The 70,453-nt window shown below is 40.4% G+C and overlaps 4 protein-coding genes across 6 annotated transcripts; 1 reads left to right on the top strand and 3 right to left on the bottom strand.

Moving 5' to 3' along the window:
• Positions 1–4,441: 4,441 nt before the first annotated feature.
• brd1b (bromodomain containing 1b) lies at positions 4,442–14,849 on the bottom strand. 2 transcript variants are annotated; one of them, XM_030766319.1, is made up of 13 exons: positions 14,579–14,849; positions 11,876–13,239; positions 11,526–11,682; positions 10,247–10,378; positions 10,001–10,129; positions 9,557–9,869; positions 9,049–9,315; positions 8,410–8,886; positions 7,473–7,584; positions 6,602–6,723; positions 5,747–5,841; positions 4,847–5,001; positions 4,442–4,728 (listed from the first exon to the last, which is right to left on the bottom strand). In XM_030766319.1, exons 2-13 carry the CDS (start codon positions 13,231–13,233, stop codon positions 4,545–4,547), a joined length of 3,501 nt encoding a protein of 1,166 aa, XP_030622179.1. In that variant the 5' UTR covers positions 13,234–13,239; positions 14,579–14,849; the 3' UTR covers positions 4,442–4,544. The 2 variants fall into 2 exon arrangements, with proteins under 2 accessions (XP_030622179.1, XP_030622181.1); XM_030766321.1 differs by lacking the exon at positions 5,747–5,841 and having other exon boundaries at positions 4,642–5,001; positions 6,602–6,732.
• Positions 14,850–20,780: 5,931 nt separating this feature from the next.
• Positions 20,781–23,397, bottom strand: pim3 (Pim-3 proto-oncogene, serine/threonine kinase). 2 transcript variants are annotated; one of them, XM_030765919.1, is made up of 6 exons: positions 23,301–23,397; positions 22,950–23,059; positions 22,785–22,835; positions 22,328–22,691; positions 21,094–21,270; positions 20,781–20,994 (listed from the first exon to the last, which is right to left on the bottom strand). In XM_030765919.1, the coding sequence occupies exons 1-6, from the start codon at positions 23,395–23,397 to the stop codon at positions 20,807–20,809; spliced, it is 987 nt and encodes a 328-aa protein (XP_030621779.1). In that variant the 3' UTR covers positions 20,781–20,806. The 2 variants fall into 2 exon arrangements, with proteins under 2 accessions (XP_030621779.1, XP_030621778.1); XM_030765918.1 differs by having other exon boundaries at positions 23,310–23,397.
• A 12,524-nt stretch (positions 23,398–35,921) lies between these two features.
• kbtbd13b (kelch repeat and BTB domain containing 13b) lies at positions 35,922–37,310 on the top strand. Its single transcript, XM_030765353.1, has one exon. It carries the CDS (start codon positions 35,922–35,924, stop codon positions 37,308–37,310), a length of 1,389 nt encoding a protein of 462 aa, XP_030621213.1.
• Positions 37,311–39,655: 2,345 nt separating this feature from the next.
• On the bottom strand, positions 39,656–69,817 carry il17rel (interleukin 17 receptor E-like). The gene is made up of 15 exons (XM_030765352.1): positions 69,716–69,817; positions 67,962–67,989; positions 66,871–66,959; positions 65,836–65,950; positions 65,586–65,630; positions 65,163–65,302; positions 64,922–64,993; positions 64,786–64,840; positions 64,278–64,441; positions 64,136–64,180; positions 63,762–63,819; positions 63,499–63,605; positions 62,274–62,339; positions 61,837–61,894; positions 39,656–39,807 (listed from the first exon to the last, which is right to left on the bottom strand). Exons 1-15 carry the CDS (start codon positions 69,815–69,817, stop codon positions 39,656–39,658), a joined length of 1,296 nt encoding a protein of 431 aa, XP_030621212.1.
• Positions 69,818–70,453: the final 636 nt, after the last annotated feature.

The following is a 70,453-nucleotide window of genomic DNA, read 5'->3' as shown; positions in this document are numbered from 1 at the left end:
TGGTTTACAACAACTGTATATAATAAATAGGTTTGATTTTTATAGAGGTTTTTGGTACTAAGTTTCTTAGAATGGAATTTTCTATGATTTTTTTTTTTTAATCGAAGTCTGTGTGTCAGGGAAATATATGTGCTGTAACAGCAAAGTTAATGGAAATATCTTGAATGGAGTCTGAGACAAGATTTTTCAGTTCCCCCAAAACCCCACCCTATTGGTGCTCTCGCTCACTATCCACATCCTTCAGCAAACCCTCTTCCCATGCCTTCCACAGTCATGTTTCAATACTGGAGTCGTTATGGTTGTCTGAGTACATCTGACAAGCCTTACACATTATCACATCTTTTTTATATCAGTTGCATTAGTTTACACTGTGTGTGCATGCATGTGTATGTGCAGGTGTGTGTGAGTGTGCTGATTGATTTTTTCAATTCAGATGGCCTAACATGAGTTACTGTATTTCATTAATTCACACACCATTCCAGCACTCTATATAATCAATTCCACTGGATCATACAGTTTAATTAAGACAAGTATCTTCAATAACTTATCAGTCTGGGAAAAAAAAAACAGCGCATAAAATATTAACACGTTTAGAGACGTGTTACCACTACTTCATGTTTTTTTTTTCTTTCTAATTGTTAAAAAGTAGTCTCTTTTCTCCTATATAGCGCGTGGTTTGGTCGAGTTTTAGTAACAAGGGCCAGTCAATGATCCATAAAATAGCTGAGCGTCTAATTAACTACTACGTGTCAGGAAGTCCAGTCTCATAGTCTCTGAGGAGAAAGCCCCTGGAAGACACACAGTGTGTGGTAAATAACTGTTTGCATACAGTGGAGGGAAAAAAAAGATTGTGTTTATTTATGAGATGGACATTGCTAATGATCTTTACTGCATAACTAATTATTTTGCATTTCAAAGACTTTTCCAATGAGACTGAGTCTCTTGATTACCCTGCTTACTGAAGCAGTCTCACGCATGCTCTGGAGATCTCTGTGACTGCCTAGCATACGATGATGCTGCTCTTTCAGGCAGTATTTGGCTATCCCATAAGCAAACACATGTAAATCACAAGAGTGATGAAAGAGAGAGACCTGAGTTTGAGAGCGACCAAGACAAACTGACCACAGCATCAAGCAGCGTTGGAACAGTTGCTTTATTTTCAGAAAACGCAATTGGTCCTGATCTCTGGCTCAGGGCCAAGACAGTCACAATGTAAAACCCACTAGTCACATACTAACATTCTAATGTCAGCACTTGCATTGAACAGAACTATTAGACTATGTGTGCTACTGTGCTCTTGTGTGACTTTTATGTAGGTACACTTAACATGGCTAAGTGTACAGCTGAAGATCCATGGATAGTTACAGAGGAGACACTTTTTTTAAACAGCTCCCCTCACCTGAACTGTATCACTTTATCTAATCTCCACAGTGATTTCAACAAGAACACAAAATGCCATAAATACTTTATAAATATGGATGAAATGCAAGTAGCTTCATCAAGCTGCAGATTGTCGTGGTATGTTGGTGACTGAATTAATTTCAGAGTGAATATTTTCCTTTTGTTCTTCCAGAAGTTGTTTGGTTTACCATAGAAACTTTTTATGTTGCTGTTATTTTAAATTCACAGTGTTTGTCACGAGCCTTCTGGGCACGCGTAGTTATCTGCTGGTCCACTGTGTTTTTCCTCAAAGCCCACAGAGCTCAGCAAAGCAGTCTGATTAGTTCACTGACTTTTGAGGTGATGTGATGTGCTGGAAGTTTATCAGAGCAAACTAGGGAGTTTTAAAGCCTCCATATGTGCTTGCCATGCACAAATGTCAATCTCTGAAAGAAGCACACAGAACAAAAGCACGCTGTGGGACTCCACACGCAAAACACATACGTCTCAACTCGGGCCATAGAGATTCAGATCTGCATTCCTTTCTGTGAGCAATCAAAAACTGCTAAAGTAAGAGTTTACCAGGCCTGTTATAAAGCTCTGTGTGTTCTCAACATATTTACTGCCAGATTTTAAGATTACATTGAAAAATGTAGTTTGATTTAGGTTGTTGAGAAAAATACACAAGTAAAACACGGAAATAAGAAACAAGAATATACAACACCCTACAATGAATTTAGTAATTAAGACTGTGGGATAGCACTAAAATAAATGAGAGTGTGTGTGTAGGGGGTGGGGGGGCTTTTTCTATTTTTTTTAATACTAAAATTGAATTGCTCGGCAGCTTTATTGCATTGTTAAAATGGATTAATGACTTTTTTTGGGAGAGCACTGAGAGATGGACAGAGCATTACTGATACTCTTATCACACAGTGAAGAAAGGCCCGTCTATGCATGTGTGTAGGCACACAGTTCCTCATCCTGGAGCCGCAGTCATATTTTCCAGCACGGCAAATTTTCAGAAACAGAGTCATAATGAAACTATGTTCAGAGGGGAGATTTTATAATAACCCCGGCGTGATATGGTTTATGTGATCCGATTATTCTAATATGCACCATCTTGAAGTGCACTGCCTTAGATAGTGAGCAACCTAACAGTACCCTTGAGAAAATATGATACTGTAATAGTATAGGTAATGAGACCAAACTATGTAACTGTCTTGGTACCATCAATCTTCTTAATCCCAACTACAGCTTTACAGCAAAATAAGATAATTCACATATCAGCAACATCAGCATTTCAAATCTGATGACAGATACCATCCAAACAGTCTGAAATTAATTCCAAAGACGCCTCAGAAACCAAAGTTTATGTGATATTACACTGCCATCTAGAGGCCAGCATAATATTACCCATTTGGATGTTTTCATCCAGTCCTGGATATCCAGGGTTCTACTGGTTTTCACATTGACCAGTGGCTGCTCTCTGATTGTCTGAAGAGTGCACACAGCACCTTCCCAAGTAAAAAAACAGTCTCTTCTGTTGAGATGAAGGAAAAACCAACATGAATCTGGATTTCCAGGTCCAGATCTGAGAAACCCGTTACAAGGTTGTTCCTGAGGAATACTTTGTCGGGACTGCAAAAGACTAATTTCTGACTCCCACGCTAAAGATGAAGCAAACATTTGTGGATTGTTAACATATTCGCAAACACAAAGAGGCAATTAAAAACCAACAAACTGTGATACTGGTTATTTTTATTTTCAGTGTACATATAAAAATACTGGATCGAGCCAGCATCCACTAGCATCGGCTATACTGTGATTTTCCCAGAGAAAAGAAAACAAATAAACCAGTACCAAATCAATATAGCTCAACACATTCATATAAAATATGTTCTGAAGAATCTAACCCTTTGCTACCCAGAATCCTTAATGGAGAAAGTCACAGATACAGTTCAACCGTCCAGACAGATGGCTACAATTAAAACACAATAAAAAGTAAAAAAAAAAAAAAAAAAAAAAAAAGTGAAAATTGGCCACCACAGCGTTCACCAGACTGTGCTGCTGACAGATTCTTAATATAAAGTTATGCATATACTTTTTTTTTTTCCATTTTATATCTCAATAGGCACACACTCTGACAATACAGGTCCCTAAAAACCGTTAAATTAAACAGTGTGTTGGGGGGAAAAAAGCACCCTAAAACATACACAAACACACACACACACACACTATGTAAAAATCTCACACACACAGAAATAAGAAAATGTGAACAACAAAAAAAAAAATCTGGGCAACAAGAATTTTTGGTTTTGAGTGAATGACGCATTTTCGGTTGTGTTGGGCTATTTTTCAACCTTAACGTCTTCCATTCTGACTACCAGATGCATACAATTATAGAGCTCTATATAAATATATACAAAAAGCACACACTTGAGTCCCATAAAAACACATTCTCTTCTTAAAAAAAATAAAAACAAGAAAATAACATGTTAATGCCAAGAGAGGAAACTTGCATTGATACATTTCAATAACTTAACTGAAAAAATGGCTGGAAAAAAGGGGGCTTGATACAGTAAGTGCTGAAGCTTCGTCCACATCTTTTGTTTGGCGAAGCTTTGCACAGGATGTAGCACCAATATGGCCGCCCTGTGGGGCGACTGAGAACGACCTTGAGAATGACCTTGGAGGGCAGCTGAAATATTCCAATGAGGTCATGAGAGGTACCAACCGACAACAAAATAAATTAGTGTTGAGGGATTCACGTGGTCTATTTACAGGCTTCAGTTGAATCCATGGCTACTGAATGGTTGTGACAGGAGTGATTGTGATGATGAAATGGTGGCAGTGAGGATTCACAGCAGTCTTGCAGCACATTAGAGGAGGGAAAACTTTCAGCACATTCATCAGATAAGAGCCCTGGTCCAGTAGAGAGAGCAAGAGAGAGAGAGAGAAAGAGAGAAAGAAAGAGAGAGAGAGAGAGAGAGAGGGAGATAGTGACAAAGAAAGAGAAATAAAGAGAAAGGGAGAGAGAGAAAGAAAAGAGATAGCAAAAGAGAGAGACAGAGAGCGCTCTGATGCATGCACCCTGTAAACATGAAAGGTCATGGCCTCCAGTGAGATGCCAGGAGAAAGTGGTGCAGAGGGTAAAAAAGAGAGATTTAACCCTCAAAGCTCAGACTAGTTGCAGGTAAATGCTGCGCCTGACTCAGATGGGTCTTAGCGCAGTCATATGCAGTCTGTACAGCTTTACGGACACTCGACGAACGGCCCTCTAACAGTTTGATCTTGTCTATGGTCTCGTCAACGCCAAGAGGAACCATCTTAGATTTAGGAAGCCATTGCCTGTCAAAAGATCGAGGTCTGTGATCACTGGACATCACTATTGTCATTCACACTTGAGGAGCTGAAATGTGACTAGATAAATGTGTAGAAAAGACGAATGTAGAGAGAAAGGCCTCACCAGTTGCGTTTGTTGTCGAAGAAGCGGACGAGGAAGAGTTTCTCCTCTGAGTTGAACTGCATCTGCTCTCCGACCCTGAGAACGGGCCACGGTGGAGGAGGGATGAACACGCCGCTGAGACGACAACCCAGCCGCGACATCTGTGGATCTATTATCTACAGACAGACAGACAGAGAGAGGAGAAAGAAAGAGACAGACAGTGTCAGTGGGATATAGGCATACAGAGTCCAGAAAGTGCTGGTAAACCTATAGCTCAGTGTACCCTGGCAGAGGACCACACTGGTGAGTGGGAATGTGTCACAAGACTCACTTTCTCACACACACACACACACACGACATCCGATAAACCTTAAGCCAGAGACTGCATGAAATGCAGGTGGTGAAAATGTAGCTTTCATGCAGCTGCCAGGTGGAGAATAATGGGAGAGTAATGAGCATGGTTTATGACACAGCTGTCTGAGTGTCCAGATTCCCTCCATTTGTCTGTAAAATCGTGACACCACGTCACCATTCATGGAATCCAATGAACCAAACCATCTCTCAGAGGGATCTAGTTCATTAGATATCAGTGTGGACAAAATCAGATTTCTGTGGACCCAGTATGTACAGGAAAGAAAAGTCCCATCGAAAGAGTAAGAGTTACCTGAGTTTTTGGGTCTTGGCTCATGTGTCTATGTCATCACAAACATTCAAACAAGAGGCATTGTGTTCCATGCACACAGACACACATACGCACATATGTACACAGACACACATACGCACACATGTGACTGGCACAGCTGGCATGTGATTGGCCACACACACTACCCACGGCGGCTGGATGAAGCCGGGTGTGTATGGTGATGGAGAGAGAAAAGACAACAACCTGTCTCTGACAGGCATGCACACACTCACACTCACCAGGGCAGGGTAGGAAGGGTAGCCGCTACATTTTGCCCAAACTAGTTTAAGTGGTTCCAGAACAGTGGGCATCCAAATATTGTTCTTGCAAACTTCTACGGAAGCAGGAACAATGACAGTCGCAGTTATAAAGGGGTCAAAGCACACACACACACACACACACACACATGCACGCGCCCACACAGCACACACACACACACACACACACACAAGACTTTGCCATGCGGTCAGTTAAAGCAACACAAGCACCGGGACAGATATACGACACAAGACAACGGATGGGTTGACAAAGTTCCTGAGGACTGGCCACCTAATGTCATTACAGTCTTACACAAAATGTCACCTGTTCCATACATCAGGGCATCCTAACACATGACTCATTTCTTTTCCTTAATTAACTAACTTTAATCTTTCCCCCTATCATTTAGGTTGGGAAAGTCAAATACCTCAGGTAGTAATCCAATTTCATGAAAGGCCCGGCCTCAGTGCACCTCGAGGAAAACTGTTCAGTGGAACATATTCCTAATTAAAACTGCTCTCGGCTCAGTGCTCCAGCAGATCACTTCATAAAAGCACAAGCAGTTTAACCAGTGCACCCTCTGAAACTTAAAACTGAATAATACTGCACGTATTAAAATATAAACGGCCTTAAAAATTCCCTCGCTCCACTCTCTATGTAGGCATTCAGAGAAATAAGCTTAAAGAAAGGTTAGAGATCTTCAGTTCTTACCTGTAGGGTTACTCTGTACTGGAGAAGGGCATATGGTAACACCCACACCAGTATCAGTGTCCCAACCCTCTAATAAACAAAGACAAGCACACGCACACACACACTCTCTATAGTCCACTGTTCACCTGCTGCAATCTTGGAGGCTTTGGTGATGTTCCCTGTTTCAATGCAAGCGATGAGCTGGTTTTTGTCATCTGTGGTATTCCGCCGTGCTGCAGTCGGTTTTCCTTTTCCACATTTAGAGCCACTGACGCTGCTGAGAGAGTCCAAACCAGTCAGTTCACTGACACATGACATTTAAAAATCACATCATCTCAAAAACACCTGCCATTTATAACGAAACTAGTCAGATTACAATCTAACACATAACAGCTACAGTAAGATGTGTTCCTAGTAACTTCTACAGTGGAAAATTCAGTAGCAACTTCATGTATTGTTAAGCGGCCATGAGGCTTTTTAGCACATGCTAACATAAGAGCATATCTCCAGCACTATATATAGTACAACGCTGTGCATTAGTGTGTATGGGTACATGAACCTTTAAGTGTGTCCTGGTGTGTTAGTGTGTATAGCTACCTGAAGGTGCGTACTGGTGCATTTGTTTGAGTGTGTGTGTCCATGTACCCGACTTAAAGGTGTGTCCTGGCACATTAGTGTATGTGGGAGCAAGTGAGTGTGTGCATGTGTGTACATGTACCTGTACTTCAGGAGTGAGAGTGTGTGTGTGCGTGTGTACCTGAAGGTGTGTCCAGCTGAGTTTGTGTGAGTGTGTGTGTGTCTGTGTGTGTGTGTGCATGTCTGTTTGTGTACCTGAAGGTGTGTCCAGGTGAATTAGAGAGTGTGTGTGTGTGTGTCTGTATGTATATCTGAAGGTGCATCCTGGTGAATTAGAGAGAGTGTGTGTGTGTGTGTGTGTGTGTGTGTGTGTGTGTGTGTGTGTGTCTGTATGTATATCTGAAGGTGCATCCTGGTGAATTAGTGTGTGTGTGTGTGTACCTGAAGGTGTGTCCTGGTGCACTGCCACTGGAGGAGATGCTGGACTCTGAGGCACAGCGGCGGCGAGGCTCCACTTTTCTCTCCTGCTCCACTGCAAAGCCATTACACATCCCTGCACAAATAACACCAAACCATCAGCTCTCTCTCTCTCTCACACACACACACACTCCTTCTCCAACTCCATTACATCAGACAACATATCATCAACAAGTTTCCTACTGCAAGTCTGACTACACCATGACAGAGGTAAGGACAGTTTAAATGAAAGCTGACAACTTAACTCACTATCTACTCTTTCCACACACAGCCAATCAAGACTCAATGATACGGGGCGTGACATTTTAAAAAAAAATATGTGACAGAAAAAAAAATCTCTCCCAAATGTCTTGTGAAAAACAGTCATATACACGGTGCTGAAAGCAGGCATACACAGACAGTGCTGTTCTCCACAGGACTCAAAGACACATGGAACGGTCCATCCATGCAGTTTACCACAGACTCCTCTCTTTCACACACACACAATACAAACCACACAATCCACACCACAGGTGGCATGTCTCATCCACCTGTCCATCATGATCCATCCATCATGACCTGGTACAGACACTGTGTGGCTTGTGTTCTGCTTACAATTGAGGGCAAAAACAGAGGGAGTGTTTCCTCCTCAGGACCTGCCTCTGACTCAATCACCCACAAGTACCACAAACCTCACAGAGACAGTGTGGTTCATCCACAAGGCCTGCTACAGACACCGCCATCTATACTAAAAGCCTGCCAATGGGTAAGACTTTCACCAACTCATGTTCCATCAGCCAGACCAAATCATGGAGGAGAACATTCTCATTTCATTATCAACCTCTTCTCAGTAAGGCTCTAATGCTATATTAGCACTTATTCTCAGAGATAGTGACATAAAATATTTGAGACTGATATGTACCAGTGTCAAGGCGTTTGATGGGACATTCCTCTTCCATGTCTTGACTGTCGCTGTGCGTCCTCTTGCGGGGCTGTAGGAGTGTCTCTAGTCTGGGTATGACCACTGAGAGGAAAGTTTTGGTACCCAGCTGTGGGCATCCCAGTATGCCCTCTTCCGCTATAGGGGCTTTCTGTGGGCTAACACTCTTCGACTTGCGGAAGAGGACAGCTGTGCGTCTGCTGACCGTGCCGGGTGGGTCGGCAGCTGGGGAGGAAACAATCGTGCTGATGTTGTTCTCAGAGAGGGCGGGGTCGGGGGTCTGAACATTCAGCACTGAGGTAGTGTGGTTCTCCTCATCTCCCTTCATCTGTTTCAGGTTCTCCTCCAGACAGGACTCCATCTGGTTCAGTGTCGGGGGAGCTGAGGAGCTGTGACTGTCTGAGTTCAGCAGGGGTGCAGAATCTGATGGCTCCAGTTTAGGTGGCAATGACTTGTCCCCTGTGAAACAAACAATCATTTTGGTTTACTGAGACACCTTACACAAAATCAAAAGGTACGATCCTTGATATAAAAGCCAGGAGAAAAAAAAATAGTTTCCATGCTCAGCATATATTTCCATTAGACTGTTTTATAACTTTAAGGGTCTAAACAGGCAGGCACCTTCATCCTCTGGGGCTTGCTCAGGAGGGAGTGGCTTCTCTTCCTCTTCCTCACTGGTTTTACTCTGCTCTGCAGATGCACGATCAATCTTCCTCAAGCTCATCTCACTGCGTACGTCACAGATGGTCTTCTTCAGCAGTTTGAGGCGTTTGCTGCGCGCTGGACAGGACTTTGTGGCGCTGGTCAGGTCCAGTTTCTCCAGAAGCGCTTTCAGCTGCTCCTCCAGGGTCATATGTTCCCGATATGATGGGTTCAACAATTGGTCCACTACAATGGAGATAAAGCAATACAATAGTTCATTCAAATTGCTTATATCATCGTGTTAATAATAACACTACTGTTGCACGTGGAACCTGCATGAGGTTCAGATGTCTTGAGTTTAAGATGCGAACACAATGCTGAAAAAATGAAGAATCTTGCGCTTGAACTAAAAAATTGTACTGTACGATAAAATTCTTTCACATGCTGAAAGCCTGTGTACCTGAGGCTCAACACTACTGGTTCTTACCATCATCCCAGGACAAAGGCGAAGGGGCCTCCATCTTGGGCGGCTCTGGAAGGTGCATCCCACTGGGGAAGTCAAAGCCAATCCGCTCGGCATCGCGACGAGTTTTCCTGAGCACAGCTCCGCCGTGGTCCCTCAGACGTACTGCGGCCCGGTAAAAGAAGGTATCCTTGGCATTGTACTTCATACAGTTAGCAACGATGAGGTTGAAGTCATCCTCAAACTCATCCAGGTTCCTGTAACCATGGGCATCAATTCGTTTTCTCATGGTAGAGAAGTCCATCGGGTGCTTGATGTGATCCAGATAATCCGGAACCTTCCAGACAAATGGACACAGAGCCACTAATGTCAGCATTTCAAAACAAGTAACTCACGGAGCTGATTCTTTATGCTTTTCCAGACAGCAGGATTATGAACTAGTGACAGACCACGATGAGATGGTCTTACCTCTTTGATGCTAACGGGCTGGGCAAACACCCTGGCCTGGTCCTTCTCTTGAAGCTTGTCCAGAACCGCTCTCAGCAGAATGTTAAATGGAGTGAGCTGCATTTCTAGGACAGACTGCTGAAGCTTCATCTGCAGAATGAACACAACATTGATGACAGTCAGGTCACACGTTTAAACATCAAACATCCCCGTTAAATCATTTCATGGCTGTGCTATGTGAAAAAAAGCAGTGGATTATGACTAGACCTGTTCTCTCTTCAGCTTTTCTCTTTTGCGAATGAGCTCTAGCAGCAGCCGAGCTCTCTCCAGGTCATGGCGCAGTCGGTGCCACTCCTTCAGCTGCTCCTTCAGAGTCTTACTATCCTCTTCACTCTGATCCTAACAGTGCAACAGGATTAAAATACAACACTCACATGACTGAGGCCAAAACGCTCTTTGTATCACGCCAATTTCCATTTCATAATCACTAAGAAGGGTGCTACACAAAGCAATAGTCACCCTGTTTTGGTTGTAGCAACAAGTTGAATGTGATGTCATTACACTTTACCACTGCATGGAAATTTTCACAATCGAAATCATGATCAAAATCAAATCAGACACATTCAGAGGTTGAGTGTTAAGTGAGTGAACTCAAAAACGCTTTGGACGTTATTTACAAAATACATATTATTTAAATTTAAAAAATAATGAAGGGAACAAATTTGTAGTGAATGAGGTAAGATAAATATATACAACGTAAATCTGAAGTTAAAGAAGGAGAATGAAAATGGAGAAGAGATCAGGAGCACAGCCCCCTGCCAACAAGACAAAAAAAGGTGCTGTTTTCATATCCACATTGATAAACATCAAGCTGATGATCCAGGAAGTAATCATAGCATATGTTTTAACTTGAGCAATTCTGGACTCAAGAAAATTTCCTTGAAGCAAGGTCAGGCTTGGAACGCTTGCGCATTAACGTTCACATGACAATGAATCGTTACGCTGACTGATGACTGTATGAAATCTGTTGCATGAAGCTGAACTGCTCTGAACTGGTTGCAACAAAAATAGCACTAAAATTGTATTGTGTAACATCACCCTAAAAAAAACAGATTCCGATGGTGCAATGACAACTTTTGCACAAAACTGTCTGGCTGTGTGTTAAACGGGAGAGATATCTGAGTAAATGAAGCTGCTGAGGTTGCAGTTTGTGGCCTAAAATGCAGTTTGTGAAAGAGGCTTGTGACCATTCAATTTACAGGACCGGCAGGAAAACATGCACGGCTGAAGTGCCCTTGGGCAAGGCACTTAACTCCCAACTGCTCCCTGGGCATAGGTGAGCAGCCCACTGCTCCTGTGCCTAGTGGTTGTGTGTGCTCACTACAGGTGCTTAAGGATGGGTTAAATACAGAGGTCAAATTCACAGCAAACTCTGTTCACTGCTCATAGTGTGTGTGTGTGTGTGTGTGTGTGTGTGTGCGATCACAGAGATTAAAAATCTTGATCTTGTTCATTGTGTGTAGTAGCAATGCAGCTAACGACTGACCTGCTGTGGAGATTTCTGAATTTGTATAGTAGTCTGCAGCCGTCTAATGAGAGGAGCACCATTCCTTGACTGCCTTTTGAGCACCCAGTAACTCAGGACCCGCTCAACAAACATTTTCTTCTTCTGCACAGACACCTGATTCAAAATTGTGTCAAAGCTGAAGGGAAAAGGAACACAAAGTAAACATGAGAAGTTTGGAGCACTAAACAGAAACACAGAATCAATTCCATAAATACTTTTAGATGAACACAAATGAACACTACAGACTAGCATGCATTTTAGAGAAAGTAAAATAACTAACAGGGGGCAGAATTTAATGCCTCTAAAACAAGAAATCAACTCTCATCTACCTTTTAGGTGATAACCTGGGCACAGACACTGACGGAACCGTTGGGGCTGACTCCAACTCTGTTTTTTTACTCTTCCTCTTTTTCTGACACCCTTTCGCTTTTGTCTTCCCAGATTTAGCTTCCTCCTTTTGAATCAGTCCATTTTTGGGTTTGGGTTCATCGTAGATGGTGAGTGGTCTCCTGATGCATCCGTTGGGTGTGTGCGCTCCACAGTAGGCCGTCTTCTTCACAGAGAAGGATGTGGTGCCTGTCTCCGTCAGCTCTTTGACCGGCTCCATCCTCATGTAAAGGCCAGCTTTCTGCGCACAGCTCACGTGGAAAGCAGTGTAGCAGTTGGCCTTGTGGCACTGGATGCAAGCGCCGACTCCTTTCTCCTTACAGAGGTAGCATGTGAGTTTCCAGCGGGCTGGTGGGATGTTTGCCACCCCATCTATGGGCTCAATGAAGACTGTATTGGTAAACCCAACCTCGGGCACCCAGATGGCACATACCACGTGGCCCCAACGATCATCATCAGTCTTTTTAAGAGCGCCTCCCCTGTTTGGGCAGAAGACGCACTCAGCAGGCTGCGATGGTGACTGCAGGCAATGGCGGCATAGCCACTGGCCCTCGGGAATGTAGGGTACGCCATAGCACTCCTGATGCACAGCCATGTTGCATTTATCACAGAAGAGGATGGCATTGCTGTTCTGACACTCTCCATCCATGCATATACAGCACACCGCGTCCTCATCAATGAGCGACTGCGGGTCCCCTCGACCTTGGCTCTCGAAGAACGATTCCTTCTCAAAACGATCCATGAGAAACTCAAACACGTTCTGAGACACCTGGCTGCAGCCCTCGCTCTTCCTCTTCTCATTGACCAATTCCAGCCATGCATAGTCTTCCTCATCCATGTCATACTCCACTTCCTCATCCAGCTCATCTGACGTCTTTTCCACATAAGTGTAGTACGCAGGGGGTCTTCGAGGCACCACAGGCAGGTTGTACTCTACAGTGCGGATTTTGGGCTCTGGCAACGTGGTCCTTTCCTGCACAGGCGTGGCACTGAGGCCAGCATTTTTCTTCTGCTGGTTATTTTTGAGGCGTACAGAGCGTAGCAAAACCTGCTGTGGCTTTTCAGAGTTCTCTTTGTTGCTGTTACACTCATTGATTTCCTGTGCGACTGGGTCTTCGCTGTCAATAATCTCCAGTTTGTCATAGATGCTGATCCGGTGCACACGCCCATCAATCTCTGTCTCCACAATGCGCTGGGCTTCAGCGTATGTCAACGTCTCACGGTTCCGTGAGGGTTTAATTGGGGATTGTGGCCTCTGTGTTGGCACCACACGATTGTGGCGACCTTTCCTCTTCATCATAAAACCCTTAAAAAAAATAGTGACAGGAAAAATAACTCTTCAGAATAGCACAACTATTTAAAACAACCAAAGTATCAACAGCCCCTGCCCAAAAGAGGAGATTATCCTTCATTCAAAATAGGCACCTATCATACTGAATTCATCCCTCTCTCAAATATCCATCAGAAACCTCTGCCTATTGACAGGCAGCTACTTTCTGTTACACTAACTCCACCCATGTGAGGCACGCTCTTCCCACCTCTCCACATTAGCATGATACTGGAGTACACACAAGCATAGCAGCGACTACAACAAATGCAGTAAACAGTCATCTGTCATGACAAATATATACGTATGTTTTCTTAATACTTATATCACACCTAGTCCACAGAGTTACGCGTATCAGCATAGAATATTCTCCGATTACTACTTTGTCTGTAACGATCAAAAATCCCATTTGCTTGATAGTGGTTTATTGTGCGTGATGAGTGTGAATAATAATCTCCAATGTGAACAATGGGTTCTTTATTCAGTAAGGCCACGAGATGCTAAAAAGACGCTACTAACAACAGACTGAAAAAGCACTTCAGAAAAACATCAACGATTACATATTGTTCATTAATACATTACTTACTAGCTAGGTGGGTAGCTTTATGAGTAACACCCAAACCAACTGCCAATTTAAAATAAAACTTAAAGGGTGTAACTTGAGGGAAGTTTGCTGAAAGTGCTCAATATACTGGTTGACGTTATCCTTTTATCAACAAAACCTAACTACACACTACTCACAACTAAGAGCAGGACACAGAACGCTCTGCTAACTGCAAAATAAACGGCTGGGAATATAAGTCAATTAGCTTACTGTCGTTGCTAAGACGCCCACAGAGACCACCTGGTTAGCGAAATGTCCTGCAATCCTAAATCGGTTATCTGGTTCACTTGGTAGGGAGTTAGGCCACCTAGTTATTGCTGGCCAGCCTAGCCAAATTGCTAAAGGTACCTTAGCGAGCTAACTTGGTAAAGATAAAAATTAACTTGGTTATTAGACTCTGTGTTACCAATCACGCAAGCGCAAGCTTTATGACACATACGGCGTATACAAAATAACTTTCAACGGTCAGCACAAGTCAAAGCATAACACTGTTTAGAAAACTGTATAGGCCTTAACACGGAATCTACTTAGCTAGCTAGCTAACTATGCTAATAGGTCCCCACCACTCCAAACATGGCGTCAGCCAAAACAAGGGACCAAGTTAATGAAGAGGTGCAATGCTCCCTCCGTCACATTAAATCACTCCTCTTTGCAATAACATGCACAATCACTTGTTTCCCCCCTGAAATAACCAGTAATGTGGACGATTCGTACCTCGGTCTTCGTAGTGTTAGAACTTCTTGCTCTTTAAGCACCAGCACCGAGCTCCGAGCAATGGCGATGTGGCCTGTGGGATAGCTATCGTCCACCGGGCGCCGCTCCGGCTCTTAACCGTAAATTTGAAGGGTGCAGTAAGGGATCCACCACAACGGTCTGGAATCCAGAGATAAGTTTCAAAAGGCGCATCAAATCCGTCATTAATATAACCGTTTGTAAATCACAATGGGTATGTTTTGACCGTTAGCTAGTTGTTGTTAGGGGCTCATTGCTTTGCCTTCCCCCCCTAAACAACAATGCGGTTGATGGCCAGCCCGCTACGTACGGCGTAATGGCGTGCATGCTGAAAATAGGGAAGTAGGTGATGGTGTGGTAGGAAAACACACAACTTGAAGTTTGACCTTATTTTAGGATCGTTTTAGCTGGTTAGCTGGAGGCAGAGTATGTTTACACCCGGTCTGTTTGTTTTACATACCTGACGTTCCGGCATTGAAAACTCGGTTTGTAAATGATTAGCCACTGTAATGTCTAATATTTTTTTTTACCTGCCAGTGACCTTCAAGGGCTATGTGGCAGATGTACCCGTTATGAAAACAGAATGTACAGGAAGACGAAAATGCCTCTTTTGTCCTGTGCACCGCATGGCAGGGAATTTACAAAGAAAACTCTAATTTCACCTTTCCTCTATTAAAAACACATTTCTTTGCTGGCATAAACTGACTTCAGCGGTAAGTGGAAAAGAGCCAATTTGTTTCTTCATGCACGTATTGAATTTTTCGATTTTAAGGCAGATAGATGGGAAGAATATAGGAAGACGCTCACATGCCGTGCAAAATCTAAATTCCAAATTATTGTCGTTATGACCACACGGGGGCGCTGTAATATCATTTATCAATGTAATGAAATATCCAACGAGTGGCATTTCTGTAACATTGCATAACAAGCAAAATCTAGTAAAGACTGGTGGTGGAAGGAGCCCACATCAGAGTATGCAAATCTGTGCTTTTGAAAGCAAAATAATTCACAAAAATTATTATTTATTTCGGAGAATTCCTGCCTTTTCAAACACTGTTTGAACAGCGAATTATGTGAGAGCAATGCAACACAACATAGTTCAACATCTGATATGTTGCTTTGTTTTAGAGCTTAGAGAGACATTATCAGGAGCTAAAAACACAAGATTAAAGCAAACCCGTGCCTTCTTCATGCCATTCTCCAATCACAACCCTGCCAATTTCAAGTGCTAATCCAGTCCTGTTCAACTGAAAGTTGTGTTCAGCATCATACTGTTACATAAATATTGATTCAGTAAGTTAAACTGTATGAACACACATTATTCTTCCAATTGTCTTTTTCCCATTGTTATTTTTTTCTATTAATGGCCTACTTTAGCATCACAGTACAAACCACACACATCCACAAGTGCTTTTTTTTTAATCGTGTATTGTTCCTTTGCCAAATCCTTTTTTTAGTTGAGCACTGATTCACACCTCATATACAGCACCACACTGTGTCTCTAGTATCCCAGCCCACTCATATTCCTCCCACACACAAGATAGCGTAGGCCAGAGGAGAGGAAGTTAAACTGTTTGGGTTTCAAAGGGCTATTATACAACTGCTTTTACTTCCTTCACAGATTCAATGGAAAACTGACCAGCACAAAGCAGAGTGATCCTAAAATACAGTTTTAGTAAAACAGTAGCCACAGAAGAACATAATTTTCACCGAGACTGACTCCAGAGAATATACAGAACTTTTGGAGATGGTCAGAAAGATAAAATTATGTAAAATTTTGGGAAATAAATTAATAAGAGAGAGATCAGGTGCAAAACAGTTCCTTTGGATAGCTGTCTTAAGTTTCTATACTGTACTAGAAACCAGTCTGACCTGATTTGACCGATTTGAACCAATTCACAACGTGAAAGCTCATTTGTCAAAAGGTAGTCGAACTCTGACATTTCTAATACTAAAGTTGCTTTGACTCCATATATGCTAGTATTCATGATGCTCACTAGCCTCCAAGCTGTATTCCAAAAATATGCCAAGGAATTACTGTCAAACACATGATACTTATGGCTTCAGAGGTTTAGGTCATTTAAGAGTGCCACAGATGAGCACTTGATTATATTTTTTGCTAAAACGTGCTGTTAGTCTGCATTCTACACCACTTTGATTGATCGCCTATGTCCCTATGTATCATCTTTGTCCCATTTGTAGCAAATCCATGACATTGCATATATTAGGCTCTGACGAGGTGATGAGGTTTACGATTTACTGAACAGTCATTATTCTACAGGTCTACACCAAATAATTAGAACAATGTTTGAAATATCAGCTTTTACTTTGTCTGGGTCCAGTAAAACACTCTCAGTGGCCACAGCAACCCTACTGGTACCCTGACCAAGTTCCCCTCTCTTCTTCAGCTGAGCAGAAGTGAGGCATAATTAGCTAAAATATCCAAAATAATAACATTAGCCATAGGTGTGACTCATGGATTTGTCCTTTGGTTCATTGTGGTTTGCTTCATACTTACATAATCCATTGTTTAGGAAAATCAGAGATGCATCAGCAGGGGGAAGAAGATTTTTTTTTTTTCGGAACGTCTCAAATTTGAATGCAGTTCCGTGGGATTATTTGACAGATTGTCTAAGCATGACACATTTGCAGCAAACGCACAGTGAATGTATGATTCGGCAAAGCTGATTATTTGTTATTAGTCCATCTGTGTGATTTTAAAAAAGGAAAATTAAAAAATAATAATAAATAATAATAAAATACATGTTACTTCTCAGAGTACATTCATTCCACTTTTCTCAAACTCACAATGAAAATATCACTGTCAATGAGATTAGTGCTTCTAAAGAGTTATCAAGAATTACATAATGGAATGTTTCCCCGGAAAGATCTGAAACACAGACAAGGATACAACAAGCGCGCACTGTACGTCTTGGTACAGGAGAGTTTATCCTGACACGAGACAGATCTATAATCACTGTGCTGCGAAATGTAAACTGTAGCTGTGCTGTGGCGATACACTCATTGGCATTTGCATCATTCGCGGTAGCATCTTAGAGAATAGAAAGGAAAGGACTTCTTTCACCTCTCCCGCTTGTGTTGTGACTCATATGCATGACGGTCTCTCAGCCCACACACACACGCGCCAGGAACACGCTGTTCTGCTTCCGCCAAACACGCTGCATCAAAAGAACATCCTCCGCCCTGGGCTGCCACCGCTCTCGAGGAACTGTGACACAGAAATTAGTCAGGTGCTGCCGAGTCATCTTTCAGCCCAGTACATCAGCAGAAACAGCTGAGATCATTATTAAGGTAAATATCATGAGATCCAGCTCCAACTCCTTGCTCGAAGGCTTCATAAATAAACAGGGCATTCATTTTTAATGATGGGCGAAGGGGGGGGGGGGGGTCCTTTTATTCTTTGATTTTTTTTAATTTTTTTTTTTGCTCTCAGTATTTGAACTCTCACAAAATTAAATATTTGCTGAGGATCACAGTAAGACATTAATCTGTTTAGACATTCTTTTAATTACCATTACAAAGAATTCCGGTGATCCCAAGAATTAGAAATTTCATTTTCAAATGGTCTCTAGGTTATTTGCTATGTAAGGTTTCCTCTGATGAACAGCTGTAGAGGGGTGGTTATTCCTCAGAGTGTTAGGCTTTAGAGGATTTGGGGACAGGGGGAAGAGGAGGGGGGCTGAGATTAAACTGGTAATTTGCATGTCAGTGGGCTATAAAGTAAGACAATGGTTGTAGGAACACATACCAGATGCTTTAATTATTGTACGATTGGCATATGGGCAATTATATATTCTCTACTCCAAACTGCTTGATTGATACAATGGTAAATCATACAAATTAATATGTAGAATAAACTAAATGTTTTCACAATAAACCAGAGCACAGTTCAAAATGAGATACGGCTGTGCCTGCAATCCAGACCAAGCATTTTTATTTACCTCTTGATTATGACTTGGGAGCAAGAGAACCTCACTCTTGGGTTTGATTTGAAAATCTATTTTCAGTTAATTAGGTGTAGATGTAGACACATTCTGCACGTGGATCTCACAGAATTTTGAAAGCAAAAATCAACATGATTGATTTTCCCCTCAAATAACAATGGAGTAACAGTGCCCAATGACAATCCACTCAAAAGTACAGTTATTTTAACAGTTAAGTCTGAAAACCTGGAATAAGCCTCCATTGCAGGACTATCAGCCAGAAGATAGCTGTAGAGAGGTGGCCATCTCAAAAATGCAAAATGATGCTGAGCTGAATCACTGTTTTTAGACCAGATATCAAATCTCATGGTCTGATTATGCAAGGCAATGCTCGGTCAGCAGTGAGAGTATACAGTACTTGTGAGAAGACAAGTATGCTCTTTAACAGCATTCACAGAAGATTCAGACCACACTGATGGAAGAGTCAGTGATAGTCTGGAAATTGCTTCACTGACTTGAACATTAACCACTTGCAAGGAGTTGTAATATCACAAGGATTATGCTGGATGTTTGATGGAGTATTTTTAGGTTGGAAAAGGAGCCAGATTTCTCAGACGTCTCAAAGGGAAACAAAGAGGACACTTTAAGACTGCGTGAGGTGAGAACATCATTAAAACCTCAGTCTATCTAGGGGCCATACTGAAGACAAGGCAATTAAATCTAATGAGATGGCAAATGTTGGATGGGAGTGTCCTTAGGAGCAGTACATTTAAGGACAGTCTTCACATAGTTATTCAAATAAATATTTCTTGTTGCCATTCAAAGATGCTTTGTTCACTTATATGCATATATGCATTGTGCATATTAGGATTGACTGGCCATTTCTTTTTAACTCTCATATCCAAACTCAAGTGTAGGTTGAGCTGAATGCAACACTGTAATACGTCTTAGGTTTGTAGTTTCTGTAGTTGAATGGTTAACATTGACACCATAGCAGATGGGATATGACCACTGAGGTTAGATTTTGCAATATCACCCTGTGTGGTGGCTTCTCCTTTGACCCAGGAAGATACTGAATAACAATGTATTACTTTATTATACGGAGCCTCTACAAATGTGCTCATGTTCATGTAGATTGTTCAGAAATGTAAAAACATTTGTGAAATGTTATATGAAAGACCTTTATTGGATATTCAGTATAAAAAATAAACTTGGCATTGTTTCACGCTTCCAATGAAAAAGAATTCCACACAGTCACAGTGGAAGTACAAACTACAGCAGATATAAAGACATTTTACTTTCATCTAGTATGAACAATAAACAGCATCTAATTTAGCATTACATCAGAGTAGTATCACTAAACCATTCTGATACAGCAATTTACAGTTTGGCAATTGTCTCAATTACATTTTCATTAGGTTTAAACAGATTAAGTGCACGCATCATAATCCTATCACTTGGGGTGAAAAATGAGAAATTTTGTGAGATTCTTTTTTTTTAGTTGCTATGAAATGAATAAATAAATAAATAGCCACCAAATGTGGAATGTTTACACCATAAATAAATAATCTACATGGGATAATGTACATAAATACATCACAAATTCTTACATTTAAAAACAAATTGGAGCCCGTTAATATTGCATTGATTGTGCATGTCATACACATCCCTGCGAAGCAGAGGTAAGAGAGGAAGGTTAGCAGACGTGTAAAGTGGAGAAAGTCTTAATAACCATTCTACAGAACAGAGCATTTGGTTTTTTTAATTACACATTCAGAGAAACTTCCCAATAGTATGTGTATAGGTATGAGACAGAGAGAGAGAGAGAAAGAACAAGAGAGAGAGTGTTAGAGAAAAAGAGAGAATGTGGATATGAATTTCAAGTATTCCACCTTCAACAGGTGCGTGGGCCACAGCTCATCAGCTGTAGCAATGGTTATGACCAGAGTCCCATGAAAGCAGCTTATAAAACAGCAATAATAATAATAATAATAATAATAACAGCAGCTCTACGAGAGCAGGCAACGTGGCACGGAGAAATGTTCAGCATTCAGTTGCTTTGCAGACTGAAAAGTGCTGATTGTCCCCATGAGGACACCATTCATTTACCTTTTTACTTTATACACACTTTAAAAAAAAAAAAAAAACGTTTTGGCCAAATAAAATTAGTTAACAAAATGTTAAACCTTAACCTCCATTAAAAACAACAGAGGACATTTGGAGAGTCTTGTGGTGTAAGTCCATGGTGCGGGTTTTTGAACTACTATCAAAGGCTCTCTTCGCTGGAGCTGGAGTCAGATAAAGATTCGGAGCCAATGACGTGCAGAGTGACGTCACCACTCTGTGACTTTGAGTCTTTTGGCTCACGCATCCACTCATGCTCCCAGATCTGCTCCAGAGTTGGCCTGTCTGATGGCCTTACAGACAGACACCATCTGATCAGCTGCTGGCACTCTGAAAACACAAAAAGTTAGTTAGAATAAACACATCAACATTCTTAATCAAAAAGGGTAAATAAACAGATTTAACAAAAATTAAAATAAATGTCCATACCAGAGGAAACTCTTTTCCTGAAGAACAGTCCTCCTCTTAGAATCTCCTCGTCATGTTCAAAGGGAATGTCCCCACACACCATGTCGTACAGTAACACGCCCAAAGACCAGACCGTGGCTGAGCGACCGTGATATCTGTGGTAGCGGATCCACTCTGGGGGGCTGTATACTCTCGTACCTGTCCGGGACACAAATTAGGAAGAATTAATAAAGACAAATTCAACACTTACCAACTGCAATGGCACAAAAGAGTGACAATATGATGACAAACATTGTATACATCAACATCCTTTGTAATCAGCCTTGTTCGCTCATTTGACTCCAGAATGTAATCTTTTTTGAACTATAGCACACTGCAGTGTTGTGTAATGAAAGAGCAAGTCAGCTGACTAGGGGGAAAGAGACAGCAGTCTGGTTCTCCAGCCAACCCCTCCCCTCTCTCTGCTATGTCTACACTACACAGCATTCCAGAAATAAAAACAAGTTTCAAAGCCAATAACATGTGAGTTTTTCTTCAAAAATAGTGTATTGCAACCCACTAAAAATATAAAGAATGAGTCACTTCCCCAAAAGAAGCACTAGGGGGTGGCATGACAGCTCCCCAAAGGCCAAAACAACTTGGATCCTAAACAAAAACAGGAATCCATGATGTAGGTTGTCACGTGTTTCCGTGACTCAGGTTTCACAACAGACAGATGTTACGCGACAAGTCTACATCTATTACCCCATTTTGAATGTCGTAAATATCACGGCACAACTCACATTTTACCACCAGCAGTAAATTATGATGGCTTATTCGAAAACATATGTGGAAATAAGGCAAGTCTTCAGGTTAAAAAAAAAAAATTCTCTCAAAGCCCACAGAAAACTGTGGGTATAGGATGTAAATTACAAAAGGCTTTCACACCTACTTTGTAACATCATCATCATCATTATTATTATTGTTATTATTATTATCATAGTCTGTTAATCAGAGATGCTTCTCTCTGGGAGAGTAAGTGTTAATTTGCTATAACTGCTGCGTCAGTCTTTGGGAATCCCTATTTTACAGACTGGAAGTCCAACACCATAAAAGGCAGACCAGTTACTACAACAAGCTTCAAAATTTTGCTATGGTTACGGGCTGTCAGAGATAAATCAGTCGCTTAATATCTGAAATGAATCAACCGCCACACTAGTGCTCGCATGAAATTATAGCGTAACCAAAGCGAGGGTGAGAGGTGTCAAGGACATACCGTCGAATTCTGTGTAAACGGTGTCCTTGAGAATCGCCCCTGAACCAAAGTCAATAAGCTTCAGTTCTCCGGTGCGGAGGTCTACAAGAAGGTTTTCGTCTTTGATGTCTCTGTGAACCACCCCGCAGCTGTAGCAATGTCGAACAGCCTCCAAAACCTGACGGAAGAATCCTCGGGCTGTCTCTTCATCCAAAGCGCCTTTCTCGGTAATATAATCGAATAAATCCTTCACCATCTCCGGTCGCTCCATAATTATTAACCATCCGTCGGGTCTTTCATACCAATCCAACAGTTTAATAACACCACGAAAAGTAGTGCCCACTTTCTTTAACAGAACTATTTCAAGTGGAACGAGCGCGCCATTCTGAAAATGAAAAAAAAAAAGTCAGAGAATCATCTTATGAAAAATCAGAAATAATCAGCTACCAAGAAAATAAATAATGTTGTCGAAACTTACAATCGTGCCCCACTCGGTAACTCGTTCTTTAGCCACATGTTTGACTGCGACCTGAGTTAAAGACAAATGAAACACACTTCAATCAGTACAAGCGAATCGTGAATCAGGTTGCCGCGCGAAACGCCGCCATGTGCTGCGACCAAAACAAAACAAAGAAACGCTTACCGGCGCGCCGTCTGAGAGCCGACTACCGGCGTACACGGTCCCAAATCCACCGCTGCCCAGCACAGTCCCCACATGGTAGACTCTCTCAAAAGGTTCTTTATCCACCTTACCTGTGAGATGGTAAAACATTAAAATGAAATGAGTACAAGCAAATTAAATCCAATTTCACATTACGCCTCAGTGTCTAGGACAAAATGGCACCAGATTTTGAGGTCATGTAACCAGTTCACCGTGGCATCAGACAAGTGCAAATTCAGTTATTTTAGTTCATCATTCAGATCATTTTAAACAACCTACGTATACTCGCAGAACCATAAGGACTGCATCGAGGTACATCAGTAGAAAATCAACTTAAGTTACCTGGTTGAATCTGAATTTTCACCGGCAAGTGATCCATGTTTGAGGAGCTGCACATGTGAGAAAATGATCCGAATTTGGAAAGTAACATATCTGAGTTTATTTCTGAAGTAAAATTATTATTTAAAAGTCCCTGGGTAAAATATTGTCCGCCTCTAAATCAGTTCGGAAACCTCTTGTTAGTCCCTTGAGAACCTGGAATCCAATGGCACTTTATATTAAAATAACAATAATAATAGTCCAGAGGCAATCACAGAAAAAAACTATCGGTTACAGGATTCAGCATATTCGTGTGCTGACGCTGTTGTAGAAATCTCGATGAAGTTATTTTAACTGTCCATGTTTCGAGCGCAAAGCTTCTAGAGGACTGAAAGACACGCAATAGCCCACACGGATCTCGGAGCTGGATATGAACGATATAGAAACGCTCAAACTCCTCAATGCCAATGCTCTCCAAAAGTGTGAGAAAATCCTTCCGCCACACGAAATACACCCACTGAAATTTCAAAGGAATCTTTCCTGAGTGCCCGTGCGCCAGCACGCTCCTGGCAGTTTGTGAATTTCCTGATTATTCTGAAGTTATAGATGTGCGCAAAAATATGTTTAAAATCTATTAATACGTTAGCATATATGCATGGCAACGGTTAGAGTACACTGATGACCATGATCCCTTGTCTATGCGTCGATGGTTTCAGTGAAACACAGAACTTATTTGCATAGCATCCCCAACGACCAATCACGGCGCTGCATTTGAATCCTTAAAGGCCACTTCAGTCCAATAGAAAAAAAAAAAAGAATGCTGTTCAAAAAAGAATTGGGGGGAATCCCGAGCTTCTGTTTCGGATAGAGCATGTTTGGAATCACTTCATGAAGACAAGAGTGTGCGGCCAGACCTCTCAGAAACTCAGACATGATGATAAGCGTAACTTTCTCCACACTGTCTACTAATTCTATCATAATTACAGCTGTTCTTTATATTACTACTCCAATACCACTACCTTTATTATGACAAATTAGTATTACCATAAGTGCTATGATTACCATTAGAACTACTGCTACCATTACTTTTCCTAGGAATTCAGCATTGTAAATCTAGGGATAACACCTTTTGCGGCTTGTATATGCATATTCACGATTACATTAATAAACATTAAACTGAGTCATGCTGAAGTGACGAGTTGAAAATGACCGATAAAAACAATCAATCAAACTCCAATGTGCCACATGGAGAAATACTAAATCAGTAGGTCACACTGTTCTCGTTGTACTCATTTCTTATTGCTAAATTCCCCAAGGCATCATTCTGGAACATTTCTTGTACTTAAACATTCAGAGAACATGCTGCGAGGCAGAATCAAACAAGTTCTGGCAAATGTCATACAAAGCACATACATATATGTTCCATAATAATTTGTGCCTTGTACTCACCTTGCGGCACATTTGTGTTCAGTATTACAAAGAAGAGAAGTGGGTCACTGTTTTATTGATTATAACTATTGATGTAAAAATGTGCTAGATCTTGGCGTCTCTTTACATAAGAGATTGATAGCTGTCCTATTTTGATTATATCTATGATTTATGGTGGCCACACATGATTTATGTATGTGTCACTTGATCTGGGTGAATCATCATAATTTTAATATAATGTGAATTCCCATAGTGAAAATACATGCAGCAAAATCACTATTGTCATAAAGATTCAATATTTGTTGGGGACACTGGATTAAAACTGATTATTATCTCACTAACTCTGACAATAAGAGTTATAGTAGAAATGATCAAATGAGGCTGCTAAACTTCAAAATTCTCAGATGAATAAATAAACCTAATTTACCTAAATAAACCATTTTCTCTCCTTTCTACTTGATCTAGGGAAAAAGAGAGGAGATTGGGAGATGGGACCACATAAATAGGAAATCTCAAAGATAGCGAGACAGGGTAAACAGTAATTCCCTGTGGAAGGTGGAAGGTGGGTTAATGTTTTTATTTGTATTCATAAGGTAAGAACAGATAAGCAAACAGACAACTACTGTATTATTCAACATTTCAGTTCCAGCTGTGCACCCCTTTCCTTTCAGTAACATGGAAACTTCAGACATTTCATCCAAGACCTATAAATATACCCCAGACGAAAACACCTGACACAGTGGATATTATTGGTACTTCACTGCTATGCTGTCAGGACAACAGTTTGATCAAACCGAGTCCTCATAATCTTTCGCTGGTCAGTTTGAGTCATGTGCACAAGTCTGAGTTACAGAGGACTAAATATACTCTTTGTAACCCTGCGATTACCATGGTAATTGCCATCTGATAATCACCATGACACTTGTAGTTTGTTGATGAAAAAATTAGTTAGTTTATTTATAAAGAATTCACTGGCACAGAAAGAGTATACACATGCAGTAAAAGTACAATGTCAAAGCCACTCTCTAAAAGACAATAAAATATACATGACCAGGCCATAGTAAATTCTTGCTGTAACATCTACAGTCGACAGTGCAACTTGATTAGGAAAAAATATTCTACTTAGTAATTTCTTATGCACTGAAATAGTAATGTTAATGTCTCAAAATAAAAGACTTTGTAAGAGTTACAAAGGTATGTGAAATTTCTCTCTCTCTCTCTCTCTGTCCCTCTTTTCTCTTTGTCTGGAGTTCCTTGAGTTCCATGAAACAGGTATGCATTTCCCCTTTCATCTCGTGCCAGATGCATGAGGTCAGATTTGCCAGTGGCTTTAACCTTTTCTCTGAGGCTTTTATAAGACACTTTGGAGTGATGAGGAGGTGGAGTTGTCAGGACTTTACATAGTAGCAGCTGAGAAAGAAAATTCATGTGTGCACAGCAGAACAAAGTGCCTGTTTGTATTTTGAGTATCTTAGCTTGCATGTGCAGGTGAAATTTTACAGTCATCTTATTATACATTGAGAGACGTTTTGAGGCTCTCCATTTTTCGACATCACTGAGACATTTGTTGTCGTTTTGATGTTTATTTGTTTGTTTGTTTCTTTTTTGCTTTGGAGGTTATAGGCTGACATGCATGTGACAAAAGTGAGATTTTAAAATACTTACACAGTCAATGGAAATAATTTTGATTACATTAATCAGGTTAAAGATGATGAATGTTTTCCACACTTACTATGTAGTTTCTAGGGTGGTGGGGTTCAGAAAGATGGTTTTGACTCAAGTTTGGCATAAAATCATATCTTTGAAGCATAATCCAAGTCTCGCTGTGATGGAAGTTTCTAGAATCTTGTAAGTAGAATACTAGCTTCTCATTAATTCTGCTATCACACATAGATTAGCTCTCTGCTACTATGTGACCCACATACGTGTGCAAGTGGGTTTAGCTTAGGTAAATCTATTTTGATATCATTAACTTCACATTAAAGCTCTTCCAGGCTTAGGTGCACAGACTTAGGGCAGAGGCTGATTATGCATTAAGACAGAGGAAAGCAAGAAGTTTCACTGATCTCTTCTTTTCCATTGATTGCTCCACTGGCACTGGCCATTGAATTGCTCTGATAGAATGGCAGTTAATGTTCAGTGCTTTTCATTTAGACATATTTTAAGCCATTTGAAACAGTGGACACCAGTCCATGTGCTTCATAAAAGACCAAATTGTTTCTTAGATATGAGTATATAATCATGTTTACAACATTTTCTTTATATCACCTACACTTGAATATCACATTTATTTTCATAAAAGACACAAAACACCAAACAATAACCAAAACTTTATGAACTTTGCCCACTGTATTAAAATCTAAATCTAGAATCTAAAATTAATCTTCTATTAATTTTAAATTGAACATGGGTTATAGATTTTTAAAATGATGGAATACACAAGACTAAAGAAAAGGGACTGTGTGTGTGTGTGTGTGTGTGTGTGTGAGAGTAAGAATTTGTGTGCGCACGTGACATACTCTCACAGATATTGCATATACTTATAAAGGTTAAAGGAGGATACAAATAAGTTGCGGAGCCAAATATGGAAGTAGTAGGCCTGATGGCAGGATATCAACGCGCAGTAAAGACCACACACTCGTAAGTCAGTGAGAGTAAGCCCAACAGACTCCTGGCGTCAGGAAAATTTTAAAAAGAGAGAGAAAGAATGTTTTCCCATCATAAAACAAGCCAAACAGCTTACACAAACCCATCAGACAAAAAACAAAATGAATCCAGAGCACTTCTCATTTTCATTAAAAGCAATGACAGTTTCCAAAAGGCAAATAAGCACAATTTAGGCAAAGGAGACAACAATGAAACTAATTCAAAATTTTTCTCTTGCCAACATTTTAGGTGAGTGCCTCAAACTGATAAATGCATCAAGGGCCATTTGATTACATTAGTAAATGTCTAAAAAAGATCTCATCCAGTGTTTTGATATAAAAGTGGTAAAAACCGTTGTAACAGGAATTTTTTCTGAGCCAGTAAACCTGACTTGCGTTATTGCTGATGTCTGTTTTAGTTTAGATTTTATCCTCAGAGTAAAGCGCTGAGTGTCTAAATATGGGCAGTGTTTACAGTTGGGCAGAACAGCTGTATGAAAGTGCCACGAGAGCTTTGCTCAGTCATGTGACTGAAGGTCGAAAGATAAAGACGAGAAGTGAGCCTTTTATGAATTACTCTTTTGATTTGTTATTGTTTTATGTATTCTTCTCCAATTGGTAAAAAAGATTTGACTTTAATGGAGGCTGGACTACACGTTTTCTCTTCACTGTCCACAACCAAGATATGTTCCATCATCATCATCATCATCATCATCATCCCCAAGTGTAACTTTGCATTCAAATACTTTTTGGGTTTAGAGTACAATTAATCCTCACAACTCTTAACTGGCCCGTCCAGGGAATTAAAATGTTAGCTGTGGGATTGAAGTGAAAAGTGAAAATGCGACATTACATTCTTGCAACTTATGGCTAATAGCTCTCCATTTACTTCTGAGGTGTGTGCTCTCAAATTTTCCCAGAGAGACAATTTACTTGACATGCTAACTGACAGTGTTGTGCCACACCTGTAACTTCTTTTGAAATACATATATATTTTTTGTCATGATTAACAAAGTTTAAGTTGTTTTGTGGTCAGATTCTTTTAAGAGAGAATTAAGGAATTGAGACTGATTGTCAAATGCGAGGTACTTTAGAGGTAACTGCTCTGACACAATGGCCTCACCAGGACCCTACAGAGGAGAATGTGATAACCTCACATAGGAAAAGAAGATTTAAAGAGATTTACACCTCTAATCTGTGGTATCACAAAGACCCCCACTGTTCATGCTGAGGCTAGGGCTTATGACAAAGAAATGAATCCTCTTTCAAAGGCTGTGGAGGGAACAGGCTAACATAACCTCCAACTGACCCTCTCTACCAAGGTGGAAAGTTCAATGTTAAATCATAATCAGCTTTTTTTCCTCTTTTTTTTGTCTTAAATCCATGTTAAACTCAATCTGGAAAAAACTGAGCTTCCCTTCTTTTCCAGCTCCCCAATGACTGGCGCTCTGATCGCCATTGACGGTTCCGTGGTGTCCCCCTCCAGGTCAGCCAAAAGCCTTGGCGTGACTCTGGACGACCAGCTAAACCTCTCACTGCTGCGGTCACCTGGTCCTGCAGATTCTCCCTCTACAACATCAGGAGGATCTGCCCTTTCCTTACCCAACAAGCCACCCAGCTCCTAGTTCAAGCACTTGTTATCTCCCGTGTGGACTGCTGCAACGCCTTACTGGCTGGCTCACCGGCCTGTGCTATCAGGTTGCTTCAGCTGGTTCAGAATGCTGCTGCACGCCTGGTACTCTCCCAAAACGCTCTCATGTCAATCTGCTACCCACTGCACTTCCAATAGCAGCCCACGTCCAGTTTAAGACACTGGTGCCGGCTTACCAGGCTACAAGAGGCTCTGCCCCATCCTACCTTCAGTCTCTAATCTCTCCATACACTTCAACCAGATCTCTCATCTCGACCTCCTCTGTGCAGCTGGTAGTTCCCTCACAGCCATTCCTTTCGGACACGTATTTTTTCTGCCCTCGTTCCCCGGTGGTGGAATGACCTTCCTCACCCAATCAGAACTGTGGAATCACTCGCCATCTTCCACAGGAGACTGAAAACCTACTTTTCCAGAATCCACCTTTCCCCTAATGTGTAGCTTTTCTTTTATGTTATCTCATCGTACTTGTACAATGACAATAAAGGTATTCATATGTTATGCTTTCATATTTTATGGTATAAAAAAATCTTCTGTACTAACTTTGTCTCTATGCTGCAGGTTTTGTTTGCAGATTTCTGTTTTATTGTCGTAGGATATACAGGAGTGTGGTACTGAAAGTAATTAATTTGCATTCCTACTGCAATCTTTTGCATACAAGGTAGTTAGCTAAACCTGACTGATGCACTAATTCTAAGTTGTTTTGGTTAAAAAACATCTGCGAAATAGCAAATTGTAAACTGTAAGTCAATGAATGGGAATCACAGTATGCAACCTGAAGGAAAAGGACTGGATATTTGATCTGAGATCAGATTTGAGTGACAGTTTAGCTCTGTCACATTGCAGGAGCATCTGACTTTTGAAATAATATTTGAGAGCAGCATGTTTTGTAGGACCTGTTGCAATACAAAAGAATCATAAAATACTCCTTTCTAAGATGCCTCTGTATGACTGTGTCTGAAGGTAGCTTTGCATGTATCCAAGAGAGGACTTTAAACAGATCGTTGTGATAAGCAAGGATGTTTTCAACAACCAAAGATGGTGGCTGGAGGCTGTTGCACTGGCTGATTTGGTGGGAAAATATTCAATTGATTGACCATTTCATGCAGTTACGAAGAAAATATTTTAAAATAAGTAGAATAACATGTTTAATGGTTTAATTATCTAAGATTTCCATAAACTGTTCATCCATAAACAGCTAACTGGTTGAATAACCTATAACCTTCTGTTTAGTAATGGCTAACCACAAACTAGGTTTAGCCAACTACTGTGAATCACCTGTAGCTTGCATATGTAGATATCATTCTTGTGTGTGCATGTTATATGTGATGGTATATTGTGGTCTGGTCCAGTTTTCAAACTGTCTAAGAGAGAGGTTGCCTATGAAAGATGGAGGTACTTGGCACCAGCTGTCCCAAAAATAAGATGTACACTTTATTTCAGTGTAAACACTAAATCTAAATCACAAATTTCTGTTTGTGAACAACTGTGCTGTGCCTAAATAAAATGATCAGTATTATGGTGTATTCATGAAATTACATTAAGATGAATGAACATTTTGACCTTAAGCATGTTTAAAAAAAAAAAAAGCTATGATTTGTATTGTTTTGATGGTGTGAAATACCCTGTACACTATGGAGAGCTGGGCCAAAGCATACAATAACAATGGATGTTTATAACAGAGGACAAATGAGATATGAGACACAACGTATGAGAAAGTGAGAGCAACAGCTTGGCAGTACACAACAATAAGGCATTGCAGAATGTTAAAGACAGGACCAAAACCCAATTAAACTTTACAGATAATGTCAGTGTCAGCTTTCCACAAAAACATGGCTCACATGTAGGTCACACCCCTGTAGCCATGCCTTTATTTTATTTTATTTTATTTTATTTTATTTTATTTTATTTTATTTTATTTTATTTTATTTTATTTTATTTTATTTTATGTGCAGTATTTATCATGTGCATTTATCATGCACTCCTTTGCAATGGCATGGCATGTATTGTGTGTTTGGACCCTGTGGATTTGGCCATGTGTATCCAGACCCTCTCCACTGAGAGCATGGTATTTACTGTGTGTCTGGGCCCTCAGCAGTATATGGTAAAACGCGAATGATTTCACTGAGAGCCAATGCTCACAGTCAGATGTGGTTCAGTCACTGACAACAGACAAGAATTAAGAGCCTGCCAAGGCGCCCTCTATTAAATCAGAGGCTTTGTACTATAGTTTACCCATTGCCACTGCGTTTTAGAGGAGTTTAGAGGAGTCTGCTGTTTAGAAGAACTGACATTTTAAAGGGATGAAAAGTAGGCTGAGGGAGTTAAGATAGAGTCTAAAAGAGGATAAAGAAAGATCAGTTTTCCATTCAAAGAATATGTGCTTATTTACATTGCTACCATGTATAAATGCAACCATTTAAGTAAGATGTCTTTTAGCCTTTGTTTAGTATGGCTGTCCTTAGCTGGATATGATATATTCTAGTATTTTATTTCTGCAGAATTCCCCAGAATTAAAAACACTCAACAAATCAGGTTGGATTTTATCAAAGCAACAAAAAAAAACACCAACTGACACTGCAAATTGATGCAGATTTTTTTACTGACAGGGAATGTTTACGAGAATCTAAAAAACCCCAAACGCTGACTCGGGTCTGGTTGTTAGAGAGGAATTTGATGAGTTGTGAAAAACAAAAAACTGAAAATAATTGTCATGCGATAGTCCTTAACCCCATTTCTCTTCACCGGTTAAGATATGTCTTGTGTATGTGTGCAGTTTCAGAGTTAACATCTACTCATGTGCACCTGGAGAGTTTTAAGAGATCAGGGACTCCTTCAGCATGCTGGTATCTCTGGGTCCCACCCCTAGTCTGGGCCTCAGCTCCCCACTTTATTGTTTTGACGGAGAGTCCTGGTCACATGACCCTTGAGTGTTGTGTCTAAGGGGACTGTGGAATGTAGGTCACAGAGCCTTCCCTCTGTGGAAACCACCCAGCTTCTCATATCCCATTTTTGTAGCTGTATTTTAATCTCTCTCTCTCTCTCTCTCTCTCTCTCTCCCCATTCGATAGATGTTCCACTTGTCTCAACACCAGGCAAACAGCTCCAGGAGAGAAAAACAGAGACATGGAGAGACAGACTCAGCTCCTAGACATGCAAAATTTAGACAAAGAGGGAGAGACCTAGCTCCAGGAGAGGAAAATAGAGACAAAAGAAGAGGAAGAGGAAGAGACTGATGTTCACAAGTTACAGACTGAGAGACTAACCACTTATTTGGCGATGTCAATCAGCACAATCGAGACATCTCCCACATAATGTTGTGCATGCACAGACTCCATGACCCCTGTGTCATTTGGTTAATTGTACTGTTTTCAGTGTGTTTTTTTAGACAGTCTGAAAACTGTGCCTGTGTAGTAAGAGAAGCTCTTTGTTCTGCTCAAACTCAGACAAAAAAACATTGAGGTTGCCACTGATTTGTTTACTGAGTGTATATAAAAAAAGTTAAACAGTCTGGCTTGTTTATCAGAAGATTGTAAGAGGTTAAACAGTCTGTTCTGTGGTGTTGTGGGTATGTTCATTGCACACACACACACACACCCCCCTCACCCCCACTTTGGCCAGTCTGCTCTCAGAGAAGCCTGATGCGTTGTGACAGTCAGAGCTCAGTAAAAAAGCGTTAGCAGCATGTGACACGTCACTGGAGCACACAGACAGCTCTACTCATTTGTCACATAACCACACATCTCTTTTGTTTCAGCACTACATTTAGCTGTCAGTCAGCTGGACAGCAGGACACACCCCGGCTCCCCTACTAGGGCCGTATGGTAAAGCGAGAGCTCAATACTTATTCAATTATTTCTCCATGTGAAGCTGGGAAGATTAATCAAAAGAGTCAGGTTGAATATGAAGACTCACAAATGAGGTACATCATTTTCGTTTTTGAATCTCAAATTAATTGGCTTTGCTTGTGGAAATTGACTTCATTCTTTCCTCCCTTGAATCAACAATACCATCCAACCAGCATGACTGGCGAATGTAGCTACGTCAAGAAGTATCTATCAATAGTATATGTTTCTCATGGAAAACATGTCTAACCCACCACAAGTAATGAACACTACACACATGCACAGAAGGAATGAAAAGGGTCTGTGTGTGTTAATCAGTCTTAAAAAATTATTAATCATCATTTGAGTCCTTCTCTCCACTGTTGGCTAGTTGGATTTTTTAAACATATGTGGAGTGTGTCCCATTTCTGTAATACCTTGGCAAGGGCACTGGACACATAGCACATTTAATCTGTGGTGGGTTAAGTGAATCATCACGCATAGACTGTCAATACGGACCATATCAGCGTCTCATCTTACAGCAGACTATTTTTACAGACACGTGTGTGTGACCTCCAGATCACCTCAGCACATGGCATTCCAAATGTTATCTTTGGTAAGGATACCATCTGACATTCGGTTGGAGATCTCTCCTTACCGACTCATGACACTGGCTTCATGTGCTCTCATTGTTGCCATGTGAATGCCATTCATTTGTTGTTTATCGTGTATATATTTAAAGGTTACAACCACACTGTTTTTGGACATTTTGCACTCAATCTGTGAGAGTGTTTTTAAATATACATTTGACATAATAGAAATATTTACGGTTCTTTTTTCTTATTTCATAATTATAGCACAGTTTGTGATCCTTTGTAACTCCACTAATGTACAGTAAAGTCAACAAAGCTTTTAGAAATGTAGAGTCAGCTAAAATTTTACGACAGCTTACACAACTGAATTAAAGCGCTGGGAGAAATCCTGTCTGATACCTGTCAGTTATACTCTGTGGTTACCTAGTCGGCTTTACCATCACATGACCAAAACAAAAAAATCATGTGATTCTCCAACTCCAAGCTGCTTCTCACCGTGACTCAGCAAAGCCAACACACACACAAACACACACACTCACACACGCACACGCACAGACACACACACACACGCACAGACACACACACACGCACACACACACACACACACTAGCCAGATCTGCTGATGTAAACAAAGCTGCTGTTATGGCTCTCTGCGTGGCTGCTGCATGATAGTTGTGATATTCACTATTCACTGTCTTAAATATTCTTCTTTCTTTGGCTTCCAGCTCCATGACTTCCACAAAATGACACGCTGCTCTCTCAGCCTAAAAAGAATTTTCTAAATTTGTAGAACTTTTGGTTAAAAACATAAAAATTGTTTGTTAAAATGACACATTCTAATTTTGTTTGAAATCAGAATCTTTTTTTTTCCCCTTCAAACCATGGTAGGGCCTGACAAGGTTTACATTTTTTCCAAGGTTCCCAGACTGTGTTAGGGTGAGGAGGAGAAGGGTTGATAAGACAGGGGTATCCTGCAGAACTCTGGAGCAAACTGAGTGTGCCTTGCCTCGCTCAAGGGCACAACGGTGGCAGCCAGAGACATTTGAATCAGCTGCCATCCCACGTTAAACATCAGCATCTCTAGGTGTCCTGCCTGGGATTCAAACAAACATTAAACATGCACCTAGCATATGATAGCTGTGATTAAATCAGACATGACCTGTATGTCAAAGTTCAACCATTATAGGCCACCTATGAACACCAGGCAATTGAGGTAGGCAATTCTGACACCAGTAAAATCTGAGCAACACTTCCATGAATGCGTTTCCATGGTAACAGCCTGTGGAAAGCCACTGCACTGTCCTGTATGGAAGGCTAATGAATTTAAATGACCTGAGCTTGAGGTAGATCATTTCAGCAGTTCAGAGTCTTTTGTGTCCCTCTGAAAAACTTTAATATACATGGATTTTTTTCAAGCACAAATATCAGAGTGCTTGATAGAAATTACTGCACGTTTTCGTTAATACAGAAAAACTGCTAATATATATGTGTGTGTATCTATATCTATATCTATATCTATATCTATATCTATATCTTTATCTCTATCTATCTATCTATCTATCTATCTATCTATCTATCTATCTATCTATCTATCTATCTATCTATCTATCTCTTATTTACAAATCTGCAAATAATTGTAAACATAAAAATTATTGCATAATTATTATTTTTTGTAATAAAATCCACTTTAACATAATTAATGCATGTTTTATGATCAAAATAATTCAATATTATGATCCTCAGCAAACATTCTGCTCTGTTTTAACTTGTGCACTGTGTGGGGGGGTAATGACCAATATTAGCCTTAAACATCAACCCTGCTACCCTCAAACCTGTTACCCTATTATCTTTCTCAACATTATCTTTACAATCAACCTGAAAAGAAACGATATTAGTAGAATAGAAGTAGTAAAAGTAAGGGGCAAGGCACTTAACCCCAGTGCCCCCCAGGGGCACAAGGAACGCTGCCCACTGCTCCTGCGTCTGGTGTGTGTGTTCACTACCAGTGTGTTGGATGGGTTAAATGCAGAGGACAAAGTCACTGCTCACTGTTCACAGCGTGTGTGTGCGCGATCATAGAGATTTACATTTTACATTAGTAGAATCCTGATACCACTGAATGTTATGCATGCGTTGGTGTGTTTTAGTAGAGGAGGAGCAGAATAATATACTCTAAAGTGAAGAGCAAAAATAATACATACACATATACACACATACACACACATATATATATATACTGACCTTCAAGGTGATGATTTTTTCCCCCTCTTCATCTGCCACATTCATCTGCTGTCTGTCATAAGACGGGCTGCTATCTATAGCAAATCTATTTTAACACCTATTAGAATTGGCTCGCCTATTCCAGCGTGCCAACTGTGAGCAGATAGTTTTGTTTCTATCACATGAAGGGGAAATTTGGGAAAACGTGATATTTCTTGTTCGACTAAAGTTCTGGATTACACTCTTGATACCATTTTATCATTAATTTCCAAGCGACAATGGACCCAAGGAAAGGCATCATCAGCGTTAGAGTTGGAGGCAGCGTTTTTAAAACAGACAAATCTCTGCTCTTAACTTACTCAGAGTACTTCCGAGCACTCTTCCAGTCAGGAATGATGGAATGCCAACAGGAAGAGATTTGCTTAAAGAGTTTATGTGCTCGGGGGTTCTCGATAATGCTGGCGGTTTTGGGAGGCAAACAACCAATACTGGATGGTGATGAGATTGTGGAAGCCATCGAATGTGCTGCCTTTTTACAGACAGAAATTCTTACTAAGCACCTTTTGGATCTGGTTAATTCTGACAATTGCCTGCTTATGTATCACACTGCTGCCACATTCGGGCTGCTGGAACTGTATGATGAAGCAGCTCTATTCATTCGTAGTATGTACCAAGATCTGCAGGAGGAGATGAGGATTCTGCCTGGAGACCTCGTAAAGCATGTGGAGTCTCTGGCTCCCAGTGTGTTTGTAGCTGTTGGAGCCCATTCCACATGCACTCTTGATAACCTGCCTCATAGCTCCATGAGGACAGTATGCTACTTGGATGAAGAAAAAAATGAATGGAGGACTCTCACAGAATTACCTGTGGAAGCCAGCACGTCAATGGCTGGGGTGGCTGTCTTGGACAACAGGCTTTATGTGGTTGGGGGTGTGAATGGGATTCACAAGCAAGCAGTGGACTCCTGTTTCTGTTATGATGTTATGACAGACTCCTGGAGAATGCTGCCAAGCCCCCAACAGCCACGTTATAACTTTACCCTCATCGGACTTGGAGGGCGGCTTTATGCCATTGGAGGAGAATATGAAAAGACAGTAATGTCATCGGTGGAGATGTATGATATCTCTGCAGAGACGTGGTCCTTCAAGTCTCATCTTCCTCGGCCGGTGGCTGGAGCGGCATGTGCCAAAGCCATGAGCAGGATTTTTGTGTGTCTTTGGAAGCCAATGAACACCACTGACATCTATGAATATGTCCCCATCACAGACGAGTGGCAACAGGTCACGACACTCATCAAACACCAGAGCTACGGTCACTGCATGGTGGCCCACAGGGACAATCTTTACATCATACGTAACGGGCCACAGGATGACTTCCTTCGGTGTTTGATTGATTGTTACAACCTCACAACTGGTCAATGGACTGCCATGCCAGGGCATTACGCTAACAGTAAAGGTGCTCTATTCACAGCTGTGGTGAGAGGAGACTCAGTATTCACCCTGAACCGCACCATGACTATGATATACACTGTCACAGGGAACATGTGGAAACCTCGGAACCAGATGAAAGGGTTTCCCCGGAGTGGATCTGTGTGGACGTTTCTACTGAAGGTCCCTAAGCTGAGAGGAGAACCAAATTCTAATAACTTAAATGGCCACACACAATGACAAGATAAGACCTGATGCTGCATCAGAAATGTGGTATTTTTTTTAATTTCAAACAGAGAATCAAAGCCCACAGATTTTATGAACGACTGAACAAAGTTATACTGGGCAGTGTTTTGAAAGATTTATCCAAAGACAGGCTGTTTGTACAGTGGGAATGACTCGTGGCAGTCAAAACATGTAACGTCTTCCTAAAAAGTAATCTGAACCTCTGAGGTCAATGACCTTATGGAAAATGGAAGCATTTTTCTGTTCTCTTTTATTAATGTTAATATCTCATGGAAAATCTTTGTCAGTCTACTGACTGAGGAGATGATGAAGTCAATATTCAGACTCATGTACTTCATAGGATGAAAGAATATAGAAAATGGAAAATAACAGAGGACAACAAGAGATGACCTTTAGATCAGCTCTGAAACCTTGGCTCCATTATTTTTTGCAGGCAAATTTGTGTTGATTCTGTGTTAAAGTACTGTATGTTGTTTTCAGATTGCTGTTTAGAGACAGACATTTACTTCATCTGAAACATAATGGACACCAGTTTTAAATTATTACTCTGCTTTCATGTGGTAATTTCTATCAAATTTTAAAGTACAGTGAAGTCTGCTTGGCGCTGTGAAAAGTATCCCGTACTATTGCCTGGATTTTATTTAACTGAGCACGGCATCTCCACTACTGTTAAGTCTGACATAAAATGCATGTGTTTGACATCAGACAAAGATGACCGTTGTGTTCAAAGACCACTGACTGTTCATTGGAGTAATTTGACTGACAAACTGAATTAACTGTGTCAGAGCATGTGATATTTTTGGGAACACTTGGCATCTCAGGCCACATGTTTCACTCCAAAAATAGTAAATTCAGTGACAGGATTGTTAAGCATTATGATTGTTAAGCGTCTTTATGTAATGTTGTCTTACATTAGCAAATGGACATCTCCCAGATTTGTGACAGAACTCTTAAGACTAGCACAATAAACATTTAGACTTCACTTTAAACTTGATTTTGAAATATACAAGTAACAAATACATACTGTACAAGAGTTAGCAGACCCACACTGCATAAAAAATATGGGACATGTGCAGCACAACATGCTACATGCTAAATGCCACATGCAGCGCACATAATACTCACTTGTGATACACACAAAACCCACAATGCACACTATACACAAAAAGCACACAGACACACAAAACTTACTACCAATATGAAATGTACATCACAAAAAAAAGACACAACAGATGCAATACAGAGTAGACACAGGATTCTATGTCTCATCAGTCAGAACCAAATCTGCTTATAGCTTTGACTGTGCAAATATTAGCAGCTGGAGCAAGTATTAGCACTTTTCTACAGAAAGTCCTCTCTTTCTGTCTGATCATATGAGGAATTGACTGAGAAGGTGGAGTATATAGGCTGTCTGGCATCCTGATGTCTGAAAGGTTTAATGCCTTTCATGAATAAAATATCACGTCTATATCATGAGTGCACCAAATAACATTTGGTGTCCACTCAGTTAGCCTTGGCACATTAGGAGAAAAAGTCTTTTTCTTTGTTTGTGAAAACAATGGCTGTTTACTACTTGTGAGCAAAAGAGCCAGAAAAGAAATAACAGTTGGCCAAGTCCATGATGGAATCAAGCTTGGCTCATTCTTATAAGCACTGTCTCTAAAAACATCTACAAATATGGACCAAACGTCAAATAAAATCAGAGAACTTAGCCCCGGGTAACCTCCACTCAGATCTGTCAGTCCTCATGCTGTACATATTCCAGAGGGGTTTGTGAATTCATATCCATTCTGAGGTCATGGCTCATGAAGATACACTGTTTACATAAACAGACTCATTTCCACATCTTTTAACCCAGCTGAGAGGAATTTTATTCTCACCAGTGAGCGTCTCACCAATTCTTTTCAGTCACACTGGCGCTCTACATAACTATGAAAACTGGTAAAAAACAAAAACAAAATGACAACGACATCGACAACACATGAGTTATTGCCAGACCGCACTAAAGCAAAGAATTACAGATGTGAGATTACCCACTTGTGTCCCAAGAAATGATAGCTGTGTCAAGGCAGAATTTTTCGACATGGCAATAAACTGCATTTTTATTACCGATTGCTGATTACTGTGCCTTTTTTACATAATTGTCCAACATAGACTATAGGGCAGTGGTTCACTGTGTGGGTGCATGCTTTAATTCTCTGGGAAAAATAATACCTCAGAGACCACAATTTTTCCCCACAATAATGTGAAGTTTCTCTCTCCAGTTGCCATAGCCCTCAGGGTGATATTTAAATGCTTGCTGGTTCAGTCAAGGTTAACCCACAAAGCATGTGATACAGTCAGTCATCTGAGGTCACGGGTCCCCCGGGGCTTTCTGCTGTTTCTCCGGGTCCACTGAAGCCAGTTTCTTTCATGTCATCACAGAAACGATCTACCAAGAAAGCTCTGAAAGGTACAAAGATTTCTTTAAGCCTCACTTCTTCATTCATCCCTGTGTCAACAAAGCAAGAGTAACCTCTCACAGAAGGACTCTTTATGAAAAAAGGTGTAGAGTTAGTCAAGGACCTGTATCTCCCAGTAGCTTGGTGGTGTGGTGTGGCAAGAATACATACACTCCTTTATTTTGTGATGTGTGAAATGAAGGGATACAGAGTCCCTAAGGGAGCCTTCAGGAGATGTGAGCTGGACTCAAGTGAAAATCACCCTGTCTCATCTCATTAGTTTCAACATGTGGGTTGCTTGCCCTGGTTATTCATAAAAAATACTAAAGGTCATTTAAATGCACTCTGATCATGTACTGCTTTCAGACATGATGGCACAGGTCTCAGGTAGCTGCATACATAAAGGCACACGACTATCTCCAGATACCCACTCACGCTACTCTTCTTTGATTAATACTGAGACAGGCAAAGGGGCCAAGTCACCGGTTTTCCCAATGGCTTGCGTAGCCAGTCAGCTCAAACTTAAAAAGGAGTTTCTGAGGGTACAGGATACAGAGAATTTTGGATGGCGAGAGAGAGTCAACCGAGGCAACTGTCACTTCATTTGAAAAATTACATTAACGCTGGACAGTGAAGCCCACCAATATCCCATAGTATCATAATGTGTACACCTTCTGACAGTCACCCTAAGGGTTAACCACTGGTATTTCTTGCTGTTCTTCAGTGGATTTTCTTTCTTCCTAGATATAGCTTCATGAAGATTGTTTCCTCATTATGTCTGAGAGCCAAAAGACATGATGAAGAAAAGAATACGTTCTCACCGGCCACTGCAGTTGAGTCAAAGCATTTCAAACACACCGCCTGTATACTACGGTATAATCAGCTGCTTCAGAGAACATGTTTAAACATTATATGACATGGATGGCTTACTTTGTTGCGAGTGCCAGTGAATAAGATCACCCTTGGGAAACAGATCCATGATGTTCCCAATCTATCACTTGTACAGAATCCAGTAGAGCATTTCAGAGGAAAAACTAACGACAGGCTTTGAAAAGACTTATGAAAGGACTCGAGGTCAAAGGGTCACACAAACATTTTCACTTTGTTAACTCTTCCATGTGTGGAGAAGGTGTAAATCAGCATTTTTACATCTGAAAATTTGTTTTCAGATGTATCATTTTAAAACTGAATAAGTGGTACAGCTGTGATATAACAGATTTCTGTAACTAGTGATTGCAACTGTAGGCAAGATTGTGACATGATAAAACGCAAAATGGTAAACCACATGCCCTTTAGATAAAAGGAAACATTGTGCGTATGCTAGTGTTCCTGGGTCACCGACACCAGAAAAACAGTTATGCACTATGCAGCCTCTGGTAATGCATGTATTCCTTAAGATAGAATAACTCCCTTAAAATAACATTACTTTAAATAAGCATTTTCACATATTCAGGTTATTTCGGCCCTTTTTTGGCTCACTATCGACTCTTCCTGCCACTCTGGACAATCATGAGAGAGGAAGATTAAAACTCCTGATATTATGACCTAGTCTTTTCCCAGACATGCACATCTGGCACTAAGAGGGGTGAATGAAATGTTTTTATACAGAGTTGTGTGTGTGTGTGTGTGTGTGTGTGTGTGTGTCTTTGTTCATGTGTGTTTCAGAAGATCCTTCCTGCCAAAGTCCCAGCTGTGGGAGGCAACAAAAACCAGCTCTCAGCAGACATGTGGAAAACAGGAAGACATGTAGACGATGGGCTTGCAAATCGGTTCACTGGACCACATAATGGATTTGTGGGACCAATCTGACAACAGGAAGTGCAAGGGAGAAGTTGTCATCTTTGTTCCACATTGACTGTTTTTACTGCTTCACTAAGTTCAAACAAGCTTGTGTTTTTGGAGAACAATGCCTTTCAGAGCACTGAGATATTTCCCACTCTGTCAGACAATTGTCTTCAACAATGCCTGAATGATGCCTTCAACCTCATAGCCAATCCTACTGCACAAAGTTTGAGTCAACTGTTTTCTTTTGTCTTAATCGTTTCAAAAGAAAATGTTGATGTAGCAAATGCATTTCATCTCATTTCCAATTCTAGTTCAATACTCTTACTGAGTGTTGTGGTAATTCTCATTTGCATCTTGGTTTTAACGTGGACTGTTCAGATTTCTTTGAGGTCAGTGACACATGGATTTTCCCTCTGTTTGTTTACATCTGCAGCATGAGGGGAGTGATATGAGCTTGTGTGGCTTGTGCCTGCAGGGACTGAGTAAAGCAGAGGGAGGAATTAGGTCAGTCTAAATCCAGCTACAGTCAGTGGCACATGCAGGGTTTGCCACGCCCATCATACCAACATGCCAGCTCTGGTTACACTGACCCCAAAAGTCATTAAAGGCAAAACTTTTGCTCGCAACCTATCACATAACAACCACTGCAGATCAGAGCACTGGGCCATTATGAGGGGTGTCCTTGACCTTTGCAGGATGTAGACACTTCCTTTCCTTGATCTTTCCTTGAGTTCCAATCCCAGCACCAGTTCTCCTGAATCTTGGTGCTGTGTTTGATGGTGTAGCTCACCTTTCACTCAGCCTCTGGAAAGCTTCGTCACACTTTCTGGTGTGAGTGCAAATACATCAAAGGGTAAATAAATGTAAGAACACTATTATAATGTAGTGTCCTCCAGAGGTCAATTACTGTATCACTTATATTCTCACATGCTTTCAGTAAGTAAAAAAAAATCAAAAGCGTTCAGCTAGTTTGTTATATGTCCACTATTCATTTATATCGAGTGTGTAGAGTTTTATAATCAAAAGGATTTTTTTTTTGTTTTGTTCTTTTTTAAAATATGACCTCAATGAACCGTGTTGCCAATTCTTTTCTCTGTACAGTAACTACTGAAGTGAAATCACTCTTAATATAATATAATGCAGAGCCATATTTTGTTCATTAGATGCCTTGATTGCAATAATACTCCTCTCGTTTGGCTGTTTAAGAAAACTGTGGAAAGACTTCAGCTTTTTCAGAGTCCAGCTATGCTTCATTTTCTTCCAACAGTCATTTTGAGCCTTTTCTTAACTAATATATTTTCAGTAACTTGTCTTACATCGTTTCATCACTGAATTTTTATCTGTTTTACATGCAAACTTTTTGGCTTTTTAGTTGTTCCCTCATTCTATATTTATACTTTTCACTGTTCCTATGTATAAACGCTCATTTCCAACGTAAGGAAAATGTCACATTTTCATTTACTTTGAGGTGCATACTTGACACTACCTTTTCTTCAAATAGTAATACACTTTTCAACCTCTGATCAAAGTTTTGCTCCCTTGAATCAGCTGAGGCTTGAATAGCAATTTTACATCAGAGGCATTTTACATATCCACAACTGAAGTGCTAATCATAGCGCTCTCATTATGTCATATGAATGATATTTATTAGCATCTCTTTGTGGGGCATCACGTAAAATGTCTCCAAATTGTCTCATTGATCTGCCAAAATAATGGTATTATTTTAAGCTCTCTGCTGGTTTGAAGGATTCTATCATTCCCTCTGGAATCAGCTCAGAGTAACAGATGATGCATAATAAAAATGGAAACGCATGGAAAAATAACATGCAGGGGTTATCGAATATATTTGCTCCCTACTTCAGCATGCCATGATCAGGAGTAGCTCTTCTGAACATGCTTGGCTGCTCATGATAAAGTAACAGACTCACCACAGTTCTCAGAGCACATTGTGTCTTTTCAGACTCAGGGAAACATGTTGTCCTGTGGTACTGTCCTTAGCTGATTTACCTCTGCTACAGTTCCACACTCACAGACAGACACAGACACACACACACACACGCACATACACAAACACACACACACACACACACACACACACACACACACACACACACATCCCAATACTTAACTTTAAATCCAGGTCACGTAAAAAAAATATGGAATTGCCATGAGCCTTTCCCTCACCTGATAAGACCCCTTCTCTGGGAGTACTGTTACAGGTTTGAGAGTGTACACTGGGTGAATCTGTTACAGCAGAGTGATGACAGACAAACTGAAAAGAGTGATTTTCTAGACTGCTCAAATAATTTTGAGGCAATTTTAAGTAATCTAATAATCGTGCGGATATCGGATATCAAACAGTGCCTAATAAGGCAAAGCCAAGCAGTAACTACTCTTTTGATCTAAACTTATTATTTTGTTATTTGAGAATCCTGCTCTATCGTGGGAAGGGGGAGATAAATGCAAGTTGTATCAGTAGTAACTGGAAAACATAGCAGTTGCACAATTGAATGACACAATAAGAGCTACAGAACACAGTGACTTCAGTCAAATCTATGTGCATCTTGGTGAAAATTGCAAACACAAATTGCACAGTTTTACCTATTATTCTGATTATTATGCTGATTACCACACTTATTTCTAGAAATATTCAGTATATAAGGGGACACACCACTGACACAATGTACAAAAAAGAAACTCTGCATTGTTTTATTATTACTTAGCCTCATATAACATGCAATATTAACCGAAAGAACAGAAACTACCATTTAAGTGCCAGTGGTTTGGATTCATGTGAGTTAAAAGAGACTCAAATAACAAATCTGAAACATCAAATGCTGCTTCATGGGCCCTTAAACTGATTAATTCCAGATTGTAATAGTTGATCAACATTCTTGAGACTGAGAGCATAGGCCCTGAGGTGGGGCTCTGAGCTTCTACAATGAGACTAGTATGAGACAGTATGGAGTGTGGCTTTGTTGAGCAGCGCTGAACCCCAGAGACAATGACATTTGTCCACTGTGTGCCAGACGTTTGGCTGCAGAGGAACGGGTTTGTCTGCCTCAGGCTGGCACTGTGCGCTGTGGATGACATTGATGGAAAACCTTGAACTCACTCACCACTCAGAAGCCCTGTTCACTGATATATATCTGAGAGCCAGACCCACGAGTGGAGAAGAAGACTGCTTCTTTTCTGCCACCAACCATAACTGCATCATCAGGAATCTTCTATCAACAGAGAAATATTACAGCTGAAACAGATACAACGATATAATCATAGCCAAATCACTCATGATAGACATATCATAATGAAATTACATGCCACAGACAAATAAAAAGAAAACTACCCACTTGAGCGATGTACTCATAGGTTAAAAAGCATGGCTGCTGTCCTACCACCTCATCCATTTCAAACAGATTTTCCTTGCTACAAAAGGGAAGTTAGGATTACATACCCACGCAATGTTCTAGTTGGCGCAATCTCTGCCTGTGTAACATCAGTTGGGATCAGGCATCAGATACTCCAGAATATATTAGGCACGCCTGATCAGAGCTGATTCCTGTGGCACTTGCCACAGCAACAGGAGAATACAATGCATCAGTGAGTTTTCTCTAAAGTATAAGTGATGCCTTGGCAGAGACATGCAGGAACCTGCACCTCGGACATTAAACTTCTGGCAGTTGTAAACTCAAAGATATGAAAACAGAGACTCAGAGACTTCATGTAAAAGGCTCCTTACCCCAACGACACACAGCACTGTAACCTTCACTGAATGTCAACATAATAACAACAGACAACTGCATCCATACCTTTAACCATTAATATGAATTTCCTCGGTGTAATCTTTCCTAGGATAAACAACAGTGAATTGGTGATAAAAACCTGAACCTTTGCAACTGAATTTTTTCTTCTTCTGAGTCATGGTCAAGGCTGTCATCATGTACAGCTCCAGTCTACCAGCAGAAAAAAGTACAAATATTCCTGAGTTGCTTCTCTCTCCATAGCATTGATATATGTTAGAGTATCTAACTCCAGACATTTGTGGACTTATTCCACACTCTTTTATTACAGTTGCCACTCCTGAACATTTCTCTTCCTATCTCCTGTTCAGTTTAGCAAATAACTGTGAAAGTCATGAGAGGCAATCCCATTTCGCTCATTACCTAATCTGTGTACCCTCCTTTATTAGTAAACTATAACCTCAACTTTGATCAGACACTTTTCTGCAAGTGAAACGGACTGGTGCTCTGATTCCTCACAAAAAATTGTGTTAACAGACCATTATCCTAGCCTGCAACCTCAGCTAAATCACCAATCGTGGCAAAATCACAATAGATCCAGGATTCACGGATCTAAGATATGAAGAGGATCTGATGTGAGGAGAGTGTCTGAGGACGTGGAACACCCTGGAAAAATTTTACTAGTTCCCTGAATCACTGTTCATTTGTATTAATGTTGACAATTTATCTAGATTGCTTCAAATTGTGAAATGACTTGAAGGTGTGTTGAAAAATCCCCCTGTTTAATCGTTAATGCCTGGCTTATGTTACAATAATGACAGGCAAACAAAGTAATGTGTTTTATAACCGGAACAGGCTTCTCTGGAGAGAAAAAGACATCAGAACAAATCAAGGATCCATTTGCATCTCATTTCAGTAACATTTAAAGCATATGCCTGCTTCCACACTCTGTGCATTGATGACAAAACTCTGAATGCAACATTTGGATACGGCTGGTTGTTGGACTGCAAGGCAGTTCAATAGAAACTGAACAGCCCTCCATTAATTTTTCCCCCAACTGAATCCCGGTCTTTAAGTGGTACTGGGTAGTCACTGCTTCTTTCCCTTCTTTCCTATGTTTGTGCAAAGCTGCAGCTGCGGGGCCAGCCAAGCTGAGCCAGGCTGTGACAAACTCAGTCATCCCCCCTTTTCTCCATCCCACCATTCCAGACCACAAGGCGAAAAATCTCCCATTCACCACTGCTCTTCCTCTCCTCCAACACAATGATCTCATACCGGAAACTCAGCTCTCTCCCTGTCTGAGAGAGAGGAGGCCTTTTGTTCCTCCGAACAGAGGGCCCCTTAACAATCGGCTAGGGCTTTTTTCTCACCCAGTCAAGACACCAAAAGAAAAAGTGTGAGAGGGAGGGAGAGAAGGAGAGAGGGGAGGAAAATAACAGGAGAAGGAGCAGGACTTGGGCAGGCTTCCAGAAATGCCTTACACCTTAAATACGCAACTAAAACAAAGGTTGCTCTGAGTTTGCTTCGATGACCTCACTCAACGTGCTGAGGGAGCCCGAGCCATTTTGAAGCACCCATTTCACAGGATTTTGATGTTTTCTTAAATCTTTTTGGGAGCCAAGAGCAAAGTAAAGTCACCTCCTTGGAGCCAAAATGTCTGGCAAGCGCCTAGAGACGAACAAGGGGTGATTTTCCCTTGACAGGTCCAGTCGGGTTCAGAAATAAGACCCTCATCCATCAAGTTCTCCCAACCCTCTCGGGTCCCTCAAGACAAGATGGGGTGTTGTTTTGCGATCACTTCTATAAACAATGCTTAGTGTTTCACTCAACGTTCTTTAAAGGATGCTTTTCTTTCACTGAAAAATCTGTATTTGTATGGTTTGTCTGTGTTAACAAAAAAATTGCCCCAGTTAAACAAACGTTGTATTGAGATGTAATCATTTGGTGTCTGTTTGATGTGGAGAGGGGACTGGCAAAAAGCTGGAGCCTGCTGAAAGTGGACTCCCTTTCCAAGCCTGTGACAAGGCTCCTTATGAACCCGTCTCATGTTACAACATCCTTACTCTGACTGCGCCTCACATTCATTCGCCATGCAGCCCGTTTGATGTGTCACAGTCACCTTTTTGTTTTGTTTATTCTTTTATTTCCAGTTATATTTTTATTTTTAAATATATTTTTCCAATTTCATTTTTACCTTGGAGACTTGCAAAGACGTGTTGTTTATGCATTACGCATTTTAAAACTATAAAATCTTTTAGAAGGGCCAACATGCACTTCTTACCCAACATGCAGATCTGCCAGTTTGTTGAGATAAGCTGAGGGCTGTGGCTGGTTGAGAGCAATTACTCACATAATTATATCTCTACAAAGAGCAGTGTAGTACAGCGTTTCCTTAACCTGCTCCTGGAGACTCACAGCACTGCACATTCTAGATTTCTCCCTGCTTTAACACACCTTCTTCAGCTAATCTCACCAGCCAGTGTGCAGTGGTGTGGGCTTCCAGGACCGAATTTGCCTTTCAAACAATTTGAATTACATATAACCAGCTGTGCACCTAATAATAAACCCAAGCAAACTGTCAAAAAATGCAACTTTTTCTTTTAGGTTGTCGCTGTATGCCTTTTAAATTCTAGGGTTACATCTTTAAAGAAAATTAAACCGCTCAGATATATTTGGTTTTCAATATGTCAGTGCTCTTACTTTAAAATGAAGAAATACTTTATTTAATTTGGATATGTGGTCCCTTTCTTAGAAAGAAAGATAAAAAAAAAAGACTATCACCAGACATGGCACAACATGGCCAAGTCAATGGAACATCACTGGCAAATAAATGTGGTACTTTTACCCAATGGATTGTTCAGCTCCACAGAAACCTCTTTATGCAAACATGAAATTGATACAAATTAGCAGTCAAACATCCTTTGTATCACATGCAAATTAAGAAGCTGGATCCATGGAGGCATTTGTGTGTGTGCGTGTGTGTGTGTGTTTGTTTAAATGAAACATATACGTTTATTTCATTTTTTACACGGTACATGATTAAGCTGTAAAGGCCAGAAACATGCAAGATTTCTAGAAGGGGAAAGAAAGGAAAGCATACTGCTCTTTCAGACTCTCTTTTGTCCCCTTCCTCACAGCTTACAATTCAGTCTCTTTATTCATCTGTTTCAGTCAAAATGATGGAGAGTGGCGTCAGATCTCTCTCTCCCTCTCTCTCTCTCTCTCTCTCTCTCTCTCTCCCTCTTGCTCTCTCTCTCTCTCCCTCTCTCTCTCTCTCTCTCTCTCTGTGGCGTTTGTGGTGTTTGGTGGAGAGCTGAGAGAGTGCCAGCGTGTCCTCAGTTCACCTGTCTGCTGTGCTGCTGCAGCGTTCTCTTAAAGAGACAACGCCACTTTGTTTCTCTCTCCACACACACGTTCTCTCACTCATTCGCACTCCCTCCTCTCTAACAGCTTTCATGTCTACACTCAGCATGTCATTATGTCTCCCTGTCTTACTGTGTGCTCAAATCGTGTCACTTCGTGTGTACGTATGCATGTGTGTGTGACAGAGAGAGAGAGAGAGAGAGAGAGAGAGCAAACTGTCATGTTCCGTCTATATCACTTTGAAGGACGGATTATATATTCTGTGTAGTTTACCATAAATACAACGCAGTGTGACTGTGTGTACTGGTTCGCCTGGCCAGACGAGACCTGGGTACATGCTGTTCTGTTCTCTTCTTTTTTCAAAATGCAGATTTTCTGTACCTGATTAATACAATGTATAATCCCCCTGGGTTTTTTTGATTTGATTATAAATGTGGTTAAAGAGAATCAATATAATACTGTGTTAATATCAAAAGGGGATTACAGAAGTTCGAAAGGTTCAGTATCAAAATGTCAAATTTCTATCTCCGTCTGGTGTTCCCGTCCTTCAGGGCTCAGAGGGATGCGCTAGGTGGAGGAATCGTGTATGATTTTGTGTGTGTGTGTGTGTGTGTGTGTGTGTGTGTGTAATGACACAGAGCGTCTGTGGGGCGCTGCTGCATTCTCCATCACAACAATGAACTCGCTGACCCACCCTGCAGAACCACACCTCTCATACACACTCTTTTACACACACCAGACTGCAGACACACACATCGAACCAGCACACCCCTGCTGGCTTACTGTGGAAATGCAAATGTCACTGGCTGTTAATTTTTTTTTTAAATATCATTAAGAGATGTAACCAAATAAACGCTGTGAAAATAAAATGATGTTTTTGACTCTAACCCTCTTTATAGTTCCAGAGCTTTATGTTTTGTTGTCATATATATTGTATATGCAGTCAGTCAAACCCCCACAGCCCAGGTGTATCTGATGTGACTAGGATGATTCCATGTAGCTGGATAATGCGGTGAAGCTGGTACATACAGTTTGTACATTGTTCAGAACTCTGGGTTACATGAACAGTGAGCGCAGCAGAACACTGCATAGGAAACAGCCATTCAACCTTGGAACATTTTGTACAGATCTTGCAGAATGAATACATGCACATCATTGACAAAAAAAAAAATGAAATCACTATTCATCCATCAGTGGAATGGCTACAATAATTATCCGTCTACAAAGAGCTTTATTTAGCCAATGTTATCTTTTTTAAAGTGTATTTTTATCTCATTCTCATCATGGAGAAAAGGTTGTTAGCAAATACTTTTTTGATACCGTTTTAATTGATGTAATGAACACTGCAGTAATCCTGGTCTGCGGAGGTCCACCAAGGGATGTGGGAAGTTTTGTTTAACCCCCTTAAAGCAGGAATGTCAAGGACAGTAGCTCAAAGCTGCAGACCGCGATGAACCCTAACCTGATCTTCCGTCTGCAGAACTCATTTCAAAACGGGATTCACTCACATATGCACACCGACAAACACACACACACACAGACGCAAAGACACACACACACACACGCACACACACACACACACACACACACACGCACACACACACAAATACACTATGGTTTCCATGGCAACTGCGGATACGGAACTGCTTGTACTGCTTGTACGGAATATCATTCTAAATGCCTGCATTTTTCCCAAGCCATATCTGAGCAGCCATGGGTGGCAGTGGCATCCGGTGAACAAGACTCCATTTATGAAACAAAGTTTTAAAGCGGCACTTCATTGTTCTCATTCATATAAATATATATATGTTTGTGCCTGCAGTGAGATGAGTTATGACTTTCTCCTAAAGGCTGCATGATAATGGGGAACATTTAGAGCTTCTTTAAAACTTTTATCATGCATACAGCAAACACTTGCCTACACACGTGGCAAAAATCACAGTAAACTGAGTCACAAGGTGCTGAATATGATGCATTGAAAGCGTAATACACTAAAGTAGATTTAGAGAAGGGGAACTTTTTACTCTCCCTACATACCATTAGAGAGCCTGATGGTGTCTGGTTATTTTCCAACAGAACCCCATCCTTCTCCAACAGGTTGTGTGACAGTCAGCTAATGTCTCGGCTCACGTTTTCACCTCATTCAAGCCAAAAAAGGTCACAGTTCTCGCCTTCTCCTTTTTCTCTTCCCTGAAGCCTGTCCAAAAGCTCCTCCAGATCCACAGCTGACCAAGTAAAGCGCCCACCCTCTGACAGATCCAGCAGATGGGATTTATCACAAGCTCTTAGGTTATACAGGCCTGTGTAGTCACACACACACACACACACAAATGAGTTCATGCAGTCCAGACATGTCTTGGGGCAGATTTGCAGTAGGGTAAATGTTCTCTGAGAGGCAGACACCAGTGAGTCAGAAGCAGCTGGGTCCTCATCTGGACAGCAGAAGCAGCTTTACACTCTCAACTTAACAATGATTTGTGGAGACATGTCTTTGTCACAACAACAGCAAAATATTATGACCTGAAACTATAGTTTCTCATTTTGGCAAGGACAGTAGTGTACATTAATTTTACACCATCAAACAGCCACATTTACCATGGGTTTGACCACACTGACAGCATACTCCTTAACCTTACAGAAACAAGTTTTTTTTACTTCTTTTTTGCTTCAGCCAATAGTCTACATGTGAGCCTGAGTTTAAAACAGGACAGAAATAACAAAGTGATGGATGATAGAGACGCATGATCTCATGGTGAAAGTATGCTAATGACTCTATGTACATGTGTTTGTGTTTACTTTACAGAGTTGCCATGGAACCAATCCCTTTTTCTCAAAAGCCTTCTCTCACATGGGGTTCCGTGTGATGATTACAACACTTCAATAACAAAATGACTGAGGCTCACACTCTCAGATCCAACAGCAAATGAACCACAGGGTACCAACATATGGGTAACCATGACAAATCAGCTGAGCATTAACGTGAGCTCCGTAACATTCCCTTGATTGAATATATACATGACTGCTGCTCTCATGTGGTACTTTACTCATCCACTGTAAACACACACACACACACACACACACACACACACACACAGGAATGCACATACATCTGTAAAATGAAAAGCAGACATATGCAGTTCTACGTATTTACCAGTCCCAAAATATGCCAAGCATTTGATAACATAAATAATGAGCTATTCTGAGAGCTTGAGTCATTGTCTCTGAGTTATTCATCTGTCCACACAAATTATCTTCTCTGTATTGCACACTATGAGGATACAAAGTCAACCCTGAGTGTTGAGATAATATTTCAATAGGTTTCAAACAAAATACAATTTTCATAGCATGTCAGAATAGCAAAATGATTAGTTGCCATTTGTTTGGGGATAGGACTAATTTTTGCTGAAAGCCAAATTGTATCGTAGACTCTTTGTTTTAAATATAGTATACTGCATTGCAGAAAGCTCGATGTACTCTGACTGAGCAAACTGCTATCTTGCATGTATACTCAGCACGTCTGTCCATCTACCATGATCGATTAACATAGACTAACTGCCCTAACTCTATACTGTAACAACACAGTCCCATACTATCCTGAAAAGGACAGATTTCTGCTTTTGAGTCTTGGTTCCTCTTCTGGCTACTCCTCCTACAATAGCCAGAGTTTTTTCTTGCCATTATCACTTTGGGTAGGTTTACCAGGAGAATCAAGCCCAGCAATGTGTAAAACTACTTTGTGACAAGGTCTGTTGTAAATAGTGGCATATAAATGGAACAGAGTGGAACTGATTGAACTGAGTTGAATTGCACTGAATTGAATTGAATAAACCAGACCACTGGACTCTGTACTTCACATGCAGAGACAGGTTAAGGTTTTTGAGGTCTTCTAGTGTCTCAAATTTTGTTTAAGTTTCATATATCCTCCCAAATAAACCCCACTGAAAAGATAGTTGGACTGAAATGAAGAGATGTGAGGGTGGGGTGTGTGTGTGTGTGTGTGTGTGCGCGCCGGGGGTTGGGGGGTAGAACCATCTGCTCAGATGCTAAAGCAAGACTCCCAGGGGTATTCCAAACCTTTCTACAGCAGGCCAGGGGGAAGGGGTCACTAGACAGGGGTGTGTCCTTTGGCGCACTACGAAAATTCACATATGCAAACACACCCATATACAGAGGGGTGGGAAGGGGCAGTGGATTTGGAGAAGTAGGAGTGAGAGAGAGAGAGAGAGAGAGAGAGAAAGAGAGAGAAAGAGAGAGACATAAAGTCTTGCAAAAACTAATGTCTTGCTGATTACTCCCCCCACTGGCCATGGTCTGGCAACAGGTGTCTGCTTTATTGTGCTCTTTGTTCACATGCCCCCCACCCCCCCAAAAAAGAAGAAAAAAAAGAACATGCACGGAATGCTAGACAATGATGTGTTAAAGTCATGAATATCTAATGTTTAGCTGAGTTTAAATGTGAGGGTGGTATGGGTGTAGCCTTTTAAGGAGCCAAACAACTCTCTCATTTACTCATCAGTTTAAATAAAGGGCACGACAAGGTTTCAGGAAGATATGGTCAGATTGGTTAGAGAGTCATTAAAACACAACACCAGAAGTGTACCACAGAGACACAGCAGAAAATCAAAAATTTGATCTCATGTCCCTGCCTTCACATGAAAGAACAGACAAAGCACAGAGACAGAAAAGCAGACCAATTTATTCATATTTCTAAAATAACCTCTAGCATCTGTAGATGTATTAGATCATTTTATTTACAATTTAGATATCTCCAAAATCATTTTAGAAATATTCCATTCTAACTGCAAGTTGAAACTGAAGTTTCTTCTCAGAGGCTGTACTAAATATGGATCCAACAGAGTCAGTTATTAACAGCATCACAAGTCAATTATCTTTATGAACTACACAAATGCTCAGTGATATTCACCATTCCACAGCCCTTTGGGAATCACACTTCATTTACAGCTGAACTCCACTGGGAGAGCAAATGCATTCTTGGAAAACGAACCCCTGTAGCAGCTTCAGTTCCCTGAATTTATCTCTCCCTCCTGTGGGATGACAGATATATAAGGATGGTCCCTTCCAGAGACCATAAAACTGCTCCATGCATCAACAACTTCATTTTCCAAAGTAATACGAAGGGAGTAAGCCTTGGAACTGTATGTCACAGACAAACCTGTGATGGACCAATCATTTGGTGACTGATTAGCACTATGACATCTTTTAAGTGAGTGTAATTTCCACAAAACAGATAAGACCATTGCTGATGACACCATGCCCATCTGTCAAGTTGTATTTGCATTGTTTCCTCTTTGTTGTTCATGTTAAAGCACTGCTGCTTTAGAATGGACCTCACAAATCAATCAGCTGCACGGTTGATTCAGTTTTTACAATATGACACGCCCAAACGACAATGGTATTGTTCACAATGAATTGTCACGCGCTCTAAACCAAACCAAACACCGCTGAAATTTGGCACCGAGTTGGTGCGAGATTTGCATACTCATCTACTGAAAGATCAAGAGAAATTACAAAGGAGAAATCAGAGAACAAGGGCTTTTACAGTGGGAGAAATTGGATGGCCTCTTTTTCATCCTCATTTCTCAATGTCTGTACAATCAGCTCCAGACACACTGGGTATTTTAACAGGGGAGTGCCAGTATGATGTATGCTCTCATCAGTCTTCACTCTCATCAGGCTGTGACTCAAGATGTACTGTTAACGTACCCAGTTTAGACATTGTAGTTGTTCATAAGTGTGCAACGTGTCCAACATCTGGGATTCAAGGGGTTGCAGATAGAGTCAAGTAACGAACGTTCTCTCCCACGTGTTTTACACTGACAATATTATGAAACTCGTATCATGGAAACCTTAGTGACTGACTAAGCATAGAAGAGCCTTACTCACCTAGTCTGAGGTGAGTGCTTTCAGAGAGAAATACAAGGCTCTCAGTGATTGGTCACTGCAAACTGAGAGGAATGAAAACATATGAGAAAGAGAATGTGCTTGTCTGTGCAGGAGAAAGCTTGTCTCACATGCTGATATATCTTTATCGGAGAGGTCAGGGCTGCTGAATAGGAGGGTAACTCTGCCACGCCCATGGAGACTGGTGCACAACAAACTATATTGATAATCCTCAGGTCACAGAAGTCAGTCTATCTGCCAGTGGGAGCTTCTCTTTCTTAAATATTTTTCTATGTTATTTCTTGTCTCTTGTTCATTCTACTTTTCTTCATGTCTTTCTTTTCAACTCTCATTCAATCTTCTCCCCAGCTCCTTTCTCAAGACCCACTTAAGAACATCAGTCGCATGCAGTTTTTACCAAGCCTAATGTTCATCCAAAGAAGGAATTATGACACTAGTTTCTCTTCACAGATGGATTGCCCATCGCTGATTTTTCAGATATGTTTACCTATTTGTTTTCTCAATGTCTTTTGTAAACAAGGTTAATCAGTCTTAGATGAATTCTGCTATTGTAAGCTTAAAACAATCCTGTGTACTTTCACTTGACCAACCTCTGACCTGGTCATCCCTGAGGTCAGACAGCAGTACTGGAACAGATGGAGAAACTCAGTGGTGGCCCTGGGTGTCCAAGCAGAAAAAGTGATGACACCCGCACAAGTCAGAGCCAAAAGCCCCTAAAACAAATGTCAAAGGTCATAAAGTCCATTTTTCTTCCACGTCAAGTGTTCTACAGACATTCATGTTTGGGTGCAATGGTATGGGAATTCATGGAAAACCAAAAATTATATCAACAAAAACAAGACTCTACAGGACCTAAACACCTGTCACACTCCATAAGATCCAGATACACAAGCGTCTGGTTAGGTTAACCCAAATGAGGATTTGACTCTGCAGTACTCTTAAGTTTACTGAATGGTCAAAGGAAAGAACTAAAGATTTTTTTGCAACATCTTTATGTATTGTCTTAATGCAACTGTGAGATGAGCTCAGTGTAGCTGGATTCACATGGTGCCAGAAGACAACAGTTCATGGTTTTTGCTTTGTAGATGTACTCTCAATCTGATCAGATGTCTCACACTGGCAACATCCAGAGATGGCTGGTGGCTAAAATAGGTGGGATGTTCCAATGAGGTCATCGCTTTTTGATTGCCCTCATATGGCTTCATTTCACAGTGTGTCAGCATACACACACACACACACACACACACACAGTTGAAATACTTTTGTATAATCATATATAGTATAATCTGTGGACAGTAGGGTTTTTAGTACAGTCATAGTTGATACATGTTTTTTGGTGGGGAAACCAAAGCTGATTGGGATGTTTTGCTTAGCATAATGTGGCTTTGGGATTATAATTCACATTTTGTCTCTGAGGCACTATCCCCACCTCCAACCAAAGTGGGAGCAGGGGCTCACTCACACATAACCAGAATCTGTATGTTCAGGCGTGTGTAATTATGTATTTGTGTGTGCTTGGACAGAAATATCACTGATGCCTTGATAAAGACAAACGTGATGAACTGTGACATAAACAGTTTCATCAGGGATGGCCAGCCTCGAAACCTGCCCTCAAATACCACATCATTCCTTACATCCTTATTCATTCTGTTGGCTCTGATTGACCAGCTTGTTTGTCGGATACAAAAGCATTACAGCAAAAAGGTGTTAGCGCGTTTAGACCGGGATGTGTTGCTGCAGTCATATTTGTATTACATTAACTCATTGTGGGTGTTGATTGGATGGGAGGGTAGATTTGACACTGTTATTGAGACTGGACGGCAAAGATTACCCAGATAGCCCTGAAAAAGCAGACCTGGTCCATCCCTGTGGTATTTGACCCACATTTGTGACTTGGTTTCAGAGTGTGAGTCTGAGCTTACTTTAGCCCACAAGAATGTTGTCATCATTACTCCACCCAGCGCCCTCCCGAGACAGCCCTGTGTGTGCTTCACACAGGAATTTCACAGTCACAGCTGGAAAGAGTTTGGTCACAAATTAGCATCACCTGGAACTTCCTATTTTGTTATTTATTTCTATACCAAGTAGTGACTATCACTCAAATCGGGATTGTTATTTGTTTTGGAAGGCCAGTGATGAAAGTTCATATAACTGTAAGGTTGATGACCAGAGTTTTTGTCCTAATAAGGGACACCATGAAGGCATTTGGCACAGGTATTGAATGTGAGCATGTACTGTGCAATACTGCCCCCTACTGAACACAGACTTTCATTTCATTCAAAGCCTTACTTCAGACTAAGTGTGAATATCAACAACTGACCTGAAAAGTTGCCTATCCCCCCAAACCAATCATAAATAAGAGGGTTGGCCAAACACATTTTCTGATGTCCCCAAACAATCCAGAATGAGATGCAAGAACAGCAAATTAAAACACAAATTAAAACTATTTTAAAGGTAATATAATGCAAATGGAAATTAAGGACAAACATGCATGAATTTTGATCATACATTCAGCAAATATACACCTGAAAATATAACTAAGTGCAACATTGTTTTCATAAAAGCACCTGCATAATTAAAGCAAGTAGGTTATTATACATGTTAATTCTTGTATGTTTTTTTTACATACACATGTACCTGAGAACCCAATGCTTACATCAACAATAGCCAACAGTAGCTTAAGTCAAAAAAAGTAAAGGAATCAAAAACATAATATTCTTGATTATGATTAAGTACTATATATATATAGATTATATCTAGACACAATCAGTGGTCGAGGGTTGAGAGCTTCTGCCTTGTCTCTAAGCCTCTAGTGCCAAACATATTCTAATAGATACACACTCAGATCAGCCAGCATCTGCTCAGTGTTGGATAAGGGCCAGTATCCACATCCTCATTCAGTATGCAGCGTGTGTATCAGATTCACGGTCCCTGGCAGAGTTAACACGGAAGATAATGAAGAGTTAGATCAGATTTCAGAGCTAACTTGACAACTGAGTGTCATAGAAATGTTTTCTCACCTCTCTCTCTCTCTCATACCTGATGTCCCATGGTTTGCATGGTTCTTGTCATCCAAACTCTTCTGTTTGTGTCTCCATCTGCAGACTAAACACGACAAACAACAGAGAGTGACAGAAAAAGCTTGAGCCACAAGGTTTGTGAATTGAATCAAGCATAGCTATATTTAATTAGACTAAAGCAGCGTACATTGTCAAGATATTTATGCTTACAGAATTTAATTTTATAATATCATCACTGTGAAAACATCCGTTACAATACAAGCAAGACATTGCATTTGACAGTATGTATTAATGTTAAAGTACAGCATCCACACGAACACCATCCTGACGTTATTGTACCTTCTCTTTGTGTATCCTTCAGATACAGTAACCACAAACATTTATACGAAATATGTCTCATTAGTTTTTGTGAAGGAGTCAGGGAGGTAGTGTTCCCCAAAATGTCGACTGTTGTAGTCTTAAATTTAGTTTAGTTTTAAAATGTGGACATCTGGGTTCAGAACAACAAAGATATTCAAACATCTTCAACAATTTCGGTTATGCAGAAATTAAATAACTCAGTCATCTTGGAATTTACCTCTCAGTGTGATTTTCCAAATCAGAAAAGATATAATGAGTGCTACTAGCAGAACAATGGCTGCCAGTACTGTCTTCTCAACTTCCCACTTGTGCGTGCTCCACTCAAGAGAGTTGTGGTTAGCTGTGTGGTAAATCAACAAAGAAAATGTTTTTAGCCTCATGATATTCAACTAAACATTGCTGCACAATGGAAAAACAAGCCAATAGTTTTCTAATGTATGTTAGAGGTTCCCTAATCAGACAGCTAAATGGTGTAGTAAGCACCTTTGTACAATGGTCCCATGAGTAAATGTAGAATATTTCCATGTTTCTCTTCATTGTGTACACTCCTCATACTCAACAAGTTAAAGAATCTTTTTTTTGTTGTTGCATAGACTGACCGCAACTGTGATTCAAATGACCAAATACTGATGAAAATGAGTGAAACAGTAACATTGAAAAAAGAGAATGTCATTAATCATTATCTCATTAGCATACAATATTGCAATTGTTTTGTGAAAAGGTAAAGACAAGTGATTTCAGCTTTGACAGTGTTGGGATCTTTACAACTTGCAAATTGTAATAATAAGAAAAATGCTACCTTGTTGACAGAATTGTGTGGTTCGGTCAGAAAAAAAATGGGATGTTCTGTCACAGGTTTGGTTTTTGAAGAGTTAAACATGGAGATACAGACACAACTCTTTGTACAAACCTGTTCAAGCTTATCCACTATTTTCACAACACTATATATCAAAAGATAATTTGAGAAGCGTACAATGAAATCTACATCATTTATCAGGAATGCCAACTGTCAACTCTTAGCACATCACTTTGACTGCATGTATTAACTTGCACATGCAGCAAAGTCTAAACTAAAGTTCATACTGGGAATCTAAAGGACACTGAAAACAATTTTCTCCTTGCAACATTTGCAGTGCTTTTGGACTGTGATCATACTTGTTACCTACCCTGAACAGATGTTACTTATTTACTGTTTTATAAAAATGTGGCTGTGAATGCAACAAGAAACTTTGCCCTTGCTGAAGCTGTTCTTATTACAGGTGTTTTCCTTGTTAAGGTTTGGGTGGTGACTGACTGAGCTTCAGTTTCATTCATTTGATCGCAGTAATAAAGAAAAACCGTCACAGCATGTCCTATGCTTCAGGATGAAAGCACAGCACTCTTTGATCTACTCTCTGCAGTGAAACCGAACACTCTTTTCGGTATAATCAGACTTATAGCCTGTGGACAAATAGTGTTCACCTCCACACAAGAACACAGCTCACACCGGGCCAGGTGACCTCATGGTTCTGGCCACTCAAGTGGTGGATTAAATCTTGCTAAAATCATACACTCACTGCCAATAAGCTTTTTACTGACTGAAACACTTACTGATACACAAATATTTCAGATCATTCTAAGAATATATAGCTAGCATCAAAGCAAATGTGTTGATACCAGTGTACCAAAACATCATTCAGTCAAGGTAAATGTCATAAAGTCATTCAGTCTACCCCAAATGATGCCATCACAGCTCAGACTGCTGGACTTGATTTCACACAGCTTTCCTTTCTTATACAGTTGCTTGGTTTATTTGTTTGTTTGTTTTGTTTTGATGGTTTCCTCTCACTCCTTGCTAGGGAGAAGTGCCCGAGGTTGCAGATGTATCCATGCTCTTCCTTTTCATGACCCTTACTAAAGACCCTAAGTAATGACATCACCTGGAAAAGGCAGTCCTGACATCTCCTCTGAACTCCCCGTTGATATGCTGCCCTACATGATAACCTGCCATACACTGTTCCTGCTCCCATACAGACATATCCAATAACATTTTAGTTTCTATTTATATAAATCAGGTGTACACAACATACAGCCCATGGGTTGGATATGCCATCCAATAAATTACACTCCTCCTTTGAGTGAATGTGTCAAAATGATAAAATTGTAAAGAGAAATTATCTGAGGCTGTGCGTTACAGTGCCATCTGGTGGAACTCAATATCATTTTAATGGTCAGCTCATCCTCCAGAATTTGTCATATTAATGTTTTTATCATGCAAACTTTGGTTGGTAACTGCAATGTATCGTCTGAAGTGGTGTTACGATTTAGTGGGTTGGGGCTCCACACAAGGAACCCGAGGGTTGCCAGTTCAAAACCCAGACAGGGATACTGACAGGATAGCTACTGATTCTAATGAACTCCTGAGCAAAGCATTTAAACCCAAATTCCTCTAGGGGTGCTGCAACATGAAGGACAAATATCCTATCTCTCCATTCCCTCTCCTCCTCATCCTGACACAGTGGGTTGGAAAAAGAGGAAAGGGTGCTAAGTGGTCCCACCACACTAAAATAAAATTCAAAAACAAGGAAGAGTTGGCACTGAGCACATAACATTTAAGCCTCAAATCAGAGTTGTTGTTATTGTTTTGTTTTGTTTTTTTCATAAAAACTTTCACATGCCAACTGTGCTGCTTTGTGTACCTGGAATGTGTAACTGTTTCCAAGGATTGTCATCAATAATGGGATTTATAATAAACAGTAAGCACCACACTGGAGATAGACATGGAACAGCTGTTGGAAGAAAAGACCTCAACATCCTCCAAGCTGTGTGGTTGGGCATGAAACTCACTTGGCCCTTTCACTCATGACTTTCAATGGGACTGGCCCTAAGATATGATTAATATGAATATGAAATATGAAAAAAAACAAAAAAACATTTGATTTCAACCATCTACTGCACCAGCATCTCTATCATTAGACATTCTCTACATCAGCACTAATTCCCATTCTTTTTCTTATACCAACACCTGGGATAAATTCCCAGAGGCCTCGGCATGGATGACATACTGGCAAAATACAGGGTGTCAAACCATCAGCGAAGGCCCTAGAGCACTTCTTTGACTGTGCCTTCCTATCTGCCCATCTGCCCTCAAGTCGACCGTCTTGTGCTGACTACAGACTCCTCTATCCATACTCCATTCTTTAATTAACTCCTGCTAAACTGTCCTTGATTAACTCTTCCTCTATACTCTGAGAAAGACTCCCTCTTTCAAGTCTCTTCAAGTCTGTTCTCAAGGTTTCCTCCCATTATAGCCAAAGGCCACATTCACCATGCCAACTGGGGACCTGGGGCCCCTTATTCTCTCAGGTTCATGTTCAGGTACAGGTTACTTTATTTGTACCTGTAGGTCGATTTGGTTTGCAGTAGGCAAAACATCATCTATCTTGACACACACTTTACAAACAACACAGACAATTTACAAACATAACATAATATTATGTGTGACAGAGGGCTCTGTCTCTGTCTCTTATGTTTGTACTCAGTAAAAGTATGTTAAAGTACTCAGGCTGCAATCCTCACTAAAGCCACTAAAACTAAAAATTAAAGAAATAAAATAAATCAATAAAATAGTTAAATAAAATAAATAAATAAATAAACATTGCTTCTATATATCGTAGCATCTGTGCAATGTTCCCTAAAGCTGCTAGTATAACAAAAGCAATAAAATGATATAAAACTGAATTGGATCCTCAAGAGAGGAAACAGTTTAGTTGGAACATTTGATGTAAAGCATACAAACCCTGCTGTGCGTTAATGAATACACAACAATCAATATGTTGGTGTCACTGAAAATAATACAAATCATTAAAAATGGCACTAGGTTTGTGTCACATTGTGGAAGCGTACTCACAGCACTGGAAATGACACTGAAGATGAGGCAATGAAAACTGCACATCCATCCTCCTCACCTGGTAAGAGAGTTCATGTCTCGTTCAATTTCTTACAACAGTTTTGAGTACCTTGAGTTTTCTGTGCTGTGGCTGGGGTATCAGTGCATGTAAGCAACGTGAAACCCTCACAGCACTCAATTCATTCCTCAAGAGAGACATGCACAAAAACAGGTGCCAATATAAACTCACGTTCCTGTCAAAACTATATAAAACTCTACATAATCGTACATTCATATCTCACACGTTCACTAGAAAATAATCAACACGTTTCCTCAACAAGACTTCTGTCAAACCATAATCAGTATTACAAATTATGTAAAGAAATTGACATATAAATGTAGAGTATTAAAGGTCCAGGAGATCATCATCAATAGATGTTTTTCCCTGGCTGTCTTACCTGAATACACATATTTGGTTCACACACACTTCCCGATAAGTTCACTTCTGTTGACCTCATCTTCTCCTATGAGAAAGAGAGAAAACAAGATGGAATTCGAGCTGGCATGTCAGAGAACAACAAAAGATACTTCCTTTTGTTCCTGAAAGATGTTTTTGTTCTGTGGAATTTTACTTGAAGCATGTTATGTTTGCACAGGACCTGACATGCTGCTCTCCATTGTAAAGTGGCACTTAAAAGTTGTGCTTATTTTTGACCTACTTTCAGTTATCTATATGTGTCACAATAGTTCTATCATCTGAGATGAGTTTGAAGAATGTAACTGGAAGGTGAAGTGCTCAGTCTAGAATGCAAATATCAATATGACAAACAGAGCTAAGCTTGCCCATGTCACAAATTTACTAAATGCTTTGTTGTTCTTGGCAATGGTCGAAAATTGAATGTGTCTGGCTAGATGACCAAGCAGGTAAGGTGGCTTCATTTACAAAGATAGTTACATTGTAGTATTTCTAAGAAAAACAAAGACTACAGAAATATTTGAGGTTTGTAAGATGCCATAAGAAATATGCAGTCATTTAATTCTACAGTTTGGAATGTTGCTGTATGACAGGCACATATCATCTCTAGGCCTCTCGCAGCAGGAACTGGGTTTTCCTTATGTCAAAACAGCTGTGTATTGATCTGAAAAAGTCAGAGCAGTCCAACATCATTATGCTGTCATCATGCGCTGCTTTTGCAGTCGTTTTCTTGTTGAAGAACCTTAAAAGACACTGATGTTTAGATTTCTTCCACTCACTGTCCTGGAGAAGAGCCTTCAAATAACTAGCACTCAAGTTCAGATTCTTTACACTCGTTTCTAAAAGAAGCACTCGAAAAGAATTGGTATTTAATATTAGTTTTCTTCCATCAAAGCGCTTTGCTGCTGTTTGTAGTTTGTATTAAATTAAACTTCTTTATATCACGTTAATGTATGTTATATATATGTTTTACAAACACACACACACACACACACATATATATAGATCTATCATTTCAACCCAAAGATCTGTGATACAAACCAAACCTCCACCCAAAAACCAAGGTACAAACTGAACCTTGAATGAGGTGAACCATTTTATATATAATATATGTATAATAAAAGAAAAGAAGAACATTCTAAAAGCTACTTATGGTTTCCAACCACAAAGATTGCTGAAGAAGACCCTTTCCCTCCCAGCTGACAAACAGACGGCTCAGTCATACGGCACAGAGTGAGGAGAAAGTCTGCCCGGACACTGGACACTATCTCAGCTTTCTGCTCGTCACCGTAGGATGCCATTTTCACCTCCCATACTGCATCCAAAAATAACAAAATTACAAATTAGCCACTTTCATACCATTTTCAAAGGTTTTCAGCAGAGGAAAAAAAAACATTAGTTTGGATCTGTAGAATAACAAGTTTTCTGGAGGTCTTGATCAGTTGGTCTGCAAGTTCAGCTGGTGAATTACCTGGGAAATTTCCACTAATGAAGGGACAATCTATCCATGAACCATGTTCTGTGGTGAACTACACACACAAACACACACACACACACAAAATTATTACCCATGTCATCCCTCAAATGGCCACATTAGTCTGTTAATGATGAAAAGGAATGAAAGGAAAGGGAGCATTAGCAGAAAATTTGCAAGTGTTGATTTTCATGTGTAAATTTCCTGGAGTCGCACAGAGTTCATTTCAGGCTTACTTTAAATTAAACTGCACGGGGCACAGAGCAAAACAAGAGAGAGATGGCCATAGCCTCATCATCTCCTCCCCTTTGGCTCTGTGCTCTGTAAATCTTTTGATCTTATGTGCATGTGCATCCCAAGCGGGCACTTACCTTCATACATAGTTTAGGGTGTGGATCCACTTTAGCAAATATTACCTGAGGCAAAATCAAAAACAACAAAAACACTGTGATATTTCCTTACTGCAAAGACCAGATTCAGGGCGTGATGTCACAACTAGAAGTGAGAACCTACTGTTTCTCTGTCAGAGGTGATTGATGTGTTACCCAAGTCCAGACAGACATGATCTCCAACTTTGTAACAAAGAGTTACAACTGTAAGCATAGGACACTTTGGTTCCCATGACAATGCCTCCTTGTGAGGGTCAAAGGTCACACCAGACCACATCTCCTCTGTGTCTGAGGAGAGTGAACATGTGAGAGCACATCATACTCAGCTGCTGACCTCATCAGAGCTTCTCTGTCACGCCTCCGAGGAATCTTACTTTCATTTTGCATCCTAACAAATGTCACTTGACAACTTGCTATACCTGTCACACCTAACAGGTGGAATGTAAATCAGAGTTAATTAAAGACAGAGTGATGGAATATTTTTAGGGATTTATAAATGTGTTAACACGTCTGCAATATTTTATTAGTGTAACTACACAGCAGTAAGAATATTTCGATATATATATTTTTCACACACAAAAATTTGGGTTCATTAATAACCATCAGGAAAAGACTTTTGGAAGCTTACTCACAGTTTTTAAAGGGGCAGACCTGAGCTCTTCGCGCGTCCTCCCACGCGGGCCAACCCTGAGAACACATCCATGCCGACAGTTAAATGCTAACAATTCATCAGAAAGGTCTGAATGTGGTGTGATGAATGTTTGGTACCTCAATACACAAGCACGGCAGTAGTCTGGAGTACTGAAATGTGACACTTTTACCACGGTCTTGCTGTGTGATCTAGAGTAGGGCACAGAATACCCGCGTACGCACACACACATGCGGGGTGGGGGGATGGGGGAGAAAGGTACCACATCATTTGACAGCCAACTTGTACAACATCCACAAATATGACCTTCAATAAACCTGAAATAAACACAATCTTTCTCAAGTGGTGTTTTGTCCTCACCAGTGAGTGAGTCCCTGTTCCTCTGCAGATGGAGTCCTTGTAGCAGAGTCTAAGGTGGTAGTTTGCACCCCCTGGCATATCCACCACTCTCACACTCAGCTCTTTCCTCACAAAGTCTACAGCATACTCCAACTTCCCAGCTGCGAAGGCAAATGTATAAAACACGGTTTTATAATGCACCTCTGTTAAAAACGCACAACGTTTTCACATCATAAACTCAAGACCATTTTCAGCCACAGACTTAATACACTCTACAGAAAAAAAATGTAAACTGTAAGCAACTTTTTCTTTTTTCAAGATTTCTGAGTGAAACATGGTATTACGGATGTACATATTTTGTCTGGCGGAGCACAGATTGACCTGATGAGAGTGAAACACAGAGGAGGCTCGTGCTTACAAGAATAGTTTTTCCGAGAAACTTACTGAGGCATTCTGTAATGGCGTGCCTCAAGTCTTCATGAGTGCAATCTTGAATAAAACAAGGAAAAATAAAACACAAAAAACATTATAAATGTCAGAATTGACAACCGGTATGAGGGAGTTCATACAAACTTCAACTCATAAGCATGTAAGCAGTAACACAAATGTACACTCACAAACATACTTATATAAAACAGACACACACACATACACACATACATTCACCCATTCAAGTGTATTGTCAAGGCTGTACCTTGAACGGTGTATGTCTGTGACCAAACTGCCTCACAGTACCGGGGGACAGTTTTCATTGTAACATACACATCCTGACCAGCCTTCACTGAAAAGCAGTCATCCTGAACCCCAATCTGCAGAGACAAAGCAAGGGCATGGCACACAGATACAAATGATAAAATGAAAATTTAAACAACATCAAAATGTCCATTTTACCATCACCTTTAAACATTTCAATTCAACAGAACATTTCTGTAGAGGAAGAGCTAAGCCTCAGATAAGCCTTTAACTTTGCATACTTAGCTTTGCATATGTTAGTATGTTTGGTACTGTATTAAATGCAGTTGGGACAGATTCCAGGGAAACTTTCTCTTCCTTTAGTTCAGACAGTATGTGTCGAACTAAGGAAGAAGGAATGGTTTAGCTGTCATTGTTTCAAGATGCAAAGTGAGTGCATAAGAGACACACAATCTTTCATAACCTGTTTTTGGAACAGCTTTTCCCTGCCGCTCCGGGGAAATCTGACAACACGACAGTGTTCCAACATACCAGCCGAGTGAGAACAAATTGATAATCCACGGAAATGCTCTGGAATGGAACAACATAAAACAAAATAAAAAAAAAAACAAAACAAACAAACACAGACACCAGACAGAGGAAACACACAGGCATGCAACCATGCACCCACACACCCACGCACACACACACACACACACACACACACACACACACACACACGTGCACACACACACACACACACACACACAGACTCACACACAGAAAGACTGCTCTGGCGTGAGTGGCTTAGATTCATAGGCTGTATAAGCAGGTGGCAGATATTTTTTCTGTAATTCATTCCTGTTCTCCACAAAGGGAGATGATCCTCATGTCTGTCAATTCAGCTTTCATCACCCAACAATGATCCTGACAGAAAACTCTCCTGCTTCATAGTATTCTTTCTGACTGTAATTTTGTGCTCTGTTTGAACGACGTACATACCTGTTAGAGTCACTTCTGCTGCCACTTTTAGATGGAGTGAGCACTTCTCCCTCACATCACATTTCATCACGGTGGCCAAAGTCACGTTATGGAAAACAGAGCTGGTGTTAAGAGCAGGCATGTGTCTACATTTGCCAAAGGACACTGCACATACAAGGAACAGAACATACAAAAGATTCATACACAGCCAGTGGAGCCAGGCTGCTTTAACTCTGTCTTTAACTAGTGCCTAGTGTTTAATAAAACATAAAAACATATCAAGCATAAACATGCCTTCATGCAGACCATCTTTTCCCAAAGATCCACAGAGTTTTGATGTTTGAATGTAATCATTTGTCTGGTCTCAACAAATAACCTAGATCACTTCTCATGGTGAAAGAACAGACACACAGTAAGTTTTCAGATGTCTTCCTGTATAAAGTTACCTATTTATTTCAGAATTGTTGACACTCATGAAGAACTACTAGTGATATGCAGACTGAATCAAACCTGTGGCTTGGAGATAAGTGAGCTGAGAAAAAACCCCATTATATTGTATTGTATTGTGTTGGGTGGGGGTGGTTATAATGAAACAATTTATAAAATGTGTGAGCTGATTAAAAATTCTCCTATGCCATTTTAAATTTAAACACATCAATTTTTTAAACTGCGAAAAGAGACAGGTTAAACAAAGTTGTCCTGTCCATCACTAGAGCCCTCAGGGTTAAAATTACTGCACTTGCACACTGCTGACAACAACAATGCATCACATGGGAGACAGTGCAGATTTCATTTATGTTCAGAACTGTATTTTATTTCCTAATCCTGATTTATATTAACACTTCTGTGGATTATGCAAATACTGGGGAAAGTTGATGTGTTATAACTGTGCCCGGGCATGTGAGACTCCTCTAATTTGGAAACAGCTTTTTAACATTACACATTGCCGCTTAACTATTGTTTGCCAAGTTGGTTCATTTATTATTGCATCGTAGAAACTCATCAAACTGGATCTAATAAGACAAAAACATATTTTTTTTATGTGTGTATGTGTGCATAAGAAAAAGAAAGAAAGAGAGAGAGAGAGAGAGAGAGAGAGAGAGAGAGAGAGAGAGAGAACAATCAGTTGAAGATGGTCCTAAAGTAGAACCTAAAACAGTCACTTACTGTGAGGTCCTGATGTGCAGCGCAGCCCCTGTTTGACAGACACCAGAGAGACATTAACTATTACACAACACTGCAGTTAATACTAAGTCAAGGCAAAAACATTGTTATGGTGGAGCGAGCGACTAGCTACTAAAGGAAATTAGGCGAAGTAGGGAGTGAAGGTAGGGAATTCCCATCACTGATTAAACAGGCTAGTTCCTGGTTACTTTACTATAAGGGCTGACAGTCTGACATTGCATACTGATTTCATGGATGCTTTGCGCTGAGGTTACTTCCTTCCTTAAGACCTTATCTGATGCAGTCTTCTCATAAACTACAAAAAAAATGTGCTATCCAAGGTATCCTTGGGAACCTACAAAAGTAGTGGTAACAGTTACAAAAAAATACAGTGCTGTAAACAGGAGTCTATGACAGAGGCCTTTTATGCTACTAATGCTAGTAATGATAAGGCTATTAGAGCTATTTTGAGTGTAGAGTTTGTCAGTTTACCGTGTGATGCATGAGAAACAAGATGAAATGCATAAAATGGAAAACACTGGATATCTATTTCCAAACATCAGTTTGCAGCTTGGGGTTTTAAAACTGTGCTCTGAAACAGAAGCACTAAGCTGATGGCCATTTTCTATGTGAGATAATAGATTGGCGATAAATTAATCCCCACTGGGCTGCACACATAGAATGGTCAGTTAAAAGGCAGTCTTCATTTACTTTCTTCAGGGAATTTCAAAGTATCAGAAGAGACCATGCCACCATTTCCAATTCTGTTGGTTTAAACAGCTCTAAAAAAGTTATCCTTTTTTTTAACCTCATGTCTGATCTGTCTAAACACAGAGGATACTACATTTTAGTCATGAGTTGACCAAAATGTAAGACTAGCTTCCAAGAAATGTGTTTACCACTCTTACTAATACAGTTACTGCTTAAACCCGATGGATGTACAGATCAGCTGATTTTTTTTGAGACAGTCAAGTGTGGACATTATGTTAATGTTCTCTTTTGAAATTGATGTTAAGCTGTGTTGTTCAGTTAACAGGGAGAGCAATGAACTGGAACTTGGCTTGCTTCACCTGCACCTCCACTGATATTCTGTTCCAGATCCACCTGTGTAACCTTATGAACGCTCTGCTTGTCATTTATTTTAACCCTGTCTGTTCCGAGAACTCGTATAATCATTTGTAGAGCCTTGCTGGCGTAATATTTGTTCTGAAACAGCTGGCAAATCCTTATTACACAATAGCAGTCATGTTGCATTTTCTCTGGTGACAGTACTTGTGAGATGACTCATGCTCTCTTTCTGCTGCTCCTAAACCTCTTGGTCTCAGTAGTTTTATTTATTAAAAATAATCCATTGAAGTTATAAGTGTAACTCCTTCAGCTGCATTCTATTTAACCGGTCACACAGGTCAGTGTCAGATATTTCAATAATAGTTAGCACTAAAATAGACAAGAGCTACTCTCTCCTTTTACTCTTCACTTTCAGCCAGAAGGAAATAATGTTCAAAATATGACAGTGTTAACAAATTACAACTACTATTCCCTTTCCTATTCATATTACTGTTTATACCAAATAACATTCTTCACATTATAATTACTGTTACACCTACTACCAGCATGTTCAGAAACATCTTCTGTAACACTACTCAGAAAAAAATAACATGAACCAAACAGATCAAAAAAGATTAAAAAAAAATATCTCTCTCTCTTTCTCCCTCTATAGATTTAAAACAATCACAACATCTTGAATAATTCTGTACCTGAGTGCAGTGTGATCCACACTGTTGGATCCTCTGGATACTGCTATTCTGAACCAGAACCACAGGGATGAAACTGAGGAGAAGAGCTAGAGCAAAACTCATCCTGATTCCTGTGTAGTTGCAGAGCAGAAACAGTAGAGGAAGTTGATGCTGTCTGAAAGGCTTTCTGGTTTAGTCAGCACAGAATGCACTCTGCTCATCTTACATACTGGAAATCAGTCTAATCCGAAATGACTATTCCCGCCCCTTGCGACCCTGTAACTAATTTCTGTTTGTATCTACTTGTCTCTCTCTCGCCCTCTCTCCCATTCTCAGAGCCACTGTCATAGCCCGCCTTCTGACTCTGTTAATGGCTGTTAAGGTTTCTCTGAAGCAGTTCAGTCATTTGAACAACAGAGGGCAATCAAGGACAAAAATTCAGTGGGTGGCTGAGTGGGTAAGTACATTTGAAAACCCACCTAAGATTTGGGATTTTCCATCTGTGAACTTTCTCGTACTCCTAAACTTCTCTGGAAAACGTCTTTATTTGAATTTAAGTATATATTTTTGGAAGACTATACTTTGCTTCAACCAGTTTCACAAAATATGTCTGAGGAACACACATTAATCTTGTTTATGTATAATACTTTTATAAAGCATGCCCACAGACAACGTACAGTTCTATGGTAGCACTAGATTTTTCCAGTGTGTGATGAGGTAAAAATGACTGTTTTTGTTTTTGAACTGTACTCCACAATT

The sequence above is a fragment of the Chanos chanos genome, chromosome 2 (assembly GCF_902362185.1).
Source record: "Chanos chanos chromosome 2, fChaCha1.1, whole genome shotgun sequence".
Classification (NCBI taxonomy): Eukaryota; Metazoa; Chordata; class Actinopteri; order Gonorynchiformes; family Chanidae; genus Chanos; species Chanos chanos.
The sequence above is the reverse complement of the archived record's forward strand: the minus strand, read 5'-3'. Positions and strand labels throughout refer to the sequence as shown.

Excerpts from the sequence above, each read along its gene's own strand:
- il17rel (XM_030765352.1), bottom strand. The coding sequence starts at position 69,817 with ATGAGTTTTGCTCTAGCTCTTCTCCTCAGTTTCATCCCTGTGGTTCTG. Across the intron at positions 64,442-64,785 it reads GGTCTGCCCCTTTAAAAACT|ACACAGAGGAGATGTGGTCT; the intron begins GTGAGTAAGCTT and ends CACTCTCCTCAG. Across the intron at positions 64,181-64,277 it reads TCACCTCTGACAGAGAAACA|GTAATATTTGCTAAAGTGGA; the intron begins GTAGGTTCTCAC and ends ATTTTGCCTCAG.
- pim3 (XM_030765919.1), bottom strand. The coding sequence starts at position 23,397 with ATGTTACTTTCCAAATTCGGATCATTTTCTCACATGTGCAGCTCCTCA. Across the intron at positions 22,692-22,784 it reads TTACCGAGTGGGGCACGATT|AATGGCGCGCTCGTTCCACT; the intron begins GTAAGTTTCGAC and ends TTTCATTTTCAG. Across the intron at positions 20,995-21,093 it reads CAGGAAAAGAGTTTCCTCTG|AGTGCCAGCAGCTGATCAGA; the intron begins GTATGGACATTT and ends TTGTGTTTTCAG.
- brd1b (XM_030766319.1), bottom strand. The coding sequence starts at position 13,233 with ATGATGAAGAGGAAAGGTCGCCACAATCGTGTGGTGCCAACACAGAGG. Across the intron at positions 10,379-11,525 it reads TTCAGAAATCTCCACAGCAG|GATCAGAGTGAAGAGGATAG; the intron begins GTCAGTCGTTAG and ends TTGCACTGTTAG. Across the intron at positions 7,585-8,409 it reads CATCAAACGCCTTGACACTG|GGATGTGTAATGGCTTTGCA; the intron begins GTACATATCAGT and ends TTATTTGTGCAG.
- kbtbd13b (XM_030765353.1), top strand. The coding sequence starts at position 35,922 with ATGGACCCAAGGAAAGGCATCATCAGCGTTAGAGTTGGAGGCAGCGTT.